The following is a 72,089-nucleotide window of genomic DNA, read 5'->3' as shown; positions in this document are numbered from 1 at the left end:
TAATTATGATATTTTGCTCACAATAAGTTTGTTGAAGAATATACGTTAGTTAAACAACGATTTGTAACTTTATAACAATATGGCGTTGAAAAACCTACACGTGTTGTATAAAATACAACAGCTTGAGTTAATAAAAATTGATGAAAATTATTCAAGAAAACTCTATTCATGTGATTTAAATAGAATGGCATTACAGGAAACTATGCATAGTTCAAAAACCTATAAACCAATAACTCAGATTAATAACAACTTACTTATCCTTACTCAGCAATTTCATGAAAAAAGGATAACAAAGGTTCCTTTCACCACTGGGTGGATTAAATCGGTTTTTTTCTCTGTTTCTTTGGTGAAAAACGCAACACGGCGTTTAGTGCTTTTTTACATCGTTTAGCTTTGCTGGTTTGGATTCCGGCACCTGTAGTAGAAAAGAATTGGCAAAAGACGTTGGAAAAAAGGATAAAAGGACAAAAAAAGCCTAAAGGAAAAAGTGCTGAAAAATTTTGGAAATTAAAATTATAATTGAAAACCCTTTTGTCACGGACGATCTGGTGAGTTTTTTTTTGTTTTATTTTTTGTAACACTGGGCAAATTGTGATATTTAATTTGTATTTTTCCATTTTCTCTTGCCCATTAAAATAAATTACCGCAATATTGTTACATACATATAATCATCCACATATCAGTGACAAAAAGTGACCTATGAAAATATTTTTTATAAATTTTCTTTTAACGTGAATTTGGTGGAAAATTTGGTTCTCTCTTAAATTTTTTTTTTGGAAATAATTTTCATTGATTTTTTTTTTTGGAAAAATGTCTTCAACCTTCTCCACCACAATAGAGCCTTACCGTAAAGGTACTTCTTTTACCCAATGGGTTGAAAGATTGGATTTCTTTTAAATAAACTAAATATTATAGCTGGTGACTTTAATATTGATTGGCTTAGTGGACAAAATTCGAATCAATTAAAGCAGTTAGCAGATTTTTACAACTTAAGACAAACAGTTTGCCAATTTACTAGAATTTCCAGACATAGTCGAACGCTAATTGATCACGTGTTTTCTAACTTTGACATGGTGCATTCTATTACAGAGGCCGATTGTAAGATTTCTGATCATGAGACAATTTTTATTTCCATCGAGAATGACCAAACCCGTGACGATAAAGTAAAGATAAAATGCTGGAATAGATATTCGAAGCAGGCAGTGTCTCAGCTTGTTTCGAGAAGCTTGGATTTTCTTCCAATAACTGGTGATGTGGACCATAAAGCAGCTGTTCTTACCAACACGCTGAAAGAGTGTACCAATAAGCTTGTTATTGAAAAATATGTGGAACTACATAATACGAACAACTGGTACTCTTTAGATCTGACACGTTTGAAACGGGAAAGAGATAAAGAATACAAGAAGTTTCGTAGAAATAATAATAATGATAATTGGAGTAGATACACAGCCGCACGTAACGTATATTCACGTGCCTTGAAAAAGGCTCGATGTGATTATATACAACGGAAGATTGATCACCATCAAAACAACAGCAAAGAGTTATGGAAAATTCTAAAACAGTTAATAAAATGTAAAGATAACTCCCCGCGCTCCATAACTTTTAACGGTATAGAAGAACAATCGTCGCAAGTAATAGCCAATAAATTTAACAGTTATTTCGTTGATAGTGTTCAGCTGATCAATCAAAGTATTGACTTGGTCAGTGAACCTCACGAAATAATACAGCCGATTTCTAATAATATCAGATTTGATGGATTTCGCCCTATTACTTTTGCAGAGTTGAAGGATATTTGTTTTTCTTTAGAGAAATCGGCGGGTATCGACAATGTCAACGCAAAAGTGATACAAGATTGCTTTCATGTCATTGGACGCGACTTGCTGGACCTTGTTAATGAATCGTTGCAAACAGGGCACGTGCCTAAGGTTTGGAAAGAATCAATTGTGATTCCTATTCCCAAAGTTAATGGGACGGATAAAGCCGAAGAGTACCGTCCTATTAACATATTGCACACATTAGAGAAAATTCTAAAACTTATTGTTAAAGGCCAGCTAATAAATTACTTAAAGTGTAATCATTTGCTGATTCCAGAGCAATCAGGCTATCGAGGCTACTCTTGTGAAACTGCATTAAATCTGGTACTAGCAAAATGGAAAGAAAAAATCGAAGCTAAAGAGACTATTCTTGCTGTATTTTTGGATCTAAAACGCGCTTTCGAAACAATTTCTAGGCCCATATTGTTACAAACTTTGAAGCGATTTGGTATTGCAGGGATAGCATATAAATGGTTTGAAAGCTATTTATGTGGTAGAACTCAGAAGACTCGCTTTGAAAATTTGAATTCTGATTCCCTTGCTAACACACTGGGTGTACCGCAAGGAAGTGTATTAGGGCCTCTTTTGTTTATCATGTATATAAATGACATGAAACGAGTTTTACGGTTCTGTGACATGAATTTATTTGCTGACGACACTGTTCTATTCATTGCGGCAAAGGATCCTAATGAAATTGTACCACATTTAAACCAAGATTTACATTATCTATCGAATTGGCTAAAATTTAAACAACTTAAACTCAACATTAGCAAGACAAAATATTTGATTATTTCGGCCAACTCCAGACCAAACGTAAATGTTGAAATTGATGGTGAGGCAATTGATCGCGTAAACGAAATAAAGTATCTTGGAGTAATCATTGATGACAAGTTAACCTTTAAGCCTCACATTGACAATATCATCAAAAAAATGGCGAAAAAGTACGGTGTCTTGTGCCGTTTAAGAAATGAATTGACGATTAGCAGTAAAATTCTTTTATATAAGTCAATCATTTCACCACATATAGATTTTTGTTCATCCATCCTGTTCCTCGCAAACGATACACAAATATTGAAGTTGCAGCGCTTGCAAAATAAAGTTATGCGATTGATTTTAAGATGTAATAGATACACTTCCTCATATATTATGCTGGACGCATTGCAATGGCTTTCTGTGAAGCAAAGAGTTTATTTTTTGACAATGGTGTTTCTATATAAAATTCTTAATGGGATGCTGCCTCGATATTTGTGTGATCGAATTGAAAGAGGAAGTGATTTGCATTCGTACAACACTAGAAACGCGAATGATGCAAGAACACCAAATTTTTTGTTTGGAAGATCACAGAACTCTCTGTTGTACAAAGGAATGAACTATTTCAATTCGATGCCTAGACAAATAAAACGTGCAGCAACAATGGCGGAATTCAAAAGGCTTTGTATTTCACACATAAAATCTACTTTATAGTCACAATTCGATTTTTTTGTATTTTTTAAGAAGATTGTATATTTATTTATTTTTTGTATATTTAGTGGATATAGTAAGTTATCATGTTCACTGATGATGATGGATTTGAAATTGTTATTATTATTAATTAAAAAAGTTTAGAGAAGGCTACACATGTTTGAGCCACGTGCGCGAGAACAGACATACACAATCTGGAAATTGAATGATCAGGTTAAAGTCCTGAACAAAGGGTTTGGAGCGGAAGCTGGACAGGCTTGGGTTTGCTTGTGGACTTTGGAACTCGTATACCATCGCTTTGTTGCGGAGTGGTATATCGAGCACCAAAATTCTGCAGGATCTCCCTCGTAGTTCTAGATCGTTATCTAGAACCAACTCTGACCAGCTTGTGCTCCTAAATATTAGGTTCAATTCCTAATCAAGTCCAGATAATTTTCGGGTTGGAAACGTTTTGGACGAGCCTTGGACAGTTACTGAAATTTTGATATTCGTTTGAAAGTTTGATATGTCTGTATTAGAAGCCAGCTCGTTATTTGCTTTTACCACCTGACTACATTGTTATATTATAAATATCTTAAGTAGATAAACCGTCCTGCTCAAACCGTTGTAGGGGTATGAGGTGGGACCATCATCATCATCATCATCATCATCATCATTTCATGGCAAATAAGATAACTGATGATGACCGCAAAGCTCATTTCATTACCCTTGGTGGTCCTCACGTATACGCTGAGCTGAAACTATTGTTTCCAACGGGAAATCTGGTGGATGTTTCGTTAACTACCATGATAGAGAAACTGAAAATGCGTATAGACAAAACGGCGTCAGGAATTTGTCAGCGAATCTCTTAATCAGCGGGTGCAAAGAGCCGATGAAACGGCCGAAGATTTTTTATTAGTCTTAAAACTGCAGGCGGAACATTGTTCATACGGGTTATTTAAAGATACTGCAATACGGGATCGTTTATTAGCAGGACTCAGGGATGTTACCTTAAAGCAAAAAATTCTTGGTGAATCTGATCAGACGCTTGAGGCGGCTGTAAAAGTGATTCAAACGTGGGAAGCAGCGAAAAGTAGCGTGGAAAGTTTGTCATCTGGCTCTAGATCTACTAATATGACTATTGAGCAAGTGGCATCTTTGCATAGACCTGGTGACCCTGTTGGTCCAACAATGGGCAGATTTTTAAAACTCGACAGGCTAATAAAAGAACAGGAGGAGAAGGACAAACTTTCGGTAAAGGAGAGGTTGGGGTACCAACCATATAATAAATTATGATTGAGGGAGAAGCTAAAGTTTTGGTTTGTTGGATGTTACTGAAAATAGTTCTAACTTAATTGTTCCAGAAATTAGACATAAATTTATTTAAGAAAGATTTTTCTTCGCCAATTGTTGGATACGAAGCCGACTTGGAACTTAAATGTGATAGGCCAATATTTAATGTATTGTAATGCTTTTAATTATGTTGTATGAATATTATGTATGTAAAATTCTAAGTGTAAAAGATGATGGGTTTTTATGCCAATTTGAGAATGGTTATAATGCTCTCAACTCAAATTGGTTTTTCCCATTCGCCTCAATAAGACAATCAGTCAGTTGAGGATAAGTAAATAAATAAACAAACAAATAAACATTTTTCTAATAAAAAGCGGTTCCAACCAAGCAAGCGTTGGAATTCTAGATAAGAACAATTTAGATCATCCGGCGGTTATAAAGATTATCGCGTCTGTGATTTTTGCGGAATAAGGGGTCATTTGAAGCGGCGATGCTTCAAACGCAAGGACTTGAAGAGGGAAGCTATTCACCTTGTAGATCAAATAAAACCGGGGTCATCGGGAACACAAAATTTAGCTGATCTTATGCAGAGGGTGAGAACCGACGAGACTGACAGCGATTCGGACGAAGGTAACTTGGAGTGCATGAATATAATTTCGATTAACAGGATAAGTGAACCATGTTTAGTGTCCGTTCGGGTTGAGGATAAATCTTTAGAAATGGAGGTTGACTGTGGTTCCTCCGTTTCGGTAATAAGTAAAACACAGTATTTCTCTTTTTTTACAAACTCTTTACGAAAATCAGCTAAGCAATTGATAGTTGTCAGTGGTGCTAAACTTATGATTGAGGGAGAAGCTAAAGTTTTGGTTTCATTCAGGGGGAAAACTGAGTTGTTAAAGCTTTTGGTTTTGAATTGCCAAAATCAATTTATTCCTCTTTTTGGCAGGCCATGGTTGGATGCCTTTATCCCGAACTGGAGAAAGTTTTTCTCAGATTTTCTGGAAATAAACAATGTTACTGAAAATAGTTCTAACTTAATTGTTCCAGAAATTAGACATAAATTTATTTAAGAAAGATTTTTCTTCGCCAATTGTTGGATACGAAGCCGACTTGGAACTTAAATGTGATAGGCCAATATTTAAGAAGGCTTATGACGTTCCCTATCGTTTGAGGGATAAAATTTTGTTATATTTGGACAAGCTGGAGAGGGAGAAAGTAATTACTCCTATACAGACCAGTGAATGGGCGTCTCCAGTAATTGTAGTAGCAAAAAAGAATAATGACATTAGACTTGTAATAGATTGCAAGGTCTCTATCAATAAAATAATAGTTCCAAATACCTATCCATTACCCACAGCACAGGATTTATTTGCTGGTTTAGCAGGGTGTAAAGTATTTTGTGCGTTAGATTTGGAGAGCGCATATACCCAGTTGTCTCTTTCACAGGAATCGAGGAGATTTATGGTGGTAAACACTATTAAGGGTTTGTTCACCTATAATAGATTGCCACAGGGTGCTTCATCCAGTGCATCTATTTTCCAGCAGGTAATGGATCAAGTTTTAAATGGTTTAGAACATGTTTATTGCTACTTAGACGATGTACTAGTTGCAGGTACTAGCTTGGAAGATTGCAAGCAAAAGCTTTTTGAGGTTTTAAAAAGGTTAGAAAATGCAAACATAAAAATTAATTTTGACAAGTGCAAATTCTTTGTCACAGTTCTTCCATATTTGGGGCATATTATAAGCTCTAATGGGCTGATGCCTTGTTCAGATAAAATTGCCACAATTCAGCAGGCAAAGATACCAAAAAATGTAACAGAACTCAAATCTTTTTTGGGTTTGATAAATTATTATAACAAGTTTATTCCTAATTTGTCTTCTAAATTTATTTGTACAATCTCTTGAAGAATGATGTAAAGTTTATCTGGAATAAAGACTGCGACAGAGCTTTTGAGGAAAGCAAAAAGGCATTAATAAATGCAAATATTTTGGAATTTTATGATCCTAATAAACCTATTGCAATTATTTCAGACGCTTCTGGTTACGGTTTGGGAGGAGTAATTGCACATATCGTTGAAGGGGTTGAAAAACCCACTTTACTTCATTTTCTCTCAATACAGCGCAAAAAAAACTACCCTATTCTTCATCTAGAGGCTTTGGCTTTAGTTTCGACTATCAAAAAGTTTCATAAATATTTATATGGGAAATTTTTTTATGTATTTACAGACCATAAGCCTTTAGTAGGAATCTTTGGGAAAGAGGGTAAACATTCAATATATGTGACCAGATTACAGAGATATATTCTAGAACTTTCAATTTACGATTTTGAATTCAAGTATAGACCTTCTGCTCAAATGAGAAACGCGGATTTCTGTTCCAGGTTTCCATTAGAGCAGATGGTTCCTAGCGATTATGATAAAGAATATATCAAAAGCATTAATTTCGGTCAAGATTTGCCAATTGACTATAAAAGGATTGCTTCAGAGACAAAGGATGATGCCTTTCTGCAGCAGATAGTAATTTATATAAAATGTGGTTGACCTAAACGTCTTGACAAGCGCTTTGCTAATATATTTTCAAATCAGCAGGATTTGGAATTTTTTAACGAATGCTTACTCTATAAAGACAGGGTGATTATACCAACAGCAATGCGAAGCGATGTTCTGAAACTGTTACACGCCAATCACGGGGGCATAGTCAAAATGAAGCAGTTGGCAAGAAGATACATATATTGGTTTGGTATAAATAATGATATAGAAAAGTTTGTCGCTAGTTGTGATGCATGCAACGGAATGGCGATAGTCCCAAAGTCAAAAGTAATGTTTCAATGGATTCCTACTACTAGACCTTTTAGTAGGGTACATATAGATTTCTTTTATTTCCAACATCACACTTTTGACGTAGGACTACGTCTTACGGCAAGTTTTGAGATAGGGTGTCATTCCAAAAAATCGAAAAATACGAGCGTCACGAAAAATGAAAGGTTTTGAGCGCTAATAGCTCAGCGGTTTTCCGATCGATTTTCAATATTCTTACACCAATCGATCGGAAAATCTTCTAAGAATTGACCCAAATGAAAAAAAGTATGGATTCTTGATGTTGAACTATTGAAAAATTGAAAATAATAAACCTATGTTTTACCAGAATTCTCGCTTCGTGATTGATTGGAAGATTCTTTACGATGATCTAAACCTATACCAATTTGAAATCTGTGCTTGGGAAGTAAGTCAAAACAAGCGACAAAGTTTCCTCATTTCAACAAGATTTCTTAACACCGCGGTTCAACCTAGACCATTTTTATGTCCTTGCTTGGGAAGTACGCCAGAGAGAGTGACAAAGCCTCCTCGAGCCAACAGATTTATTACGAACGCGATTAAACCTAGTCCAATCTGATGTCTGTGTTAGGGAAGTGTGCCAGAAAAAATGACACAAGTTCATTGTCCCAACAGATCGCAAATTTTTTACTGCGAGACGATTAAACCTCGGCGAATTTGATATCTGTGTTGGAAAAATGTGCTACAGCTGTAGTGTTCGGTTATAATACGACTCTGTATGAATACGTATACTTGCCGTTTCATTAGAAGTGTAGTGAAAAGATGTGCTGTTGATAAAATGGGATTGAATTGGTAAAATTCCTTCAACGTGGGAAACCATGGATAATAAAAACAATCTTTAATTTCAGTAAGGTAGCAGGAAAGTAATAGTTTGTGTTCTTGATTTTGTTAAATTGTTTCCAAATTCACAATCTGTTGAGAATTGAACGTATGCAATGTTACTACTTTGATAAACGTTACATACAACGCATGTAACATGTATATATGTTGCATATAGCATGTATACATGAAGAATCGAATGATTACAAGCATGAATACATGCCACTATCACTACAAAGAGACTTACGCAGTCCTGCGTCACTATATATGCGGTCGTGTCTTGTACACAACCTCTCTGATTTTTTGATTATCGTTGATAGTTTCTCAAAGTGGGTGGAAATAGAGTGGATGAAGAAGGGGACAGACACAGGTAATACCTTGAGAAAGTTGGTAGCATATTTTGCACGTTTTGGATTGCCTGATGTTCTGGTATCAGACGGTGGTTCTCCATTCAACTCGCAGGCCTTCGTAAACTTTCTTGAAAGACAAGGAATTATGGTTTTCAAGAGTCCTCCATATAATCCTGCTAGCAATGGGCAGGCGGAGCGATTAGTAAGAACAGTAAAAGAGATTTTAAAGAGGTTTTTGCTTGAGCCGGAAGTTGCCGAGTTAAATTTAGAGGATCAGATTAGCTTATTTTTATTCAATTATCGCAATTGTTGTTCGACGGTTGATGGACGATTTCCATCAGAAAAGATTTTCTGTTTTTCTCCTAAAACACTAATAGATCTAATGCATCCGAGGAAAAGTTATAAACAATTTTTAACAAAACTAACAACGCATGATCCACCTACGCAACCAGCTAATGATGTAATGGTAAAGGACAATTATGCTATAGATGTAGCGGATCCTTTCAAAAATCTGATGGCCGGTGATGAGGTGTGGTACAAAAATCATAACCTTCAGAACCATGCCAGATGGGTTAAAGCAATTTTTCTAAGACAAATTTCTAAAAATGTCTTACAGGTGGAAATTGGAAGCGTTCCAATAAACGCTCATAGGAGACAGCTTAGAGTAACACGTTCGGACCCGATGGTTCGACCCAATATATTATACTCAGCAGGGGTTGCTAACAGAACAAGCGAGACGGCAGAGGTAGCGGAGACAGGCGAGGCAGAAGAAGAGTTAGGAAGTTTGCCGAAGGAGGCTTCAAGGAAAGGCCGGAAGAGAAAAAATGAAGGACTTTTTCTGGAAGAGATTTCCGGGAAAGATCGGAAAAGAAGAAAAGAAGAAAGGAAAGTTACTCCAATCAGGAGATCGACAAGAAAAAGAATATTAAATATGGATAAAGATTTTGTCTATAGATAATAATTGTTAAATACGATTTCGAATGTTTTATAGATATAAGATGTAAATTCTTTCAAATGTTTTTTCTTAAGAGGGAAGAGCTGTTGTGTATTAACTTTACCCAAAAAAGGGTATAATTTTAAGAAAGTGTAATTGATCGAAATCGATCAATTATATCGATTAATTATAGCAGTCTTTCTGGCAACACTGTCATCCGATAAAAAGTAGAATACATGAGCCGTTTATTCTACAAAACTTTATTTGTGTGAATCAAATAGAATGGCATTACAAGAAATTATGCATAGTTCCAAAACCTATAAACTAGACCTTTACTACGCAATGTATATGGTAAAGAATAATTTTTGCTCTTACAACCTACTTTTACTTGCACTTACTCAAATTATTAACAACTTACTTATCCTTACTCAGCAATTTCCTGAAAAAAGGATCTATCAAAATTTATAAGTGCTCCTATTTTGTTCAAATTTTGTAAACATATTCAATTTTCAAAATTTTTATCTAAACCAACGCACTACGCAACGTTAACCAATAGATGAATTATGCTCCGAAAATGTGTCGATTTCTATCTCAAATATCAAGTAAGACCGTATAACAAAGGTTCCTTTCACCACTAGGTGGATTAAATCTGGTTTTTCTTTTATAATTAGATTAAGACTAGTGGTAATTGTATATAATAATTTTCTTCAAGTAATTTTTCTCTGTAAGCGACGTTAATTCTTCTTTCATATTTTTTTTCTCTTGGGAACTCATCATCTTTTTGCTTCTTCAGTATATTTTCCTTAGACTTAGTACATTATATTCTTAATTTGTATATTTGCATGAACCAATATTGATGATTTATTGATAATATATAGCCATTGAATAATTATTTACATATTTTCTTATATAATCATTTTATTTCGAAAATTATTGGTGCTCGATATATATTCTGTGCCTGTTGCGCGTGAGTAATTTTTGTTGCATTATATCATTTCTTGCTTAAAGTAACAATTACGATCCACAACAGCGGAGGACCTGAATCAAGAGGAGGTTGATTATGAATTGATGATTCGGAATCAACTTCAGGAAACATTCTTGTTGGATTTGGTCGGAAAGCAAAGAGTTCTAAGAAGTTTGTTCAGAGAAGACCAAAGTGAGGGTAGGAACTACCGCTGCAATGTGAACATAAGAGACGAAGCGTCTTATGTAGAGGGTAGAATGTCGAGTCTCGTGAAATCATTGTCCAAAACCAGTGAACCAAGGTTAGAGTCGAAAGTGTTACATTATTGGTATCGGGTGAAACGGGCTCTTGCTACGAACGACGAAGAGAAGAAAATGCGTAGGGACTTAACAAGACGTTTTGAAAGTTTAATGCAAGACTTCCAATTCGGACCCCCACTGTCGCCGGTCAAGGACCATATAAACAATTTAATTCAAGGGGCCGAAGGAGGTACAGGCCTAGTCAACCAAAGCGCGAATCCTTCTCTACCAGGAATTCCGGCAGAAAAGCAGAGCACGCCGGATAGCTCGAAAGGAGCTATTCTCAAACAGACACCGGTTTCGTCGAAGGTACCAAATAGCATATTCGTTCGTTCGTTCGCCAAGTCAGGGCCAACAAGGTGAGGAGCCCACAATCGTTGTGTCGAAGAAGGAGTGGGACTAGATGAAAAGCGCGTTAGCTGACTTAATGGGACGACTTAACAGCAACCAGCCTAATGCAGTGGTGCGGCCTCGAGAGCAAGCTGAGCAGAAGGGATACGTAGTCAGACGCGAAGAAGGCGACAACCCGATACATGGTCAATGGAATCCAACATCAAGGTACCAGATTCGGAACAGGGATTCAGATTCGAGTGACGACGATAGGCGACGCGATGTACCGCGGTCACACGATTTACGGCGAAATGACCACAGACAGAGAAGCGACACGGATGACTCGGAGATACACTCGACCGCTAGATACAGCGACCATCGTGATCAGGATGGGGATCGAGGAAGACATCATCGCAGACGGGCCGAAAGCTACGGGCGAGTAGAGAAGTGGAAGTTACGGTTCAGCGGAGATTCCAGAATGTTGTCGGTGGAGAACTTTTTGTATAAAGCAAAGAAATTAGCGGAGAGAGGGGGTTTCAAAGCGAGCTTTGTTGAGGGACATACATATTCTGCTAGAAGGATCAGCATCGGACTGGTTCTTCACGTACGTGGGCGATCTAGACACATGGGAGGCATTCGAGGTCAGTATAACTTTCCGGTTTGGGAACCCAAACATGCACCAAGGGATACGATCCAAAATACAGGATCGCAGGCAACAGCGCGGAGAGCCATTTATTGCTTTTGTTTCCGAAATAGAGAAGCTAAATCGGATGCTGTCCCAGCCGCTGTCGAGAAGGCGGAAGTTCGAGGTGATTTGGGACAATATGCGTCAACATTACAGGTCCAAAATATCAATTGTGGAGGTAAATGACCTACAGCAATTGATTAAACTGAACCATAGAATTGACGCAGCAGATCCACAACTTCAGCAGATTTCAGAGGGACCGATTCGCCGTCCAGTTAATCAAATCGATGCCGAGTACAGCGACAGTGAAATGGAACAAGAAGCATCGATTAATGCAGTTCAGGGTCGAAGTAACGGCGAACAGATGAGGTTGAATGGGAGGTCTAATCTTCGACCAACTATAGAGCTTCACACAGCAGTAAGACAACAGGCTCAGTCGAATTCGCTAGGAGCCTGCTGGAATTGTCAAGAAATGGGACATGCTTGGCGACAGTGCGTGAAGCCGAAGCTGATTTTCTGTTATGGCTGTGGGAGTTTGGGGAAGACGATCCGTAATTGCGAGCGCTGTACCGCAAAGGCGGACCCTAACGCCAACTATCGGCAGCAGGGAAACGCCTAACGGGATGGGAACCCGGGAATTCGTTCATCCTGACGAAAAATAAGATTCTCGACAGCACGCTCAATGCATTACAATTTGACCCGCTCACACTAGTCTACCATATTAAAATCCAAGTCAGCAAATGCCCGCACATCAAAATTAAAATATTCGATGCCGAAATCGAAGCTTTACTCGATTCAGGAGCGGGCATCAGCATTCTGAACTCTCTCGAAATAGTAAATCGATACAGCTTAAAAATTCAGCCAGCAGCGATACGAGTATTCACCGCTGATGGAACGAATTATGAATGTCTTGGCAGTTTAAATCTGCCGTTGACGTACAAAAATGTAACGAAAGTCATTCCGATAATCGTAGTCCCGGAAATCTCTCGACAGTTGATTTTAGGTGCAGATTTTTGGGAGGCGTTTAAAATTAAACCCATGATCGACTTAGGGTGGGGGCCAGAGGAGTTAGAAACGGTCAATCAAACTACAAACACACAGTTGTGTTTCACGGTCGAACCGGGCGATAGTATCGCGCAGGTAGTAGACGAAGAGGACGATACCCTCGACACCCCAGTATACGAAGGGCCGACGGAATTCACACCGGATCCGGACGGGATAGAAACTGAGCATAATACGTCCGCGGAAGAACGTAAAAATCTGCTGGACGTGATCAAGACTTTCGAACTTACATCTACAGGAGTATTGGGTCGACCGCATCTGATAGAGCACAAAATAACTCTAAAAGAAGATGCCATTCCACGTAATCTTCCAGTTTACAAGTGTTCACCATACGTATAAACGGCGGAGAACGCGGAATTGGAACGGTTTCGGAAATTGGACGCGATTGAGGAATGCCAGTCTGAATGGACAAACGCCGTTAGTGCCGGTTCTAAAAAAGAATGGCAAAGTGCGCGTTTGTCTAGACTCGAGGAAGATCAATAAACTGACGGTAAAGGATACCTATCCAATTAAAAATATGCAAGACATATTTCATCGATTGGAAGAGGTAAGATATTTTTCGGTAATCGACCTCAAAGACGCCTATTTCCAAACTCCACTGGAAGAAGGCAGTCGAAATTTAACAGCATTCCGAACCGCTGAAGGCGTTTTTCGCTTCAAGGTTCTACCTTTCGATTTAACGAATGCACCGTTCACTATGTCCCGTCTAATGACTAAGGTATTAGGGTTCGATATGGAACCGAAGGTATTTGTGTACCTAGACGACATAGTGATCGCGTCAGAAACCTTTAAAGAGCATTTAGTACTCCTAAAAATCGTAGCTAAAAGATTACGAAAGGCAAATCTGACAATATCGCTCGATAAATCTCGTTTTTGCCGCAAACAGGTTGTGTATTTGGGATACCTGTTAAACGAGCATGGAGTCGCCATAGACAGCAGCAGGATTGAACCGATTTTAAATTATGCGAGGCCCAAGTCGCAACAGGACATTCGGAGACTAATGGGGTTAGCCGGATTTTACCAGAGGTTTATTCGAAACTATAGTAAAATCACGGCCCCTATTACGGACTTACTGTCAAAAGAGCACAAACGTTTTACGTGGACGAAAGAAGCGGAGGAATCGTTTTACGAATTACAGTCGGTCCTAACGTCAGCGCCAATTCTGGGAAACCCGGACTTTACAAAAATGTTCACTATCGTGTCGGATGCGTCTGATCGAGCCGTCGGAGCGGCATTGATCCAAGAGCAAGAAGGAGAAACGCGTGTAATTAGCTATTTTAGCAAAAAGCTAAACCGAACACAACGTCGATATGCAGCAGTGGAGAAAGAATGCCTACTGTGTTACCTGACTCACTGCGAAATGCGTTGTATTCGCGGTATCGTGTTGGTTCGAAATGTTTCGAAAAATATCGCCCATGTATCGAAAATATCGTTAATTCTGATCACTAGAAATAACGTACTTAAACGTTATATTTCATGTGTCAGTAGTACGCAATAATTGTATTGTGAAACTGAATTGTTATTTATGCAACTTTTTACAAATTAAATGCAATAACAAAAGCACAACTTACAAAAAATCGTTTGTTATCGATATTAACTGCATGTGCGTTATAAACGAATAAAGCGTATGGTTACGTTTTATTTCAATAATACGCATATTCGCAGTGAGTCAGGTAAAACAGTAGGGGTATTATCGGCTATCCACCACTTCCGGCACTACGTCGAAGGAACGAATTTTCGAGTAGTAACTGATGCCAGAAGTCTGCTGTGGCTCTTCAATCTGGGCACAGAGACTGGGAATGCAAAATTGCTTAGATGAGCACTTCGCATACAGGCTTACGATTTTGACCTCGAGTACCGAAAAGGAAAGAGTAACATCCTGGCTGATTGTTTGTCACGAGCAGTGGAAATTGACACGATCGCAGTATCCCATTCAGATCCCGAGCAGGACGAGTTGATGGAGAAGATTCGAGAAGACCCCGCCAAAAACAGCGTCTGGCGAATAGTAGATGAAAAAAAGCCTTTAAAGCGCTGCTAAGCCAACAATAAGCATTTTTCAGGTATGAACCTGCGTAAGGAGTGACCACAGATTACGATGAGAAAATACCGAAAGGGTTCAAGCATCTAGCCACTTTGACGCACTCGTGTCGGTAGTGAAAACTACTGGCACTGAGGGTACCAAAGTTGGTCGAATAGCTACGTATAGCTCGAGTGACCAGGAAGAAACTTCACTAAAGTGGCCAGTTCCGGAAATTCGGAATGAAAACAACCAAGAATGAGTAAAACCACCAGTCGCGATTCAGTAAATGCGATATTTTACGCCACTCGCAATGGATTTTGTACATAATTGTAAATAGTAGTGTTACTTTTTAAGGGCCTACCTCCCTAACCCTTAAATTAGTGTTAGTAGTTATACTATATTAGTCTTAAATCTAGATAATAGTTTCTCACGCTTCTTCCCTCGGTGGTTGAGACCATTCGGCATACTTTCTACCTTCTGGAGGAATATTTGCCACATTATACATTTTCAGATTGTTGTATTGCAAATATTATAGATGTTAGTCCATTTCCTTTTTTTAGTTTTTAATAGAATTGTTTCTAGAATTGTATATTTAATAATTAGTTTGTAAGCTTTATCTTACAAATACAATTGTTGTTTACCTTTTTAAAAGTGTCATTCGTAGTTCCAACAGATCAAGTAGATTTTTTTTTGTACGGTTCCTTGTTCGCAAAAATCCATAATTGCTCTGGTTATCAAAATTAAAAAAAATTGTATATAAATATTTTGCATAGATTATGTTGCTTACCTCTAATAGTGAAGATTTTTTGTAGTTTACCTCCTTTTATGCTCCCCACATCGTCAAAATAGTTGGCTTTCCAAGCCACGGTACCACACAGTAGCCGACCGTTGCACTCGATGCACCTAAAAAAAAGCAAAAACAAATCAACATCCAATAGATAACGATAAACAGAGTTTTACTCTCCTCGGTTCATTTTAAGTACAGCCAAGCACACAATAAACTATTTTCAACTAATTTTTGGAAAACAAACGGTGTTTTCCAATTAAAAACACTACAAACGCGAACACGGTTCTAAATTTTACTATCGTTTTCGTTGCACACGCGGTCAAGTTCAAGGTTGTTTATATTTGGTTGACAGTTGATTGAACGGGCTGAAGAGCAATTGTGAAAAAGACTATAGCAGTGGGTATTCTGGAGTGGGATTTTGATACTCACGGAAGGGTGTTTGAATGGGTTGTTTTTTTACGTAATTATTTTCTAAGAGAATTTTGTTATCGGTTTTCATGGTGTTTAAAAATTCTCTTTAGGAACATTTTCGTTCCGAGTTCGTAATAAGCATAAATCGTAGGAATTTTTCTCTGCGGTAGCGAATTACGAATAGGAACAATGCCTTTTTGTGGGGAGAGCTGCATCCTGCAATCTCGCTTCGTGCTGGGGAAGGATTGCATGCAGGACCTGCTAGTATGTTTTCGCGTACGCGGTTATTTAGTGGGACTGTCTTCATTTATCGCTTAGTCCAGGTGTAGAATGTCGTGCTCCGAGACAGATTTGCTGCTGTCCTTCAGTCAGCCTTTTTTTTGTCAGTGCTGCTGTCCACTCTTTCACCCCCGAACAGCAGAGTACCGCGCCGCCGGTGTGGTTCTGCCTCCTTCGGTTGAGCAGTGGTCTTACCCTCAAATGGGCCATTGGTTTCGCTGCCTGCTGCTGGTTCTGCTCAAAGTAAATTGATATATACCAGGTATGTGACCATCGAGGGTTGCATTAGTGTGTGTAGAAAGAAGAAGAAATAGTTCTGAAATATGGTGGAACTTGCATGAAAATTAAAACTAAATTAATTGTAATTAATGAATGCAGCTATATTATTCCAGAGAAATATTTCAAAATTTACAATGAAATGTAAGGAATATATTTTTAAGTATTTTGCACTTGTAGCCTTCTTTATTATGCGTAAAAAATTTGAGAACATGGGTGACTAACTATTTCGATGTGCAGTTGAAAAATGAATTAATGTTTCTAATACTTCACGATCAATACGGTATACGGTTGCTTAAATTAAAACACGTTCCATCCAACATTTTGCTTGCATGATGCTCTTGAATATCTGCCTTTGATGTCTTCTTTTAAAAAATAGTTTTATTCGAATAGATGCTTGTGCTACTGCTTGAAAATCCTTAAGTTGAAGTCACTGTTCCAAGATGATACCTTTTTATCATAAATTTACCCGTCTCAACACTACGTAGAAAACCATAAAAAGTAATCTTAGATTGCTACAAAACGGTCTTAGAAATTAACACTTTAAAAGCTTACCAGAAATCAGACGAAAAATATCGCGGGCGGATAACAATGTTGCTCATGCTGCTTATTGAACAATCATGTCCGAGCGTTTAAAAAAAAATCTTTTTTGTTTTACTACTTGTAGGAAAGCGATATAACGACATTTCTTTGAGACAGCTTGATACCGTTTTGACGAAAAAATTTCCGCTTGCAATTTGGAATGTTGAATTTCATTGTATTCATGAAAATACATACTAGAAATAATGTTCTAAGCATAAACATAAAAACTGTGAGAAAAAAAATAGACAAATCTTGCGTATCCAACGATTTTTTTTAAAAATTAACTAATTTTCCATACAAAATGCTCGAAATCTCAGAACTAGTGTAGATGTGTTAGTGCAAAGTGTATATGACAGCTCGCATTGTCATATACCTGGTATATATCAATTTACTTTGGGTTCTGCTGCTGGTCCATGAGGGCGAGATCCTTCCTCTCCGAAATCCGTCATAAGTAGTGATGTCCATTAATCGTTCGATTAATTCAACTAATCGAATAACACATGGAATATTCGAATAATTTTTAATCGAATACTGCCAGCACGAGTAGTTGAATTAATCGAATAGTTCAATGAGCACGAATAATCCCCGAATAATGCTCGTTAATCGTTCATAATCGTTCGATTAATCGAATTAATCAAAGAAATATTCGAATATTTCTAATCGAACACCACTGGCACGAATAGTTGAATTAATCGATTAGTGCAGACTACGCTCACCGATTAATCGGTAATCGAATAATTGAAAATTTCGGACATCACTAGTCATAAGAATGAGCATCTGTTCGGCGGGCTTCTGCTTATATAGTATCACTCGGCAGCATATTTTCCAATTTGTTATTTGTTATTTATTTATTAATTTCATCCGACTGGAGTGTCTTAATGAATATGGCTAGGAAAAGCCTTCTTGAGAATCATGGATGACAATAGTCAAGCCGGCACAAAAACCCAGCGTCTTTTTGACATAAATAATACATAGATATAACTTAGTCACTACAAACAATTCACATTACAGGCAACAGATAACGAAAAATCAAAAATTGAAGTTGTGTGCAGCACTGTTGTATGATGAAGCAAGGCGACGGATAGGTTCCTGTTGGCCATAGTTTGTGCGATGAGTATTTAACCATAGCAAACGTTGATGGCGTTGTGGGCGCAGAGGGCAGTGTAGTTGTAGCATCGAGAGGATGTTTGGACAGTCATAGCTACCAGTTAAAATTTTGTGAGCCGTTTGAGCCATTATTTCCTTTCGTCGTTGTTCAAGTGTAGTAATACCAAGCAGGAGGCAGAGATTAGCGTTTGGTGGCATATTGTCAGGGTCTCTCCATGGCAGTGAACGGCATATCCTACGAACAAACTGTTTTTGCACGCGCTCGATGCGTTTTACCCAGTTGTCGTAATACGGGTCCCACACAGCGCAAGCTGTCTCCAGAATTGAACGCACCAAAGAGCAATAGAGGATGCGTAGAGTCGCAGGGTCCTCGAATTCCCTACCGACTCTCAGGATTCAACCAAGTTGTCGATTTGCTTTGTTTACGATCATTGAATAGTGTTGCCTAAACGTTAGTTGTGTGTCCAGCACAACTCCGAGATCAGAGATCACATCACAGCGTTCAACCACTATCCCATTAATACGATAGTCAAACATTAAGGGCTGTTTTTTACGATGGAAGCTGATTGCAGTACACTTCGCAATACTTAAACTCATGTAGTTGCGCCAGCACCAGTGAGAAAACAAATTGATCAGCATTTGAAGTCCAGTGCAGTCGTCATAAGAAGTAATAAGCTGATAAACCTTGGTGTCATCCGCATATAATAGTCGTGTGCCGGGTGGTAATAGTTTTGTAACATCGTTGATAAATAAAGAAAACAGTAAGGGTCTCAAAATACTGCCTTGGGGAACTCCAGAATTGTTAGTAAACCAGCTAGACTGGGATAAGCCCAGCTTTACAGCAATTTTCCGGTTGCGTAGATATGATTCTAACCAAGCTACCAACGCAACAGAGACTCCTAGTTTATTAAATTTAGCACAAAGTATTCCTTGATCCACACGGTCAAATGCAGCCTTCAGGTCGGTATAGATAGCGTCAACCTGAAGGCATCGGTCCATACCACGTAAGCAAAAAGAAGTGAATTCAAGTAAATTTGTAGTCACAGACCTTCCTGGGAAAAAGCCGTGCTGTGCAGTAGAGATGTAATTTTTATGCTAAACATTAGATGATCGTAAACAATCGCTTCGAACACTTTCGAACAGGCGCACAAACAGGAGATCCCACGATACTGCTCTGCATTACGTTTATCACCCTTCTTGAAAACTGGAAACATGAATGATTCTTTCCAGCTACAAGGGAACTGTTGGCATCGCAAGGAAAGATTGAAAATCATGACTAATGGCAATTTTAAACCATCGCAGCATCTTTTCAGAAAAATAGCTGGAATTGCCAATTGCTGTTGCGACTTCCTCTTCCGTAATTGAAAACATTTCTGCGGTGAGCAGATTACTAGGAACATGCGTAAGGGCTGTGATAATATCATCCGATGATGCACACTCACTGTTAAAAACGCTGAATAGGTGTTCTGCAAACAAGTCGCATTTGCTGCCATCCGAGGAAGCTTCTCTGTGTCGCAGATACATGATAGAGGAAAGCCCATCCTCTTTTCGTTTCGAGTTGATGAACCGCCAAAAGCCTTTTGGATTCAAACGTAAATTGCGCTCTGTTTTTTGCACGTAGTTCCGATAGAGACTTCTGTTCAACGCTTTGTATGATCTGCTTGCAGAGATAAAACGACAACGGTTGACAGGATTTCTATTCTTTCGGTAGGCACGAAGAGCAGATTTCCGTGTGCGATTGAGCCGTGTAACTAACCTGTTACCCCAAATTGGCTTAGACCGTGGACGAACTGTGGGAATATGCTGTGGAATAAGTTCATGAATTTTAGCAGCAAATCTCGATACAGCTTCGTTCAGATTGTTGCAGCCATTGATTGAGATCCAATCGACTTCTTGTAAAGCAATGTTGACTGCATCGTAATCTCCCCAGTAAACCATTTAGTTTGTATATCTCGATTGCAACTGAGGTATACGAAATCATATCTGAACGAAAAAGTTATATTTCACGCCATATAAGAACATATATGTACCAAAGTGGAGGCGATATACGTGCGAAAATTTTGACAACTATTTGTAATTCTATTTTGCGCAGTTTTTATAACACGCAACTAAATACTCCTGAATATATGATTAAGATATAATCAAATATTGCAATTGTCTATCCTGCTTTATAATTCACAGTCATGAATTGTATATGAAGACACGCACGACTGCAAAACAACTTATTATTCACTTCGATTTGACATACTCTAATCATTATACAATTCCAATGTGAAATTGACATGAAAACGATTTAATGTGAACTTTCTATTACGATTTTGTGTTATCTGGGTCCTCGACGAAAATCAAAACAGTTATAATCAAATTCGTCAATCAAATTAGCTTTGACCGTCCTGTTAAAGCTGACAATCAATGGCGGATGATGAATGTCGATATTACAGAGGGGATCGGGCGCGGTAGTGACGGAACAAGCAGATAAAGCTTGTTGATTCGCAAAAATTAAATCCAGAACCCTGCCGTTCTGGTTACATACGGGATTAACCTGGTACATGATGTGTAAATCCATGCCATCTAATAAACGGGAACTGCCGACATTTATCGATGACCGTACAGCGTCATTCGTGCCTGGTGGCCTGATAATTGGATATCCAATGAGGAACTCCATCGTCGGTGTCATCAACGGCCGATAGCCACAGAAATTCGTGAGCGTAGGTGGAAGTGGATCGGACACACCTTGAGGAAAGGAGCGAACTCGACTGGAATCCACAAGGACAGCGTAGAAGAGGCAGACCCAGAGGCTCATGGCGACGGAGCTTAGCCAACGACATCCGGGCTGCAGACGAGAACCTGTCCTGGCGACAGGTAAAAGCCATGGCGGGTAACCGTCAGCAGTGGAGATCTCTGATTTCATCCCTTTGTTCTGCCGGACCGGCGGACATGGACACATAAGTAAGTACAGCGTCAACAAATAGGTAGCCCGCTTGTGGACGCAACGACCAACATAGTCCAGGACGATTAAAATCGCCGAATAAAAGCAAATCATCATTAAAAGAAATTGAATTAACAACTTTCTCAAGCGATGAGATGTGGCGGCCAATGGTTTCAACTTCATTGCGCAGATTTGGTGGAATATAAAGAGCACCGATCACAATATTTGAATCATTGTTCATTATCGTTACCCATAAATGTTCAATTGATTCATCGATGGCATCGACAAGCAAAGCGGATGACAATGAACGTCGAACGGCTATAACCACTCCACCACCCCTAGCCTTAGTGCTATTTTTTGAAGTGCGATCACAACGATACACTGTATACTCTGTGCCAAACAGTTCAGCCGAAGTGATTTGCGAGTCGAGCCAAGATTCTGTTAACACAATGCAGTCGTATGGCGAGTCGCAAACTTCCAGTGCAAACTCCGAAACTTTGCTGCGCAATCCGTGTGTCCTGATAATAAAATAATAGATGTGTAAGCACTGGGTCGGATGAATAATCGGGTAGTAGCTGGCTGCTTCGGGCGATGTCACCGGCGGTGCAGGAAAAGGGACTATGGGAGACAGAATCTGCATAAATTTTTTGAAAATTTGAAATTTGCAATGACTTAACTGAACTGGGGACCGGCTGGTCCCCTATATCCAACGGTGGTTGAGCAATCAATTGATTGTTGATGACTGCGACGGATCCAAAAGCGTGGTTCGCGGAATTTTTGCCGCAAGTGGTTCCCAAAAATCCGATTTATTTCGATCTTCAAACTCCCGAAAAAAGACTCCTTTCGGCCAATTTGTGGCATCTAGAGCAATATCTTTCAGCTGAGCGTCTATACCAATTTTGAACGAGATGAATGCCAACGATTTCAGGTCGGCATTTCGTTTCACTAGTTTTTTAACCATCGGCTGAGAACCAGCAACGCATTCTTGCACAAGAGCTGAAATCTTGTCCTCAGACACGAGCGGGGCAATGCGTGATAAATAAAGCCAAAATTTAGCCGCCGGCTGCGGAACGGTGTCAACTAATTTGGGGAAATTTTCAGTTGATCTTGTGCCACCAATCAAATTTGATAACCCAGTAGGGCGCCTGGGAGTGTCTGTAGGTGAAGCAACTCTAGGGCGCTTGACTCTTCGAGTGGCCGATGATACTACAGGAGTTGAATTCGATAAAAGTTTTTCTGAAATCGAACTGATAAATGTGGCAATTTGACCGAGTTCGTTTTTCACTTCCTTCATACAACAGAATCAGCAAGAGAGGACAAATCATTTGCAGTAGTGTTTGAAGAATTTAGTGCCTTTAAATTTTCGACTGATTTCATGCAGTCAGCGCAGAACCAAAACAGATTCATTTGCTCCTGAAAGAAATCCAAATTCGATCGCACCCAGCCGAAGCATGTCATGTGAGCAACACATGATGGGTTGAGAGCATTCATAGCAGGTTTTATCCATCCTCGCGAAAAAGCTTTTGTTTATCCGGCAAAAAGCGTTATCGACAGATCAACAAATCAGTTTGATGTGGGTAGGCACAGGCGGCGGTTTCAGCGAACAGAAGACGATAACGATGAGGTTTATGATCGTTGATCACAGATGTCGCTTCAGATAGAAAAATGAGCGTAGCGGTAGAGGCAGTTGCAGATCCAGAATATAACCAAAGTACACAGCAGCAAATATTGAATCAACGGTTGAATTACACTAAACTTCACTAAATTCACAACTGTATCGCTGTTAGTTAGCAAGGCTGCATTCACGCGATTTAAATACGGTAATGCACTATAAAATTAAGTTTAAAAGCCTAGGTTTAAAAATAGTCACTCAAGCGTCACAGGCAAGGTTGCCAAAAAAAAATGAGCAGTTGCCGGTATTGGACTATATTTTGCATTGGCAGCATTGTCAGAACATACCAATGGAACAGGATTATTATTATCCTATGCTTGTTAATGGAATTCATGTATATTTATTTATAACTAGCTGACCCGACAAACTTCGTATTGCCACAAATTAACCTGTGTTGTACATAAATCATGAATCTCGGATGATCTTTGTCACTATCTCGAGTTTTGCAAGCCCCCCAGTGGGCGGCGCCTCCGACGGCGGGTCACCGGCAACACTCGCGACCGGCTCGTCCTGAATGATCTAGTGTTACTATAGATAGTTTTTGTGGTCTTGTTATTGATTAATGTTTTATGGAAGAGTCTCGAATTTCTCCATTTGCTCGAATTTGGTTCCATTTGCTTGATTAGTTCTCGAATTATGAGGAAATTTGTATTTCATTTGGGTAGAAGCCCCCCCTCTTGAAGTGTGGAAGGATCCTAATTCACCGTAGAAAATATTTTTGCCTCCAAAAACCTCCACATGCCGAATTTGGTTCTATTTGCTTGATTAGTTCTCGAGTTATGGGGAAATTTGTAATTCATATGTATTGGAGCCCCCCCTCCTAATGTGGGAAGAGGTCCTAATTCATCAAAGAAAAAATTCTTGCCTCCAAAAACACCTACACGCCAAATTTGGTTCCATTTGCTGGATTAGTTATCGAGTTATGAGGAAATTTGTATTTCGTTTGTATAGGACCCCCCCTCCTAAAGTGGGGAGGGGTCCCAATTCATCATTGAAAAAAAATTGTCTCCAAAAACACATACATGCCAAATTTGGTTCAATTCGCTTGATTAGTTCTCGAGTTATGAGGAAATTTGTATTTCATTTGTACAGGAGCCCCTCCTCTTAAAGTGGGGAGGGGTCCTAATTCACCATAGAAAATTTTCTTGCTCTCGAAAACCTTCACATGCCAAATTTGGTTCCATTTGCTTGATTAGTTCTCGAGTTATGAGGAAATTTGTATGGAAGCCCCCCCTCTTAAAGGGGAGAGGAGTTATAATTCCTCTTATAAAGAGGGGAGGGGTCTCAATTCACCATAGAATAAATTCTTGTCACCAAAAAAAACACCCACATGCCAAATGTTGTTCTATTTGCTTGATTAGTTCTCGAGTTAGGAGGAAATTTGTATTTCATTCGTACAGGAGCCCCCCCTCTTAGAGTGGGGAGGGGTTCTAATTCACCGTAGAAAATTTTCTTGCCCTCGAAAACCTTCACATGCCAAATTTGGTTCCATTTGCTTGATTAGTTCTCGAGTTATGAGGAAATTTGTATGGAAGCCCCCCCTCTTAAAGGGGAGAGGAGTTACAATTCCCCTTATAAAGAGGGAGGGGTCTCAATTTACCATAGAATAAATTCTTGTCACCGAAAACACCCACATGCCAAATTTGGTTCTATTTGCTTGTTTATTTCTCGAGTTATGAGGAAATATGTATTTCATTTGTATAGGAGCCCCCCCTCCTAAAGTGGGGAGACGTTCTTATTCATCGTAGAAAAAATTCTTGCCTCCAAAAACACCTACATGCCAAATTTGGTTCCATTTGCTGGATTAGCTCTCGAGTTATAAGGAAATTTGTATTTCGTTTGTATAGGAGCCCCCCCCCCCTTTTAAAGTGGGGAGGGGTCCCAATTCATCATAGAAAAAAATTTTGTCTCCAAAAACACACACATGCCAAATTTGGTTCCATTTGCTTGATTAGTTCACGAGTTATGAGGAAATTGGTATTTCATTTGTACAGGAGCCCCCCCTCTTAAAGTGAGGAGGGGTCCTAATTCAACATAGAAAATTTTCTTGCCCTCGAAAACCTTCACATGCCAAATTTGGTTCCATTTGCTTGATTAGTTCTCGAGTTATGAGGAAATTTGTATGGAAACCCCCCTCTTAAAGGGGAGAGGAGTTATAATTCCCCTTATCTCAAATCTCAAATTACCCTAGAATAAATTCTTGTCAGCGAAAACACCCACATGCCAAATTTGGTTCTATTTGCTTGATTAGTTCTCGAGTTATGCAGAAATTTGTGTTTCATTTGTATGGGAGCCCCCTCTCTTAGTGGGGGGAGGGGTCTCTAACCATCACTAAAACCTTTCCTGACCCCAAAAACCTCTACATGCAAATTTTCACGCCGATTGGTTCAGTAGTTTTTGATTCTATAAGGAACACAGGACAGACAGACAGAAATCCTTTTTTATAGGTATAGATTATTTATTATGTTATCCTTACCTCCCACATCCAGTCCATCTCCAGTCTAATGTCTTTTTTTTGACGTAGGACTACGTCTTACGGCAAGTTTTGAGATAGGGTGTCATTCCAAAAAATCGAAAAATACGAGCGTCACGAAAAATGAAAGGTTTTGAGCGCTAATAGCTCAGCGGTTTTCCGATCGATTTTCAATATTCTTACACCAATCGATTAGAAAATCTTCTAAGAATTGACCCAAATGAAGAAAAGTATGGATTCTTGATGTTGAACTATTGAAAAATTGAAAATAATGAACCTATGTTTTACCAGAATTCTCGCTTCGTGATTGGTTGGAAGATTCTTTACGATGATCTAAACCTATACCAATTTGATATCTGTGCTTGGGAAGTAAACCAAAACAAGCGACAAAGTTCCCTCATTTCAACAAGATTTCTTAACACCGCGGTTCAACCTAGACCATTTTGATGTCCTTGCTTGGGAAGTACGCCAGAGAGAGTGACAAAACCCCCTCGTGCCAACAGATTTCTTACGAACGCGATTAAACCTAGTCCAATTTGATGTCTGTGTTAGGGAAGTGTACCAGAAAAAATGACAAGTTCGTTGTCCCAACAGATCGCAAATTCTATCCAGCTTTTTACGAGCCATAATGGTGGACGTGTTCATAATATTTGAACGGCATTTTTGACATTTCCCTAATACATTGCACGTTTTCTTTCCGCACATTCCTTTAGTTTTATCGTGAACGCGCGGAAAGAAAACGTGCGATGTATTAGGGAAATGTCAAAAATGCCGTTCAAATATTACGAACACGTCCGCCATTATGGCTCGTAAAAAGCTGGATACTGCGAGACGGTTAAACCTCGGCGAATTTGATATCTGTTTTGGAAAAATGTGCTACAGCTGTGCTGTTGATAAAATAGGATTGAATTGGTAAAAATCCTTTCAACGTGGGAAACCATGGATAATCAAAACAATCTTTAATTTCAGTAAGGCAGCAGCAAAGCAATAGTTTGTGTTCTTGATTTTGTTAAATTGTTTTCAAATGTACAATCTTTTGAGAATTGAACGTATGCAGTGTTACTACTTTGATAAATCCGGAGTGATTCGCGATTAGGGCTCAACTGGCAAATTGTAAACAAATCGTTTTATTACACCATCAGTCTGATAATATCCATGGCAAGAATCCTTTCTTCTGTTTTAATCCTTTGAATTATTTAAAACAAGTTTTTAGTGATGGGCGATAGAAGTGTTCAATCAAAACGAAAGACAATTTGCAGTTTAGCCCCTTGCATTGTTATGAAGTGACAGGCTTATTTGCAAATCGTTTTGTAAACAGGCGATAGTAAAGAGCGGAACTGCGTTGTTTTCAAAACACAGGCGCATTGTAAACAGGCGAAACTAAATAAAAAATCAAAACAAGGCGTAACAAGGCTGGGCGAATCTCATTGTCAAAATGCTTTGAGGCTCATTCCAAGGGGTTCAACTATAAAACTTAGATTTTGAGCTTGAATGCACAAATTTTATGCAGTATTGTTGTGAAATTACAAGATTGATTTATTCTACACCAATTTATAAGACATATTATTAAACTTGATTTTTGTAACTTTTATTTAAATTAAGACTTGAAAATGTACTGGCAAATTATCACAGTGAAATTCCTCATTGTTTACATCTCGTAAGTTGCGCCCTTTTCGCGAATCACTCCGGAAATGTTACATACAACGCATGTAGCATGTATATTATAGAACTATATATATAGTAACTATAGTAGCATGTATATATGTTGCATATAGCATGTATACATGAAGAATCGAATGATTACAAGCATGAACACATACTACTATCACTACAAAGAGACTTACGTAGTCCTGCGTCACCTATATCTGCGGTCGTGTCTTGTACACAACCCCTCTGATTTTTTTAGCTTGCTCGAAGCTTGTGGACAGCTTTGAGTGGAAGCGCAGTTATTGTACATGCTGAATGTTAATATGAATGGAACGAATGTCTGGATGAATGAAAGAGGTTCTTCAGTCGTTAACAATCAACTGTTTTGAACGCTTCTCTAGGATTTTTTTTTTGTTTTTCCTGGCCATTTAATAAGACGCATTGGGTTCACAGTCAATTAATGAATCTCGAGTAAACTTTCGCTGGAGACCGGAGACTTTGGTTGGTGATGGTCAGTGGCAGGCTATGTTTACAAGAACAAAGTGCTGTAAATAGAGATGGAGCCAATTAATTTGGCAATGAACATGTATGACCCCGAAATTGAAAGGATTTTTCTTGAAATAACACGGTGGCCTACGAAAATTTGATTGGTCATTGTCAGTTCCCTGGCAATTCCAATCAAATTTTCGTACTTTTTAATAGGGAATGATGTAACGAACTCACATATATATAGTAATTAGAATTAATTTAATATTTGCCAAAATTCAATAATTAGTATTGTTAGTATTATTTGTAAATTTTAATATTAGTTCATTTTCCATATCGCTACTTTTCCAAGTAAATTTTCAATAAAAATCTGTGGTCGGCAACACCGCGCGCCGACTCACAAAATCAAATCAAATTTGCATACGTGCTGCTATCAGAATGATATCCCAGACGCTCGCTTACGTTGCCTAATTTGCCTATCATCACTAACTCGATCTAGGAGGTTGACCTGTCGATAAAGGCTGATAACCCGCCCGCAGTCGGGAGAGTGTTTCACTTTGCTCTCTAACCTTGGGGGGGTTGGTCGGGTTGGCAAGATGCAAGCCGTGCGCTAGAAGAAGATCACTTTAACCGAAAATGCAACTTCGTACTTTCGAACACAGCGATGAAGAATTTCGTTAGGCAGGTTTCGATCAAGGACGGTTATCTGAGGATCACCTTGTCCTGATCTTTCACTATGATCTGACCTGTGGAAGAGGCAGGAGTTGTCCGTAAATTTTACTCGCGACGTGATTTGAAAGCAAAGGTTGTGAAACGCATGAAGATTCTTTTTCTAGCCAGATAAGCAGTTTTTCCCTTTCCCATAGATAGGCAGTGATAGAACGTTTCTCTTTTCAAAAGTGCTACCCGTGTGCGACCGCAGTTCCTGCCTGCAAGTGTGCAGCGAGAGGTAGGGCACCTATTTTTACCAAATGGCGGTGTGCATAACTTGCGTCGTGTGGTGTTTTTTACATTCTGTTACTAGATCGACCACGGATCACGACTACCATCACACGTTTTGTCATCGACTGCTCCTGGCCCCACCGTCAGCTCTAAGTTTTCCCGGCCCGCTACAACGCCGGACGAGGGTAGCGTCGTCAATTTGTGCCCTGCACGGGATAGGCTGGCCGAACAGCAATCGGCAGCATCCAACAGCAACCAATTAGCATCGAGTAGAAAGACTACTAGCGTCGAGTAAAAGCAGCCAATTTCGCACAAAACGTGCTTCGTTAACAGCAGGAGTAAATTTCGGGATCCGCGTGGCGCAGATCAGCTAGATCGTGTATTGCCCACGATAGCGCTGGCGGTCCCGCCATTTTGTTAGTCAACCTCATGGACCAGTAAGCAGCAACGGTAAAACTCAAGTAAACCCCGGGTATTGAGTAAGTACATTTATTTTTGTAAATTGTCCATGCGCATGTGACTTGAATAGGGCCGAGACCCTAACCAAACCAACAGCAGCCGGTTGGTAGCAACCCACCGCACCGCACAGTGAACGTACGTTTTAGATTGCACACACCGCTAGCGAGTAGAAGAAAGAGATGGGAAAGGATAGATGGAAATAGGCCTAGGAAAATGATTATGATAAAAACCGTGAATAAATATTGTATACGATCGAAGAGCAAATTTGGTTTCATCAAACGCCATTCAGAAATGTAAACTGCAGTAGTAAGGTATAAGTAAGCGTCTAAGTCAATGAGACGAACCTCCATGTGGTTAGCTTGAAGGGATTTTCATGTGTTCGGGTTTCGTTTTCTCTTAGTTCTTGGTCATTCTTTTTCCGGGGAGGCTGACTCCGAAATCAGTCAAAGACACTCTCCAGTCATTTTGCGGGCATTTTTAGGTGGAAACTGGACTCGGCCAGTGATGATAAACTCCGTCACTTTTGCTGTCCTGCGGGAATTCAAAAACTGTTGTTTTTAAGTGCCAGGTTGTACTGTAGGTAAAGTTTTGTGACATAGCCATACGGAGTATAGCATCACGTGTTTACATCTGCCAACCCGCTTCCCTTCCCGAACTCGGGATAAAAGTGAACCTCGCCCTGCGAGGGTCTCAGACTGGGCAACCGTTAATCTCGGTGGGTGGTCTCTCCTTCGGAGAGTAGCGCTTAAGCCACCCGCTATTAATCGGGTAGCGAAAAGGCGGACCTGTTACAATATGCCGTCGACTGGTACCGATGGATGGTTGATGGATTTGCCTTTGTTTAATGCAGCTTTATTAATATCTTCTTCACTTTGAACCAGGAACGTTGGCGCTTCCTGATGCTCGAAGTGTATCGGGAAATCCATGCATCGTGCCTTTTTATACCGTATGTTACGAATGAACCGTCGAATATTTTTGAAGGATAGGCAACATATTTCGTCTGCTCCAGGATTGTATGATCGATTTCCACATAAAGAGCATTACATTGCCTTGTCCTAGGACCTTGACGAATCCGCCGCGCACATGCTACGGATGTGCACGTAACTGAAACTGCTTGCGGTGAATTCCCTGATCGAGTCGGAATACGCCCAGAGGCAATCCAACCGAATACAGTATTCTGTAGAATTGGACCCTCCTTGCAAATTTTGTTGCACCCGTCGGTGAGAAGGTCGTAGAAATATTCAGCGCCAATTATGATGTCAATTTGCCCAGGTTCGCAGAGTTGTGGATCGCAAGGTAATCGCGACATCCACGTAATTTCAATTTTTGACTGAAATTGGTGGTCATAAAACAGAATTGTGAGCACGAGTCTAGCAAAGCTCTGGCTAGTCGTGTCACATCATACTGGTCTTTCACACAGACAATGGCTGTAGAAAGAAGAACATCTCCAGCATCATCTGTAGTACTGGCTAATAATGAAATGGTATTGGGGTTTATGGTGATTTGTGGTTGAGTGTTTTGCATGTGAGTGACTGGGAGAGCACTTGTAGCGGGTGGTGTGATCTGATTCTGTATAAGTTGACTGTAATTGTATTGTGTCTGGTATTGCTGCTCACTTTGAGGTCTTTTCTGCGGCGGGACGGAGGATTTATCAGAGGGTAATGAATGTTGAAGTGGTTCTGTGTGCAACAGGGAATGATGTTTCTGGTTGCAATAGTGACAGCAACCCTTGGCGTCCATCTTCGCTTGGTGTCCTGCAGTTAGATAATTGAGGCACAGTTTTTTGCGCAGCACTAAACCGAATCGTTCGGAAACTTTCAATTTTAGGAACTTGAAGCAACGAAATGCGGAATGAAACGCTTCTCCTCAAAACACATTTATTCCACGACTGGACAGCAGCATTACACACACCAAACCTTGGACGATTCACTTGAACTAGAGTTGGCTTATTCGGCGTAACTGATTGCAATACACAACAGTGTTCACGGAGAATTTTAATCAAATTCGAGTACGTGGGAACCTCCTTCGAGTTATGGTTGGATTCCCAATGTCTGAGAGTGGTTGGATCAGCAGACGTGAGCAGACCATGTGTACTAGGATGGTACTCCAACTCGCTGTATTTTCTCCAATTTTGTCCAACATCAATAAATTTTTCTCAAAGTCACCGATTAGTTTACTTAGTGACTCGTAACTCTCCTTCTTCATCGCTTCTATCGCAAATAGCGAATCCAAATGAGCCTTCACTATTAATTTCTTATTCTCGTATTTCTGCTCCAGCGTAATCCATGTGTTCTGGCAGCACGGACGACGGCGATGAGACGCTTGACCTACAGAATCCAGTTCAAATACGCGGTGACAGCACCCAGAACAATGACCATTGTATTAACCCTCTAGTTCCCAACCCTGCCAATTGGCGGGCTTCAGCAAAATCGTTATAAATCTAGTATGCTTATTCTTTTTATGTTGATATCCACCCATACCTTCTCATTATAGTCTAATCTAACTATTCGAGTGGTTTGTTTATTTTATTACGTTAATTTGAAACAGATATTTCGTGCGAAACTTGAAAAATGCCAGAAAACTGAGAAAAAAATTATTTTGCTCTGCAGAGTGAAATTCAAATTGTTGTAAATTGCTTATTTCTTGGAATAAATGAACAAAAAAATTATTGGTGAGTAGCTGATAAGTTGTACTTCATGGTAAAAAAGGAAATTTGCGATAAAAACTTTAGGAACTGGTCGATTTTTATCCAGGAACTGACCCCGCCTATTGGCGGGGTTGGGCATTAACGTCAACTTTTTTTTGGTAATTTGACAACGTGTTGTTTTCGTTGTATTTATTGATTTTTCTCGAGTTTAAGCTAAAAATTATTGTTATAGGCCTTGTTGGCTTCTTTTATATGCCTGGAAAAATACACAAGCGTGCAGTGGCATTAATATGGAAGGGGAATTTACAAGACTTATCACCTAATTTTCAGTGCGCCTTTTTGACGAGCTGCAATATAACGCTTTATAGCTATATCACAAAACATTTTTGCATTTTATGGTATTAGAAAACCATAACCCTATAACCAATAAACAGATTCAATGAAGCCCGGCGAATTTTACTGCTTAACGGCAAAATCTTGATAAGCAAGACAATATTATTCAAGATGGGATCTATCACAGACCATTTTAAAACCGCAATTTTTAATCTATACCGCTTAATAAGTTTCTGTTAATGAACAAATTGAATAAATTACCAGTCGATAAAAGATTATAGTGAATAAATGTGTACTACAAAAATGAAAAATGCAATTTATCAAACAAATCACATAAATGAGGATTTAAGTTTCATGTTCTATCAGACTCTAAAGGTTTTTCAAAGGTTACAGTTTCAAAGCATATTATGGTGTAGACAATCCTGACTTGGGAGCAGCTACTAATGTTATTGTTCGCCTTTCTAAAATTTTACCGGATTTTAAAATCATATTTTTCGATTATTATACGACATTACCATTGATATTATATCTCCACTCGAGAGGAACGAGAGGAATATACGACTGGGAACTATTCGGAGTAATAGAATCCCCAAAAGCAAGCTACTTACTGATAAGGACATCAATAGGCAAGATCGTGGTGATTCTGCTGAATTCATTGCCAAATTTGAAAATACAACTGTTTCTGTGTCTGTTTGGAAAGATTCGCTTCCCACGGGCAATGACTATAGACAACGATGAACTGGAAGTGGTTGATGAGTTTATATATTTGGGATCCCTGGTCACCGCCGACAATATTACGGGTAAGGAGATTGAATGATGCATTCAAACTGGAAGTCAAGTCTAGTTTTCCTCCGCAAGACGCTTCGATTAACCCCTTTACTTCATTTTTAGCACTGCAAAATTCACTAAAATGGCCGTAACTTTTTTATCTTTCAATATTTTTTCACCAAATTTGGGAGTTTTTCCGGAAATATTTTCTATTTTCATAATATCTATAGATAATAGCCATATGTCATATGGTCCCGGAGTTATTCCGGATTCCTTGGGTGACCGTTACATGGCTTTTTTTAGATGAAGTTGTCAAATATTTAAAACTTGTTTGAAATCTGCTGATTTTTGTAAGCATATCATTGACTGTGGACATATTAGTTACTTTGCCGCAGTTATGAGCCATGGTGCGCGCTATCCGAATCCGGGGGGACATTATAAATCCGGAACCGGTTCCCATAAAGGAACATTTCAGCATCAGTAAATTATGTCGTGTCGCATATCAAAAAACATCAGCACTCGACAAAATAGCGATTGGCGATCATCTCATGTCTCTCTGAGGCCGTATGACCGGTTCCGGGCCCGGGGAGGGTTTCTTTTCTGATTCAAGCACGGAACGGATTTCAAAGGAACTCGTCCGGGACCTGGAATCGGAAACATGGTCAAAAATTTTAGTTGAAGCTCATTATAACTAGTTCCATAAATACTAGCACTGTTATAGATGTTCTGAAATCGATGTCCCGAATTAAATCGAAAAATTTGATTTTGCAACTTTTTTGCGCCCAGGTGCCCAACCCCGCCAATTGGCGGGTTACGAATTTTTATAAATAATCAATCTGTTCCTGAACTTAGTAATTAGAGAATATTTTTTCCATTATTCTGGCCACGAAATGAGCATTTTAAAAAATTTTCAAGCAAATCAAAAATTTGGGCACTAGAGCGTTAACCATTAAACAAAGATTACAGGGTGGCCACAGAACTTCTTGAAAAAAATTCCCGACTTTTTCCCGATCGGATTCAAGTTTTTCCCGACAGAAACTTCCTTCATTTTTCCGTTATAAACTAAAGGTAACATATGCTGTGTATATTGCAGAGCAAAGCTCAAGGATCCAAACTATCACTCTACTATGAGTTTACGGCAGTGATGCCCAAGCATAGGCGTGGTGCGGGCCAAATCAGATCGCCCCATGAGTCCGCGGGACGCAATGACCTCTGGCCATTCTTGCGCATACCAATATGTAAAATAGGCGGTAGCAAAAGTCAATTTTTAGGAATAACCACAAGATTTAAGCCGGAAAGCAATCTGACCTACCATATGCACGCGGTACTACGACTGAATTGACCCCTGTGTCATCAAAAAAATGATTCATAAGTCTGCTATTCCTCAAATCAGTCCGCGGGCCGCACGAATCATCACGAAGGGCCGCATGCGGCCCGCAGTTTGGCCATCACTGGTCTACGGGGTGCACTCATCGATTTTGCCACGAAACAGAAGTGGAAGTTCAAATAATGTAGTAGCCGAAAAGCAGGTATCTTTATGGACAGTCTGGGCACGACTGGCTCTCAAGTTCACTAAGTGTGCATCCAAATTAGTTTAAGAGTTCAGCACATTTAAGGGAACTTTCCCGCCAAAACAAAGTTTCATTATTCAGGGTTCCTGGACACTGCGGAAACGAGAGTAATGAGTTTGCTGACAGCCTAGCGAAACAAAGATCAGCTCAGACAGCAGCCCGTCAACGATGCGCCAAGCTGAAGAGGGCTGTTAAGAAGTCTTGTAGTCAGGACTAGAGAGCCAGGGTCAACTACCTAGTTGATGAATGACGACGTTACTTTTTGCAGCCTTCCGCGAGTGACAAACCCATCTTTGTCAGCTCTGATGATGCTGTAAGGAGGATTCTCGTAGGGTCTCCAAATACCCAGCTTTAGCGCCAGACGATCACTCGTCTGCCGGGATTACGGATCAGTTTGCCCAGGCAAGCACGTTTTCCTAACCCTACGTCAGAATCCACCTTTAAAACTGCAATTCCCGAACTCCAAAGTACCAAATTCTTTCCCCATCTGATTTCTTCAAATTCGAATAAATTACCAAATTCTTTACTTTTCACCTCATCTTTCTATTTCTAAAATTTCAACCGTTTCGTTAAAACCAAACTAAATTGTAGCGAAAATTAACTACTTCCGCCAATCTCTGTTTCCGGGCAAATTAGCGAATTTAAATTTAATTTTATCTAATTTCTCTTTTTATTTTCCGATCTCCCTTTCCTCTCCTAGCTTCTTCTACCTCTCTGAAATACTATCAGTGGATCTCCCGGAGCGAACTCGCTTGCTAACGGGATCGATCGGTCTGATTATATCTCCAAGGGTTGTTTGTGACATCACTATTCTCCTAATCACTCTTTCTCGCGCGAGTCGTCCTATCGTGTATTCTCCCACCCTACTGAACAATTTTACTGCCTACTAATATCAATGCTGGGGGTGGTGTGGTGCTAAATTAATGTTTCTAGAGTACTCACAGCTTTAATCCAGGGTTTTCCGATGGGCGGCTATTTTCCAGGGGACGCCCAGTGAGCGACACGAGGCTGCGAGATGGTGGCGTAACCTCGGCTCTGCTGGGGGCCACGGCAAACGGTAGCGACAAAAACGAGCAGCGATAGCAACCGCGTGGTACAACAGCAACGGGTTGGCTTCTTTACACGTTCAAGATCGGAACTGCAATTTCGCGTGAGTCGAGCGGATCGCACTGACGGTTGGAGTCTTTCCCCACGTAGATCACTCGTAATCCTGGCAACCACCTTAATGGCGAGGGGTGCTTACGAGGTCGAGATATTTTCCACAACCGATAATAACCGCTCTCTGAATGCAGCTATAGAGGTACGCAACCTCAAAGCGATAGATGCACTCAGGGGATCCGCCGAATCCACCGATCGAACCAGATTCGTCCACCGACGAATCGCGTTTCTCCTGACGAATTCCCAATGCACGGGACTGCTCACGTGGTCACTGCGAACTTTTGCCTTAGCTTATAAAGCCCACTATTGTCCCAACTCACGACTTAGCTTTATTTATATGACTAGCTACTATTTTATTTAAGCTCTTGACTCACGACTTTATATTTAATAAATTAAACTCAGCGAATTTTTAAATGATTTAACGAGTTGCACTTCGCTACACTTTATTTTGACTTGTTAACATCTCGACGGTCTAAGCGGGAAAAGACCGCCTGATGTTACCCAGACTCATCTAGCCTGTAAGTTTTCTTATTCCTGATTTTGTTCTTATTTTTATTTCTTATCCTAGATTGTGTTTCCGGTTTCTTGAAAACCGATTCTTATTTCTAATTTTCTGTCATCCATAGGTAATCCCCTACACGAAAGAATTTCCACCCATAATCCTCAATCGTCAGTTGATAGTTATTTCTATTGGTTCGAGCACTGGTTGCATACTTAAAGGCTAATGTTCCTATTTACTAACGCTACTTATGTAATGATTCTATACTCATTACATTACTCCCCACATATCCCAAAAAAAATTATGAAATAATTTTTTTCCTAGCTAAACCTATATTATCTAATTTCTAACTCCAGTTGTAACCTTTTCTACACCATATTTTCTTCACACTTGTTTGTGGTGACCAACGAAACTACCAGTTCAATTTAAAAATTTTACTATTGTAGTTTCCCGAGGAATGCGCTGGCGAGACTGCAATCATTTAACTCCAATTGATAAACTGAAAAATTCTCCTTACTCAAGACTTAAACTCCAACATACATGCTGGAAAATCAAACCTACCAACTGATGACGTCATATAATATATCTGATCGCCCGAAAAATGCTACTCATTCGAACTCCAGCATATTCGTGTTCAGAAAATATTTCTCTAATCAATACCCAATAAAGCACTGCATATCTCTATACGGAATAAGCGAAACTCTATACACCCTGAGTGTCCTAAATCACTTCCTCTCACGCTACTCTCTCGGGATTCTTTTAACGGATTTGCAAACTAGGCCATTGATCTTGAAATTGAGTGAGTGCGATCAGATAGATGTGAACTATTGCCGTATACGGTCCGTAATGGTGGACGTTCAAGTTTATTTTGTGTGGCAGCCGAATTATGGATTTTATGTGAAAATGCTGGTAAAGGAGCAGGGTTATTGGCCAAAACGTAAGTATCAGTTACTTAATTATAATATTTCTTACATTCTACTATTCCTATTTTCTGAATTACTATCTTTCTTTCTCGCTATACAATTTCTTTAGAATTCTTGGTTCCATCCCATGACCTTGAACTCTATGAACTGTTTCATTCTTTTCATACGCTATGTACATTATATACAAGATGAATTCTCATCACCTTTTGCTTTCATTCTTGAAACTGATAGAACTCATTTTGGCAACTGAAACCGTGTAAAATCTGTTGCCCAGATTAACCGTTTTAATTGCTACATTCTATTCATCCAATTTTTTTATTTAAATCTACGCAAAAATATTTACAATTCTTTTTTTATTTTAGCAAGATAAACCTTACCATTCTCCCTGGATCACTTAAATGAAGTGTACGGGATTGTGGTTTCCAGGTATCGTGGTTTTGGTGAGTATCTCTGCTATTTATGCTAATTTATTTCAGGTTTCCAATCATTATTTCGGTAAAGCCTCCAGCCTTTACCATATTTGTTTCTGTACATAGCTTGCAATTCCTTTTTTCCAATTTTTTTGTTCGATACTTCTACTTTAAATATTTTGTTCCTTCTTAGCGTATTTTTGTGTTAAATTTGGTTCTTTCTTTAACTTGGTTTATTTACATAGCTTTTGAAGTTTTTCCATTACAATTTTTTTTCGGTTTGCTTTATTCGGTATTCCTGTTCCTATATATTTGAAATATTTTATTCCACTATTGTGTATTTCTATGTGCGCCATTAGCGTTAACTTAGTTTATCTACATAGCTCTAAAATACAGTCCAAATTCCCTTCAATTCTTTTTTTCTGATTTATGTTTGTTAATCCTCAATCGTCCCATATAGTTTTGTCCACTCTTGTGTATTTTTATGTTAATTTTAACCTTGTTCATGTACATAGCTTTAAAAACAATTCATAGTTTTTTCAGTTGAGAGACGTGGTACAGCCCTAAGTGTTTACCGCTTAGGCCACTTAGGATATAACAGTGATCTCCCACTTTTTTTTTATGATCGCTTCTGAAAATTTCGGTGCCAATTTTGCATTGAATGCTTTCGATTTATCCGAAAGGAAATGATTTCGTTTTAAAATTTTCTCGCCTTCTGTGTATTCAATTATTTTCCCCGATCTGAGGTTATAATACTTTGAATACTTGTCATACGCAATTTTTAAATTTTTCCGTACTTGATCATAATTTTTTTCCATTTTTTCTCCATGTTCTTTCTCTAGAATGCTTTGATCTCCCCCTGTTTCTCGTAACTGTTGGTATTCTTCCCCTGAGCTAATCTGGTTTCTTCCAAAATTAACGAAATAAGGAGAGAATTCGCTTGACGCGTGAGTTGCCGTATTAATTGCATTTGACATATTCTGCGGGCCGGTATACCAACCAGACATTTTAGAAAAATTGCTTTTGGCATTGTTGAATATTTTTTCATGATTGGGCAATGTTTGAACCTTTCAAAACTGCCATGACTGATATTCTAGCATTTTCGGAAGTTATATAAAACGTTATCGAACATAAATGAAATTTACAAGAAATAAATGATCTTTCGTGATATTTTTAAAAATGCTGCTACAGTGCGCTAAAACATTTCATAGTAGCACTTGTTTTCGACCAACTTACAAAGGAATTTATGCTGAATCCATTCCAAAAATAGTTTGGATATAATTTTGCAGTTATTTTGTATTTCAAGTGGATGAAATAGGGCCATTTTTTGCGTTGTAACGTCACGAAAAAGGTGTACTTTTTCGCTTTCGCAGAAAAGTACAAATTCGAACAGTCTAATAATACGTATTCTCTTTGTACTCAAAAATACCTTTAAAACAGTGCCTAAAGAATGAAGATAAGTTAAGTAGAACCTAAGTTACAACTGATTGAAGCTTGCGTTGTAACGTCACGCTGGGCAGCCGGACGGATTCAAAACTAGTGAGACATAAGTAACTTCGAAACCTTAAGACATACCATAATAGCGGCTTCAAAAAAGTTTGCTCATTTAAAAAGCACTTTCTAGTGATGTAGAAACATTTGGACATTAGGGTGTCCCTAAGCAGATACAAAAAATATTTTCTCTATTTTAAGTCAGAAATGATTGCTGTCTACAGAAAATTTGTAGAAAAACTAATTTTAAGAAACTTCGTTGAATGCTGAAGATTTATATTTCTTACATGAAAAAAGTCATAGAGCCAAACTCTTAGGGACACCCTTTTTTTCATGTGTGAGCTCATTACTGCGACCAGTATAGTTGATCTATTGTAATATCGCCCGGGTGTTTGCTGTATGACCTGCACTGCGTTTCTTTTTGCTATAATCGCTATTGAGTGAGCGATACGCTTATTAAATTTAATGCGTGCTTGCGTGTATTGGAGTTTACCCTTCCTTCAAAGCTTGATCTACTTTACCCACTTATTCCTCGCTGCCAGCACTATCCCATATTATAGCCGTCCCTGGCGAGAACTTATTCGTACCTCTGACCAGTAGCACTTAACTAGAGAGCCTTAGAGAGTCGCCATCTGAAACAAATAATCTAGCAACAATGCAGTTGCGTTTGTCAGTGTTGCCGCACGCACAGATTATTCTATGATCAACAGATATTTGGAATAAATAATTTTTATAAAATCTAGATATGTAATTCCTTTTCATGATAATTTTACCACAGTTAATGGTCGTACCGTAAATAGTTATGCTGCTGCTGTCTGTTATTGCTAATTCTTTTGAGAACCAGCGATTTAAATTGAAAATTTCGAGTTTCTTGATGCTACATATAATAATAACATACTCAAGGAACCTTTCTCTGAAGCTTTTATTTTAAATAATTCATAAAAAGCTTCTAAAAATTCAGAAAAATTTGCTCAAAAAATGTTCTTGATTTGAGATGGCGTCTCTCTATCTTAAACAGGCTCTCTAGTCGTTACTCTTTTTAAGGCTCTCTAATCGGTGTTTTGACAAGTCTCCTGTTCGATTGGACTTACTTTTGACAACTGGTTTTGTTCGATTGGAATTTTCGGTTTAAGATGGCGACTCTCTAAGGCTCTCTACACTTAACTATAGGAGGGACATTTGCACTGTCAAGAGCAGGCATGGTCAAAAATCGCATCAAATTGTTGTCATCGATACTCAATTACCGATTCAACTCACACAACCATCACCTTTTATACGCTCACTCCGAGAGACCAAGCGTGCTCTCGTAGCAGTTTGCATTATTTGTTGCAAACGAACCAAATTGAATATGTGCTGAACTGATTGCGATCATGCCTACTCTGTTTTTTTCTGTCACTCTCTGGCCCTAACGAAGCGAACCAAACGTTTGCCACTGAGCGAATCTGATCCGATTTTATTTTGCTTTTCATCTTCTCAATCGTTCATGAACCGAAAATGATTGCAATCATCATTTGAATCAGCTTTAATTTTGCTCCAATAAGTTATGTAACTTTTGAATAAGTTACATAACTTATTGAGTGTTTGAATATTTGAAACATATGGAGAATAATTACAATATATTTTAATAGCAGAAGTGTGAATACCATTGAGTTAAAACTGAACGATCAGTGAGCGTAAGTGAACCAAGTTCAAACCGATTCCCATCGCTTACGTTCGTCTTGTTATTGTGTCGGTTCTGATCCAATCACTATTTTTTCATATCTCATTTGAATCATTTCTCTTTCGTTACCGGTTCGTGCACAGCTAAGAGCGAGAGCGAATCAGCACAGTTCTGGATCCCTGCTGAGCGTTAGCGGTAGTAATCTTTTTGCCTTCGACAACTTATGATCGTAAATCAGCTCACTTGAGTGAATGACTTTTTCCATCCTTGGTCAAGAGGCTTCAGAGGGTAAATATAGAATTCAGTACGAAGGAAGGGTAAATGGAGGGGCCTGAGAATAAACCCATGCTAAAGTCACTTGACATCGAACGGCTTGATTCTACTAAGATTCGAACCCATGACCACTCGCTTGTCAGAGCAGACTCGGTAACCTTGCGGCTACGGAGCCCCCCACCCTTAAAAATATTTTATTTTCGATCAAGCTCTATAATAACGCTTCGTACGCCTTTTAGATGTTCTAAGAAATTGGTAATCGAATTAAATTGCACATTTTCGTCGAAGATAGTAGAGATCTTTTTTCCTTTAGGAGCTATCCCTTGTTTCTTTTATTTATACATGTTCACCTACGGTTGCCTTCATAATAATTTTTTTTAGATTTTCCACAGTGTTCTACCCTAAGTTGTACATGGTGGAATACAGCATAAATTAACTCACAAAAACAAGTGAGATTAGCTGCTCATAGCTGCTCTCCCTCGAGATACACCCCCTTAAAGAGTACATGTAAAAATTAAAAAGCCAGTGATAGCTTCTAAAGGGAAAAAGATAGTGCTCTACTATTTTTGACAGAAATGTGCAATTTAATTAGATTACCAATTTCTTAGAATATTTGCAAGCCACACGAAGCGTTATTAAAGAGATAGATCGAAAATAATATTTTTAAGGGTGTCCCTAAGGGTTTGGCTCTATAACTTTTTTCATGTAAGAAATATAAATCTTCAGCATTCAACAAAGTTTCTTAAAATTAGTTTTGACGTAGGACTACGTCTTACGGCAAGTTTTGAGATAGGGTGTCATTCCAAAAAATCGAAAAATGCGAGCGTCACGAAAAATGAAAGGTTTTGAGCGCTAATAGCTCAGCGGTTTTCCGATCGATTTTCAATATTCTTACACCAATCGATCGGAAAATCTTCTAAGAATTGACCCAAATGATGAAAAGTATGGATTCTTGATGTTGAACTATTGAAAAATTGAAAATAATGAAGCTATGTTTTACCAGAATTCTCGCTTCGTGATTGGTTGGAAGATTCTTTATGATTATCTAAACCTATACCAATTTGATATCTGTGCTTGGGAAGTAAGCCAAAACAAGTGACCAAGTTTCCTCATTTCAACAAGATTTCTTAACACCGCGGTTCAACCTAGACCATTTTGATGTCCTTGCTTGGGAAATACGCCAGGAAGAGTAACAAAGCCCCCTCGTGCCAACAGATTTCTTACGAACGCGATTAAACCTAGTCCAATTTGATGTCTGTGTTAGGGAAGTGTGCCAGAAAAAATGACACAAGTTCGTTATCCCAACAGATCGCAAATTCTTTACTGCGAGACGATTAAACCTCGGCGAACTTGATATCTGTGTTGGAAAAATATGCTACAGCTGTAGTGTTCGGTTATAATACGACTCTATATGAATACGCATGCTTGCCGTTTCATTAGAAGTGTAGTGGAAAGATATGTGCTGTTGATATCCCTTCAACGTGGGAAACCATGGATAATAAAAACAATCTTTAATTTCAGTAAGGTAGCAGGAAAGCATTAGTTTGTGTTCTTGATTTTATTAAATTGTTTTCAAAAGCACAATTTTTTGAGAATTGAACGTATGCAATGTTACTACTTTGATAAGTTAAATGTTACATACAACGCATGTAACATGTATATATGTTGCATATAGCATGTATACATCAAGAATCGAATGATTACAAGCATGAATACATGCCACTATCACTACAAAGAGATTTACGTAGTCCTACGTCACCTATATATGCGGTCGTGTCTTGTACACAACCCCTCTGATTTTTTCTACAAATTTTCTGTAGACAGCAACCATTTCTGACTTAAAATAGAGAAAATATTGTTTGTATCTGCTTGAGGACACTCTAATGTCCGAATATTTTTCAACAACAAGTTGTTACTTATGTCTCACTTTCTTAAAATCCTTCCCACTGCGCGACGTAATTTGTGAACAACCCCACGTTTACGTGCAAAGTAGTGAAAAGACAAATTAACAACACGTTTTTGGATTATCCCTTATGTATAGAAGGCAGCAACAGCGATAATTAACGAATATTAACTGAACAAATTTTTGTTACGTTACAACGGAGCTACGACCCTCTCTGTGTAAAGCAGAGCGTTGTAACGTCACGAAAAGTAAAATCTGTTTAAAACTTAACTTCACTAATTACTGGAATTCTGAACATGGTAAGTTGTTCAGTATTCATCTCTTATCAAATCATAGAAGAAACTCTTGAGATAAAATTTGAAAGAGAGCAGATTTTTCATATTTTTTAACAGAAGAACCAAAAAACGAATTTCTGGCGCGTTGTAATTGTAACGTCACGCTACATATTTGCTTTCCGAAACAATCTAGGTAAGGCAAATACTATTAATTTGTTCATTTTTAATAGGAAATTTTATGCTCTTTCCAAATATATAATAATATTTGGGGGTTTCTTAACGATTTTCCCAGCTGAAACACAAATACTGTGCAAAGAAATGTCAAAACGTTGTAACGTCACGGCGGAATGTGTCATTTGCAATTCGGTATATATTTGTATGCCATTGATCTTGTTCCTCCTTTATCAGCGCTCTAATCGCTGAGGTGATCACGCGATTCGTCCTCTCGGCATTATTTACTTGCGGAAAGTAGACAGGTGTAAGCCATTGGGTAACACCATATTTTTCTAACAGCAACTTGAACTCTTTCGATACAAACTGTGCACCATTATCTGAAAGTATGATCTCTGGCACACCGAACAATAAAAACACCATGTTTTCTAAGAAAAACGTTAATTGTTCCGCTTTTGCTTCCTTGAGCGGCTGGATAATCACAAATTTTGTAAAAATATCCGTGATTACCAGCAAACAAGTATTTCCCGTTTTTTCGCTCGTGGTTTGGCCATGGGAGGCTAATTTTTGCTTTCCCATGGGCGGCGTATGATTTTGATTATCCAACTTGGACATTTTACATCTTACACACCCATTGCAATACCGTTTGATTTCTGAGTACATCAGCGGCCAATAATATTTTCCCTTGAGTTTTTCCAACGTTTTCTCGAATCCTAAGTGCGCTTCATCGTGTGTTGCCTTGATCAAATTTATTCTTTCTTCCCTGGTTGGGATTTGCGTCAATTCGAACCTGGAATCGGTTATTTTCGAGTCGTCCTTTACAAATTTGTATGATTTCTTAAACTCCTTATATTTTTCAGGATATTCCTTGATTTTCTTCGTCATTGTTTTGTAATCCGAATCCTCCCATTTAAGTTGTACTGCATTCACCGACCTTGAAAGACAGTCAGCGGTAATGTTTTCCCTACCTTTCCTATATTCAATGCAAAAATCGAATTGTTGTAATTTTAAAGCCCATCTGCAGAGTTTCACTGATCCCATTGCTGCACTTATTTTGACGTAGGACTACGTCTTTGTTTACTATACTGGGACTGGGAAGCACTTTGTAAAAACGAAAAATAGAAGTGTAACGTTTGAATGAAATATTTCAAACGCTAATAGCTACTATACTACTGAACGAAACATAACAGTTACTATGTCGTTGGATAGATAAAATGTCCAGCAATTTTATAGTAACACTAGCTGACCCGACAAACTTCGTATTGCCACAAATTAACCTGTGTTGTACATAAATCATGAATCTCGGATGATCTTTGTCACTATCTCGAGTTTTGCAAGCCTCCCAGTGGGCGGCGCTTCCGACGGCGGGTCACCGGCAACACTCGCGACCGGCTCGTCCTGAATGATCTAGTGTTACTATAGATAGTTTTTGTGGTCTTGTTATTGATTAATGTTTTATGGAAGAGTCTCGAATTTCTCGAGTTGGATTAGTTTTTGAGTTTCGCAAAAATTTCTGTTTTATTTGTATGAGAGTCCATATCCCCCTACCACAGGGGTGAGAGGTCTCTAACTATCATAAAATAAATTCAAGACTCAAAAATCTCCTACATGCTAAATTTGGTTCCATTTGCTTGATTAGTACTCAAATTATAAGGAAATTTGTATTTCATTTGTATGGGAGCCCACCCTCTTAAAAGGGAAAGGGGTCGTAATACACCACAGAAAAAAAATTCTGCCATCTAAAACTCTCACATGCCAAATTTGGTTCCATTTGCTTGATTAGTTCTAAAGTTATGAGCAAATTTGTATTTCGTTTGAATGGGAGCCCCCCCCCCTCCTAAAAAGGTAAGAAGTCCTAATTCATAATGGGAAAAATGGTTGCCTCCAAAAACACCCACATGCCAAATATGGTTCCATTTGCTTGATTAGTTCTCGAATTATGAGGAAATTTGTATTTCATTTGTGTAGAAGCCCCCCTCTTGAAGTGTGGAAGGATCCTAATTCACCGTAGAAAATATTTTTGCCTCCAAAAACCTCCACATGCCGAATTTGGTTCTATTTGCTTGATTAGTTCTCGAGTTATGGGGAAATTTGTATTTCATTTGTATTGGAGCCCCCCCTCCTAATGTGGGAAGAGGTCCTAATTCATCACAGAAAAAATTCTTGCCTCCAAAAACACCTACACGCCAAATTTGGTTCCATTTGCTGGATTAGTTCTCGAGTTATGAGGAAATTTGTATTTCGTTTGTATAGGACCCCCCCTCCTAAAGTGGAGAGGGATCCCAATTCATCATTTAAAAAAAATTGTCTCCAAAAACACACATATGCCAAATTTGGTTCAATTCGCTTGATTAGTTCTCGAGTTATGAGGAAATTTGTATTTCATTTGTACAGGAGCCCCTCCTCTTAAAGTGGGGAGGGGTCCTAATTCACCATAGAAAATTTTCTTGCTCTCGAAAACCTTCACATGCCAAATTTGGTTGCATTTGCTTGATTAGTTCTCGAGTTATGAGGAAATTTGTATGGAAGCCCCCCCTCTTAAAGGGGAGAGGAGTTATAATTCCTCTTATAAAGAGGAGAGGGGTCTCAATTCACCATAGAATAAATTCTTGTCACCAAAAAAAACACCCACATGCCAAATGTTGTTCTATTTGCTTGATTAGTTCTCGAGTTAGGAGAAAATTTGTATTTCATTTGAACAGGAGCCCCCCCTCTTAGAGTGGGGAGGGGTCCTAATTCACCGTAGAAAATTTTCCTGCCCTCGAAAACCTTCACATGCCAAATTTGGTTCCATTTGCTTGATTAGTTCTCGAGTTATGAGGAAATTTGTATGGAAGCCCCCCCTCTTAAAGGGGAGAGGAGTTACAATTCCCCTTATAAAGAGGGAGGGATCTCAATTTACCATAGAATAAATTCTTGTCACCGAAAACACCCACATGCCAAATTTGGTTCTATTTGCTTGATTAGTTCTCGAGTTATGAGGAAATTTGTATTTCATTTGTATAGGAGCCCACCCTCCTAAAGTGGCGAGAGGTTCTTATTCATCATAGAAAAAATTCTTGCCTCCAAAAACACCTACATGCCAAATTTGGTTCCATTTGCTGGATTAGCTCTCGAGTTATAAGGAAATTTGTATTTCGTTTGTATAGGAGCCCCCCCCCCACTTAAAGTGGGGAGGGGTCCCAATTCATCATAGAAAAAAATTTTGTCTCCAAAAACACACACATGCCAAATTTGGTTCCAGTTGCTTGATTAGTTCTCGAGTTATGAGGAAATTGGTATTTCATTTGTACAGGAGCCCCCCCTCTTAAAGTGAGGAGGGGTCCTAATTCAACATAGAAAATTTTTTTGCCCTCGAAAACTTTCACATGCCAAATTTGGTTCCATTTGCTTGATTAGTTCTCGAGTTATGAGGAAATTTGTATGGAAACCCCCCCCTCTTAAAGGGGAGAGGAGTTATAATTCCCCTTATAAAGAGGGGTCTCAAATTACCCTAGAATAAATTTTTGTCACCGAAAACACCCACATGCCAAATTTGGTTCTATTTGCTTGATTAGTTCTCGAGTTATGCAGAAATTTGTGTTTCATTTGTATGGGAGCCCCCCCCCTCTTAGTGGGGGGAGGGGTCTCTAACCATCACTAAAACCTTTCCTGGCCCCAAAAACCTCTACATGTAAATTTTCACGCCGATTGGTTCAGTAGTTTTTGATTCTATAAGGAACACAGGACAGACAGACAGACAGACAGACAGACAGACAGACAGAAATCCTTCTTTATAGGTATAGATATTAATAATAATTTTTTATACGCTAAATAGTGAAAATGTGTGTAAAGTTTTAAGGTCGAATTTTCCATACATTTCCCTTGTGATCGCCTAGCTTCACAGGCACGGACGACAATTAGATACACCAAAGGATTTGGATCCAAATGATAACCTTTGAGACCACTTTGTAAGCCACACCCCTTTTCCAATCCAATTGGCAACATCGATGGCTATTGACGGCAACACCGACCCCGAAGACAAGCGGAATCAGCGGGCAATGGCCAACGTGAATCCCACACGATGCACTTTACGTTAAATTTTGCATTATCCCCATCGCAGACATGCGAAATTGTTCGATAGCTTGCTCAATCAGTGTCGGACAATCATTTAAGCAGCAGCAGCCGATATGGTTTCCTCCACCACCTACACTAGCTTACAAGTAGCAGCAGCAGTGCCAGTGACTATAAAATGGTACACTTGGTTCGCCGCCTGCTCATTTATCGCACGATCGCACTGACGGACGGTCAGTATTTATCATCGACGGCTATTGGTGGCGAAACCAACGGCATTTGGCGGCAACACCGACAGCAATTGGAGGTAAAAACGATGGCATTTTGGCGGCAACACCGGCAATTGGATGCAAATCCAGGGACTTTTGCGGCAATTAATGGCAATTTGCATGGCATTTCGCAATTCGCGATGGCATTTTGGCGGCAGTTTCAATGGCAATAATCGCAAACCAACACTGAAGGCAAATGGAAACGGATCGACTGACGGGCAGCAAATTCAGCAGCAGGCCATTGTGGTCTTAAACAGTTCTTATAAGAACTATAGTAATTGAAGAATGGAAAGATTTTTCTACACTTTCTAAATGGTTAACGTTCCATTTTGCGTTGTACCACGGTAAACATGGAAAATACTTGCTCATTCAGCGTCGGATCATTTGAGCAGCAGCAGCAGTCGATCTGGTTTCCCCCAACACCTACACTAGCTTACAAGTAGCAGCGGCAGTGCCAGTGACTATAAAATAGCACACTTGGTTCGCCGTCTGCTCATTTATCGCACGATTGCACTGACGGACGGTCAGTATTTACCGTCGACGGCTATTGGTGGGGCAACACCAGTAATTGGCGGCAACGCCGATGGCAAATGGAGGCAAAAACGATTGAATTGCGGCGGAAACACCGGCCATTGGAGGCAAACCAAGGGCTTGGGATGGAAATTGGTGGCAAGACCAAGGACATTTCGCGGCAACATCGGTTGTTAGTGGTAACATTAATGGCAATTGGAGCCGATGGCATTTTGCGGCAACTTCGATCGCAATTATCGTAAACCAACACTGATGGCAAACGGAAACGGAACGACTGACTGGCAGTAAATTCAGCAGCAGGCCGTTGTGGTCTTAAACAGTTCTTATAAGAGCTATAGTAATTGAAGAATGGAAAGATTTTTCTACATGTTCCATTCGGATAATTATTTGAGCAGCAGCAGCAGCCGATCTGGTTTCTCCCACACCTACACTAGCTTGCAAGTAGCAACTGCAGAGCCAGTGGCTATAAAATAGCATACTAGGTTCGCCATCTGCGCATTTATCGCACGATCGCACTGACGGACAGTCAGTATTTTGATAAAACTAATCCATTTCTACTTTACAGTGATTTGGTATTTCCTATCACTCCTGTATTAGCGGGCAACCATCATCCTAGAGTCTAAAGGACCGAATAGCGACATCCATCTATATATTGGCAACAGTAATTATAGTACTGATTTTTAAGAAGTGCTATCAGCTTCAAACATAGTTTTTTTCAGGGCCACCAAACAATTTCAAACGGTTTTTTTCAAAACCACCATTGATTCAATGAAGAATTAAATCAGAATATTTCGCTCTTCTTTTACAAATAAACACTCAAACAATGATACTCACAGATACTCAAATATGCATATGCCATAAATGCAATTTGCATTAGTCTTTGATCTAATGATCAGACATAAAGTTATACTTCATCGATTAAAACATGTTATCAATGTAATGAGTATTATATGACACAGTCCTACGTCACCCTTTCGTACAACCCTTAGGGCTGTATACCTTGTAGTTTTTGAGAGCCAAACTAAGCTTCTTGCATCTGTAATCACTCGGAAATGAGTGCCCTCCACGTAATTGCGAAACGCTTCAATTGCCCATAACACCGCCAGGCATTGTTTTTCCACCGCAGCGTATTTCCTTCGAGTAGAATTTAGCTTCTTGTTAAAATAAGCAATGATTCGTTTCTGGCCGTTTAGCATTTGAGTGAGCCCTGCACCAACGGCAAGGTCAGAGCATCGGACTCTATGCAAAATTCTATGCTGAAATCTGGGTTCGCTAATATTGGAGGACTGATTAACGCCTCTTTCAGTAGTTCTAAACTATGTTGTGCCTCTGATGGCCAGGTAAACTTTATATTTATATATTACTCTTGTTGACTTTTTCGGTGAGAAATAAGAACTAAAATGTTTTCAGCGGACGTTTCGACTTACTATGCTTCAGTCATTTACTACGCCTAAAACATGATCACATTTATTTAAATATTTACACAATTTACTATTGTCAAGACAAACTTACGTTGAACATCTATTCTCACTGCCTCGTCCTTTATAACTATTACTAACTAACCTATCGTTTCTTCCTTTCTTCTAGTAGTCGTAGTTTAGTCATTAGTCCGTTGTATGTGTCGTTGAAATTCCCGCATTCTCGTTGTAAATTAACTGTCCGTTCTTGTCCTCTCATTTTAATATGGAACATCTCTGCTGTAAGTCTAGTATCTTTATTTTCAATTTTCTCTAGAATGCGCGTTTTTTCGAAGTCAAAAATATGTCCTTCTTGAATTGTATGTAGTGCTAATCCCGTTCTAGCTTCTGATTTTTTAGCGTCATTTTTATGTTCCGCTATTCGTGTATCTAGCCTTCTGCCTGTCTGCCCTATGTATTCCCTGTTATCTCCTGCTCCACACGGTATAGAGTATATAACATTTTTTTGTTTTGTAGTTGGAATCGGGTCTTTTAGCTTACTGAATATTTTGTTTTTTATTTTGTCCCTAGGTTTTGTAGCAACTATTAAATTATTCTTTTTTAACGTTTTTGAAATTTTTTCACTTAGGCCTGGTACATATGGTGTGGACATATATTTTACTTCTACATCATTTTTAACTTCATTCTCGATTGTGTTATAGTGTTTATGTACGCGCTGTTTTAACAATTTTCGTGTGAACCAATCCGGATAACTGTTGCCCTCTAAAATTTTTGTTGCTGTCTGTATTGCTGCCGGACGATCATTTATGTTTGTTAGTTTAATTGCCCTATCATATAATGCAATTACTGTATTACATTTATGTTGAAACGGACTTTCTGACGTATAATCTAGATATCTTCCATTGGTTTGTTTGGGCAGCCAATTTGTCCGAACCTTTCCATTTTCCCGAGTTAGCATCATATCCAGAAACTTGATCCTACCTTGCTGTTCTCTTTCTATGGTAAACTCAAGCCGTTCATGAAATGCATTAAACGTATCCAAGATTGCTTGGATATGCTCTTCTTTCGCAACACACAAACAGTCATCCACATATCGGCGGTAGTATAGAAGCGGAACCTGCTTTCCTTGTAGTGAGTGCGTACTCTCCTGTTCTAACCTTTCCATTACTACGTTAGCAATCACAGGCGAGAGGGGACTTCCCATTGGTACCCCATAGTGTTGCTGGTGGTAGTGTCCATCATACACGAAGTAAGTCGATTCCAACACTAGCTTTACCGCTGCCAAGAAGCTCGTTCTGTCGATGTTTGTATTTTTGTTTATCGCATTCCACCTTTCGTCTAAGCAGTCCAACGCAAGCTCAATTGGCACGTTAGTGTATAGAGACTTAACGTCCAATGAGAACAAAATACCGTCGGTAGGGAATTCCTCTCGCGTGATCTCGTTTGCAAATTCGAAGCTGTTCCTCACATGATGTATGGTTTGTCCAACAGTGCTGCTTATGGCATCGGTCAGCATTTTTGCCAGGTTGTACGTTGCAGAACCGATGGTAGACACTACTGGTCTTAGTGGTCTGTTTTCTTTGTGTATTTTGGGTAACCCGTATATGCGAGGCGGCTCGCTGCTGGACATTTTGAGTTTTGCGTGTATGCGTTTTTCGATGTACTTTTTCTCCAGCCACTCGTCCGCAAAAGCATTAACTTTCTTCTGAATTTTGTTTGTTGGGTCGGTTTGCAGTTTCTGATACGTGGTTTGGTCCTCTAGCATTTCACTCATTTTTTCCCGATATTCTTGTGCAGACAAGATAACGGTTTGGGTACCCTTGTCTGCTTTCGATATTAGCAATTCTGGGTGCTCTTTGAGAAATCCCTTGCTATGTTGTGCGTCTTTCCGAATCCAATCATTTTCATGATTTCGCGGTTGCATTTGGTAGTTAATGTGGTTAACCATGATGTTCGAGATTTCTGCTCTAATATCGTCCGCATTCTGCTTGAATCTTATGCTTTTTTCAATTTCTGACGCTACCTCTATGTATGGAGTATTTTGCTTGTTCTGTATATTGAAGTTTGGGCCAAGCATTAAGATTCGTTCTAAGTACGGTGGGATCTGTGTGTTAGTGGTGTTTACTATCCACTCTGAGTTTCCAGTTAGTGCGCTTACTTTGCGGGATTTTAGTGTTTCTATTTTCCTCTTCTCTTTCGTCTGGACGATGTTGCATACCACTGCGCACTTCGTGTTGATAGTTTGTTTTACTTTTAGCAGATCAGCGCTCTCGTACACACTACCCATTTTCAACACAAGAAAGTCTTTCTTCTTTTTCAACTCCACTACCGTTCGCTTCGCGTCTGCTATCATGATGCTTAGTATTCGTATTTTTTGTTTGAAAATAATTCGTTCGAACTCACGAATCGATGTCTCACTGTTCAAATTAATGTGAACCTTGTAATTTAAACATACCGGTATAATTTTACACTTTCTGCATTGTAGTAGAAATTTAACGCGGTTGTTTGTCTTAACGATACGTATAGATGTTTTTTGGTACTGTTTCATTAAATCTCTGCCACCGTGGCCATACTTGGCGGCGATCTCTTTTGCTATTAGCATTGTGCTTGATCAACTGGATACTATTGTTGGGGTTTGTCACCGTAAAATTCTATATATTACTCTTGTTGACTTTTTCGGTGAGAAATAAGAACTAAAATGTTTTCAGCGGACGTTTCGACTTACTATGCTTCAGTCATTTACTACGCCTAAAACATGATCACATTTATTTAAATATTTACACAATTTACTATTGTCAAGACAAACTTACGTTGAACATCTATTCTCACTGCCTCGTCCTTTATAACTATTACTAACTAACCTATCGTTTCTTCCTTTCTTCTAGTAGTCGTAGTTTAGTCATTAGTCCGTTGTATGTGTCGTTGAAATTCCCGCATTCTCGTTGTAAATTAACTGTCCGTTCTTGTCCTCTCATTTTAATATGGAACATCTCTGCTGTAAGTCTAGTATCTTTATTTTCAATTTTCTCTAAAATGCGCGTTTTTTCGAAGTCAAAAATATGTCCTTCTTGAATTGTATGTAGTGCTAATCCCGTTCTAGCTTCTGATTTTTTAGCGTCATTTTTATGTTCCGCTATTCGTGTATCTAGCCTTCTGCCTGTCTGCCCTATGTATTCCCTGTTATCTCCTGCTCCACACGGTATAGAGTATATAACATTTTTTTGTTTTGTAGTTGGAATCGGGTCTTTTAGCTTACTGAATATTTTGTTTTTTATTTTGTCCCTAGGTTTTGTAGCAACTATTAAATTATTCTTTTTTAACGTTTTTGAAATTTTTTCACTTAGGCCTGGTACATATGGTGTGGACATATATTTTACTTCTACATCATTTTTAACTTCATTCTCGATTGTGTTATAGTGTTTATGTACGCGCTGTTTTAACAATTTTCGTGTGAACCAATCAAAAATCATTAAAACAGCGCGTACATAAACACTATAACACAATCGAGAATGAAGTTAAAAATGATGTAGAAGTAAAATATATGTCCACACCATATGTACCAGGCCTAAGTGAAAAAATTTCAAAAACGTTAAAAAAGAATAATTTAATAGTTGCTACAAAACCTAGGGACAAAATAAAAAACAAAATATTCAGTAAGCTAAAAGACCCGATTCCAACTACAAAACAAAAAAATGTTATATACTCTATACCGTGTGGAGCAGGAGATAACAGGGAATACATAGGGCAGACAGGCAGAAGGCTAGATACACGAATAGCGGAACATAAAAATGACGCTAAAAAATCAGAAGCTAGAACGGGATTAGCACTACATACAATTCAAGAAGGACATATTTTTGACTTCGAAAAAACGCGCATTCTAGAGAAAATTGAAAATAAAGATACTAGACTTACAGCAGAGATGTTCCATATTAAAATGAGAGGACAAGAACGGACAGTTAATTTACAACGAGAATGCGGGAATTTCAACGACACATACAACGGACTAATGACTAAACTACGACTACTAGAAGAAAGGAAGAAACGATAGGTTAGTTAGTAATAGTTATAAAGGACGAGGCAGTGAGAATAGATGTTCAACGTAAGTTTGTCTTGACAATAGTAAATTGTGTAAATATTTAAATAAATGTGATCATGTTTTAGGCGTAGTAAATGACTGAAGCATAGTAAGTCGAAACGTCCGCTGAAAACATTTTAGTTCTTATTTCTCACCGAAAAAGTCAACAAGAGTAATATATAGAATTTTACGGTGACAAACCCCAACAATAAACTTTATATTGTCCTTCTTTAGCAGGTCTGAAATAGGTGCCGTAATGCAACTAAAGTTTTTTATAAATTTTTGATGAAAATTTGCTAAACCAAGTAAACGTCTAACGTCTTTGACGGTTTTTGGGGCTTGGTAGTCTAAAATTGGCCTAATTTTCTCCATATCAATGGAAATGCCTTTTTCCGATATAACATATCCAAGATATCGCACACTTTTCCTACAAAATTTCAATTTGCTCAAACTAATTGTCAACTTCGCTTCCTTCAGACGGTTTGCAACTTCCTTTATGAGTTCAAAGTGTTAGCTAAGCGTTTTTGTGGCGATAATGATATCATCTAAATACACCCACACGCAGAGGTGGGCACCGGTAACCGAAATGTTAGCTTCGCTAACAGCTAATCCGCTAAATCAAAACGTTAGTTTCGATAACCGCTAACCGCTAAATCAACCAACAATTTAGCGGAAGCTAACGCTAACCGCTAACAGCTTAATTTGTTAGCACTGAAGATTCAGCATTACTTTGATAAGCGCTAATTTCGACAATAAAAGAAAATTTTTGTTTCAAAGGTCTAAAAAAACTACCTGAGTTAATTCCGTGCAATGAATTGCAGGCATTCATGAAAAATGTTTCAAGGACATTATCGCTTACCATATTAGCACATTAAAAGGGTAAAAAACATTTCCATGTTCCATGACATAGATTTCTCGATTTTTTATTGGAGTTTTCCATCGCTGTGAAAATTTTTGTAAAAGCTTTCCAAATAATATTTTCTCTGGATTGCTTAATAAACAGTTACTTACATTTTGTTGGGTTTACACTTGAGCATTACCGGTAAGCGTACCAGTAGTGGCGCATCTAGTAATAAAATTTCAAGTAAAAATACAATTTAATTTAATTTATTTTAATTTAATTTTTTTAATTTATTCTTCGGATCATCTGACAACAAGGTCTACATGAGATGCTGATGCATCATCAGCTTTGAGCATTTCGGCTGAAATACGATCTATCCCTGGCGCTCTATTGGATTTCATACTCTTGATGGCTGCTACAATTTCATCCAGCGATGGCGCCTCCGAGTTCACGCGATTTATTCGACGAACTGTGGGCGTCGCACGCTGCTTGTTGGTCTCTGACATTTGAAACTCGGAAGAGTTGTTCAAAATGTTCAGTCCATCGCTTAAGCTGTTCTGTACGGTCAGCCAATAGGTGACCAGCTCTGTCCTTTAGCGGCATCTTTGTATTCATCCTGGCACCACTAAGGCGGCGAGAAATATCGTACAACAAACGGATATCACCATTGGCGGCGGCGGTTTCTCCTTGTTCGGCTAGGGAGTTAGTCCAAGCTCTCTTGTCCCACCTACAAGCACGTTTAACAGCCCTCTCCAGTTCGACGTATCGTTGACGGGCAGCTGTCTTAGCCGATCTGGTCCGCGCTCGCTCAATGCCGGCTTTCGCCTCTCTCCGCTCGTCGATCTTCCTCCAAGTTTCATCCGAAATCCACTCCCTTCACCAACTGCGCGCTTTGCCAAGGGTTTCATCACTGGTCGTGATGAAGGCGTTCTTGATGCCGGTCCATTGCTCTTCGACGGTTCCACCAGGTGGCAACTCCGAGGCTCGAGATTCCAGTTGTTCAACAAAGGCCCGTTTCACCTCAGGATTCTCCAATCGGCGGACGTCGTAGCGGCACCCAACTTTCTCCTCCCGTCGTTGGACACGTGCGACGCGCAGACGTATCTCAGCGATAACAAGATGATGGTCGGATGCAATGTCAGCGCTGCGTTTGTTGCGTACATCAAGAAGGCTTCTTCTCCATTTCCGGCTGATGCAGATGTGGTCGATTTGGTTTTCTGTTCGGCCGTCGCGGGAAACCCACGTGACTTTATGTACTGGTCTATGGGGGAAGACCGATCCACCAATGACCATGTCGTTATTACCACAGAATTCTGTAAACAGCTCCCCGTTTTCGCTCATCTCTCCTAGGCCATGGCGTCCCATGACGCGTTGTTTGAGCCAATCTTCGCGTTGAAGTCGTCCATGTGAATTTGGTTGTCCCCCTTCGGGATTTTCTCAACCACGCTGTTCAGCTGGCTGTAAAAACTCTCTTTCTCCTGCAGGTTGGCAGCATCTGTTGGCGCATAGCACTGAATTGCCGTAAGGTTCTTACCCGTGTTCTGAATCTGGCAACGATTATTCGCTCATTTATTGGTTCCTACTACATCAGGGCCGCATGTGCCCCTGGGCTCAGTAGGAATCCAACTCCTCTTTCTCGAGTAGCATTTTCACCTCGTATGCCAGAGTAGAGCAAGACTTGCCCGGATGATGTCCTGTGTTCGCCAGTACCCGGCCAGCGAACCTCACTCAGCCCCAGGATTTCAAGCTTCAGGCGGCTAGCTTCCCTTGCAAGTTGAGCCAGCTTGCCCTGCTGGGCAAGGGTCAGTATATTCCATGTTCCGATTCGTGTCCGTGTTTTCATGCTAAAGGTCGTTGCCAATAATCCGGAGAGATTTCTTCTTTCATTTTCGGTAACTTTTTGTATGTTCTGGTACAGTAGGCTGTTAACCTAAGGTCCTTATCCCGCTGATGGGGCTGCCATCTTAATGTGGGCGGGAGCCACTGTGCTCCCTTTCCTGTTAGCATACGACAACCGAAGTTGCGTACCCCAGCCGGCACCTCTTGGAGGTAGGAATAGGAGTTAATGAACAGAGGTTATGGAATGCACATGTTCACCCTTTGCCAGCCTCTTCCCAGATACCTATCACACAATGTAACGTTAATTTTGAAACCATTTGTCTTGTTTACATCTTGCATAGAACTGTCAAACTTTGGGTAAAAATGGGCCATATATTTTCGCTCATGTAGGTAAGGATGTTGCCTCTCACATTTCTAAGGCTATATATATCCTATCGACCAGCTGTAAAAAGGCTTTTGAAACTCAAAGATTTTACAATTATTTGTTGATATAGACTTTAGATTTCAATGAATATAATGATGACAAGCGAGCAGTATTTATTATACCAAATTAGCACAAATATGTTGCTACTTTAAAGTGATATTTGTTTATGTTCTCACCTTTTCTCATCACAATCTTTGATGCCATTTGATAGCTTAGAGTCCCAGGAAGAGCGTTGTGAGTGAAATTTTTGCAACTTTTTGCAATTTCATGAAATAAAAACTTTTTACTAAATGATGAAATATTCAATTTCGCAGCATTTTTCTTATGATAAATTGTACTATCATGAAATTTCAAGCAATTGAAAGATAAATTTTATGTCACTGTGCTTGTGAGACACCAGAGGAATGCTCTATAAAATAATTGAACATGAAATTTTAGGTATTAAAAGAGAAATTCGCCAAATTTCTTTAATTTCCATCAAATTTGCGCATACTTTGAGTCTCTTCATTACGCAAATCATTCGATAAGCGTGTTATCATTCAAAAGCCCGTTTTGTAAAAAGAGAGGGTACATCCTGGATCTGGATAAGGTTTTCCTGTGATAATTTCCGGTGGGTCACCCATCGAAGGGATTCAATAATGGACCGAGAGAGAAGCATGCGCAGGAAAACGAAGTCTCACCTCTCTCACTCCCTCTCTTTCTAATACACACCTGTCTTTCTCACCTCTCTCCCTCTCACCACTCTCTCTCTCTCACCACTCTTTCTCTCTTACCTCTCTCTCATATATATATCTCTCCCTTTATTCTCAACTTCTAAAAAAGTTTCCATTCTTCAACTATCAGTAAAACCAATATCAGAAAAGTTGTGCTACACTACTAGGTAGATACAAACATAATTCCATAAAAAAATACTTCATAGAACTAATGATATTATTTTTCACTCATTACCACTTGTTTACTCTATTAAAAATGATTAACAATACTTTTGACCAACTTTTCGGCTCAAATACTCCTATGTGCAACGGGCTCTTCTACCTGCTGTATGATTTCCACACTATTATTATTAATTTTTATCGCTGGCACGATTTTAAAAGCGTCCCAGAAATTCAATCCTAATATTAAGGGTTTCGTAAATTCAGATACTACGTAGATTTTAATTACCCTCGTGAGACCTCTGAATTTTAGAGGGACATTTATATAGCCTATGCATTTGTATCCCGCTTTACCTGCTGTATCAACTTTTATGTTTGTTTATGAATTTTGAAATTGTACCTTTCCGCAATGTCTGTTGTATTCATCACAGAAATTTCTGCCCCTGAGTTCAATAAGGCATCTATTTCTGCATCTACTATTTTAACTTTAATATGAGGACATCTATTTGGTTTGATATGAAACTTTAATACCTTTTTGTGTTCGAGTAACTGTACCTCTTTCTTTTGGGTTAAAATAGCTTCTGGAAGAGAAGCACCCTCTAATTCTCTTCGCGTTGCTCGTTTTTTTGCGTCTGGGAAGGTAGAACATGGTTTTTTGAACATGTATAAAATGTTACTCCTGGTGAACCAGTCATGGCAAAATATTACCTTTGGCTGTCTACATTCCCGCCAACGGTGACCGTATTTCCTACAATTCCAACATAGAGAATTAGGTTCTTGCATTGTACCTGGGGTATCTTGATCCCTAGTTTTATGCTGCGGGGTTTCATAAGTGCCCCTGTTGTGTTGCTTTTTCCTGCAGTCGAAAACGCACACATGAGCATCTTCTGAAGAGGAAGACGATGAATCGGATGTTATTTCTACGTTCCGAATATGTTTTTTCATCGGGTGGGAAGACTTTGAATAAACCCTTCCACTATCCTTATCTAGTTGTTGGCATAGCATGCTCAAATGTGCTATGTTCTTAATTGTATAAAACGACAGTTTAGTTTTATACCACCTACGCATATTATTCTTCAGAATTTTCAATCGTTTCCTTTATGAATATTGTTTAGTCATCCGTTCAAACATTCCTTCAATTTCCGCGCAAAATGCCACGAAAGGTTCTCCTTTTCGCTGTGCCCTATCTTTTATTGTTTGAAGAAGCTTGTGATCCTTATTTGGATCATCGAAAGGAATTCTCAAGTGTTTTGAAAATTTATCCCATGTTTCATATTTCTTTTTGTAAGTGAAATACCATCGACGTGCTTCCCCAGTGAAGAGAATGTACGCCTGGTCTAGAAATCGATCGTTTGGGATTCGTTTTGCCATCATCAACTCATTAACTTGGAACACAAAATCGGAGACGTCCATTCCTTGCGGATCGCCACCAAACTGGAGGCCCCATCTGTCTAGGCGGTAATGCGAAATGCGCTCCTCTCGGCGGTGTCTATGCATCGTGGTGATGTGGTTTCTGGCACGCTATCAGAACTCGATTCTGTACTAGATTCTGTGGACATCAAGCTACTAAGCGAGTCTAAAGATGAACTCTCGTCAGACGATGATTCGTAAGTTTTCCTCTTTTTTGATTTTTTATTTCTGCCCCCTTTAGATTCATGCATACTTTCTAAACTGTCCTTAGATTTCTTACTTTTCTTTTCCCGACTGCCAAGACATGTTTCTTGTTTTCTATTTTCCCGTTTTTCCTTGATAACCGCTGATTTTCAAATTTCCTATGTTAGGCAAATTCGTAAAAAATTGCCTATTGTTTGCTTCGAGTTTCTTTTACCTCCCGATTCTTTAGCTTCTTTCTTGATATTTTTTGCAAAGCTACTTTAAACTTTACACTTTAAACTTTCGTCCATTACTGACCGGTTCTCGGTTTTAGGAGAAGCCTCATCCGATACTTCCATTTCTGATTCGAAGTCTGCACAACCCCCCTTATTAACCATAGCGACATGGGTTGTTCTATTTTTAGACACAAATTGTGCCTCTTCCTCCACCTACTGTAGAAACCACCGACCGAGAAGTTTTAATCTAACGTGTTTTCAGTGGCGACTCGTCCGCATGTTCAACCTGTTCATAGGACAGGCAAACAAAATTCAGCCCGACAAAATTTCGTTTGCACCGACGCATATGCAATGCAATACGAATTTAGTTTAGTTACGAAGCTGATGAGCAAACCGTTCAACACGACAGTTGAACGTTGCTTTATTAGAGATCTCAATGCACAAGCATACCAACGCATTATTCCTGGTATTGATTCTTGATACTGAATTAGTACCAGGAACAATGTGTTGGTACGAAGGAGGTTAAAAAAGAATGTGACACAGCTTTTACTCGAAAGCGCGGGCGCTTTATTGTCTCGTTCATCTTCAGCATTGAACAACTTACTACCACATATCTCTATGGCCTGCGCTTTGATTCCTTATTTTATTTAGTTAGGAAGCTAATGAGCAATGTTCAACACGACGTTTGAACGTTGCTCTATAGATTAGCACCAGGAACAATGTGTTGGTACGAAGGGGATTTGAAAAGAGCGCGGTTGGCAATTTGGCATGCATTATTCGAAAAATTTTCTCATTAACTCGTTCATCTTTAGCATTGAACAACTTACGCATATTGCTTGTTGCTTGTGGTGCGTGTGATGTGGGCTTGTGCGTGCATCACAGTAAGGTGGTAACTCTTGAATTTGGTTCAATAGGTAAATTGAACGAAAAGTTTTCGGTTCGTAATTAAAATTCAGAGACGAGTTTGCTGGTAAAGTAAACCGTCGTATTCCGTTGCTATTTGAATAAATAGGGATATTCACGTAGCGCTTGCAATGTTGCGAATACGGAGTATTGCGTATTTATACTGCCGCTACTCACATAACAGTTCTATCTCCATAGAAACTGGAACTGCAATGCGAATTGCGGCAGTTCATACACGAAATACACCGTTTACGCAACATGGCAAGCGCTACGGTGAAAACCCCTAATGTTTGTTTTATGATTAAATTATAGAATTGCGATAATAAAAAAAAGCTGCGTATTAATGTGTATTTTTCGCTGGTTGAACAGGTAAGTTAAACGCCCACGAGTCGCCACTGCGTGTTTTTACTTTCAGGACGACGACATTATGCAGGCCCTTACGACTTGCAAGGTACTGCGTGTGACGCTGTTCGTCCGAAAGCGTGTTAGTCCGCGTTTCTCAGCGCGGTTCTTCGGAGAAAGGCTCCATTCCTATGACAATTGACCAAACTCGTGACATTAGTCATGACCTTGAAATGCGGTCAGTCATATATTAATATTTTTTTGAAACGATGGTTCTACAATTGATGAAGGGACGGTAAGGGAAAGTAATGAAGAAGGAACGGAGCCTTTCTCCGAAGAACCGCGCTGAGAAACGCGGACTAACACGCTTTCGGACGAACAGCGTCACACGCAGTACCTTGCAAGTCGTAAGGGCCTGCATAGTGTCGTCGTCCTGAAAGTAAAAACACGTTAGATTAAAACTTCTCGGTCGGTGGTTTCTACAGTAGGTGGAGGAAGAGGCACAATTTGTGTCTAAAAATAGAACAACCCATGTCGCTATGGTTAATAAGGGGGGTTGTGCAGATTTCTTTTGTCCAGCGCCTCTGTGGTTCAAAGGTACACGGGTACCAGTGAGCGACACGCCCTGGCAGGTGTTGTGGGTTCAAATCCGGTTATAATTTCTGATTACAGCTTGGTTCGACTCCCCGATCAGGAGGGCATAACAAGATAACATCAAATTTATAACACATTCTGATATTTATAATACATTGTGTTACAAATCGGAAATAAACTGATCAGGAAGTGAAAACAAAAGTTTCAAGTTTGTAACAGATTCTGATAGTTATAACTCATTGAGTTATATAGGAGAAATAGGGCTTTGGCCACTACTAAAAATGTTACATATCCTACCCGGTGTGCCCGGGACACACAATGGGGAACGGGCCAAACCTTTTCTATAAAATTTAACGTAAATTTTATGTGTAATTTCAAATCTGATTCCAAGCCAAATTTTACATGCAATAACAGCCTAACTTCAAGTAAAATTTCAAGTACCATTTCAAGACAAATTTCATGTTTATTTTGAATTCAATTTTAATTCTAAATTTAATTCGAATTTAATGCCCAATTTCAAGTTTAAATTTTGGTCCAATATCAAATCCAATACCATGTCCATTTGACATGCAATTTCAAATGAAATTCAAAGTGAAATTTCGTGTCTAATTTCAAGTGCAATTGCAAATTGCAATCTAAGTCCTATTTTATGTTCAGTTTCAGTGCATCAGAACGAAATAACGATTACATGTAGCGAATTCTTATATCTATCAATTTTGCATTAGGAAAATTTTGTCGTCAATTCTAGACTTTTTTTGTTTGTTTGGATAACAATTTTTTTAAGCATCCGACAACAGCAAGTGTACAAAATGAAAACATAAACTATTGCAGTTAGAAATATACTCGATGCAAAATGCCGCTCCTGTTAAGCAATCTTTTATGTATTTTCTGCACTTTATTAGGTTCTAACAACGAATTGATAGAAACCTTTGTTTTAATAAACGAAAGAGTTATTTTTGAATGGTTGTGGAATCTTAAATATGAGCAAACTAGATTTTTTCCATTTAAGTTCCGACCGTAGTATTGTATTAAGATTAAAAAGAAAATCTCTCAAACTTTTATTTTGTTGGTAGATGCTTGGAACAAAACGTAATCGAGCAAACACATTATGAAAAAAATAATTAACGATAAAATAAAATGTTTTAGTTTTTTTTCTCGGTTTACGTCTTGTTTACAAAATTTAAAAGCGACAAGTGTTTTCTCCAATCCTTTACTAATAAAACCTCGTATAATTGAGAAATATATTTAAACTAAAATAATTAGGTTCATAATAGTTTTTAATCTTTACTGTGGTTGCTCCCTACCAAAATCAGCAATAACATTTATAGAATCAAAACCTGAAATATAAAACTCATTTAAAAAAAAGTTTGAATGGCCAGGTTCACTTCAATATATTTTCTGATATATTTGAAAGCACTTCGAGCAACACTGTCAGAAGGGTGCAACACTGATAAAACGGATTCGATTTCTATTTCTTGATCACGGTCTCGTACCAAAAGGAATCTATTTATAGACAGCTCGAACAGCAAAAACTGACAACTGACAGAATAAGCTATCGGTCAAATCATATGAGCATTTAAACTACCTTCATTCAAGAGTAGTACTGGTACAGAGGTTAAGACGATGGCATCGTGTGCGGTATGTCGTGAATTCAATTCCGACTGAAAGGGTACGGTTTTTGAAATTGAAAGATGTGTGAAAATCTTTTTCTGTTGCTATTTGTAAATGTTCCCGATAAATAATTGTACTATTTTTGACAATAGGCCGGAAAAATGTCGATATAGCAGACAGAGATAAAGAAGCTTTTGTTTTATCAAAATTATAACACAATTTGTTAGAAATATGGTAACACATTTTGATATAATTTTGTTCAAAACATAACAAACTTTGTTATATTTTTGCTATCGCTGCTAAGCAGTTTTGTTAGAATTTGAGTTATTTTAACCACTTGCAGTAGCTAAATTATAACAGCCGTTGTTAGCAAAAAACCGGTCGAAAAATAACAGGGCCAGTTATAATTTTGTAATGCCCTCCTGATCGGGTCATGCACCTTCCAGCATTGGACAAAAGATAGGAGTCACAACGACAACTTGTTAAGCATAGCTACCTATTACCCCCCCCCCTCCTTTCCACCCTTCCCCTTCATTCCCGAAAGAAAAAGTCCTTCTTCATTACTTTCCCTTACCGTCCCTTCATCAATTGTAGAACAATCGTTTCAAAAAAATATTAATATATGACTGACCGCATTTCAAGGTTATGACTAATGTCACGAGTTTGGTCAATTGTCATAGGAACGGAGCCTTTCTCCGAAGAACCGCGCTGAGAAACGCGGACTAACACGCTTTCGGACGAACAGCATCACACGCAGTACCTTGCAAGTCGTAAGGGCCTGCATAGTGTCGTCGTCCTGAAAGTAAAAACACGTTAGATTAAAACTTCTCGGTCGGTGGTTTCTACAGTAGGTGGAGGAAGAGGCACAATTTGTGTCTAAAAATAGAACAACCCATGTCGCTATGGTTAATAAGGGGGGTTGTGCAGACTTCTTTTGTCCAGCGCCTCTGTGGTTCAAAGGTACACGGGTACCAGTGAGCGACACGCCCTGGCAGGTGTTGTGGGTTCAAATCCGGTTATAATTTCTGATTACAGCTTGGTTCGACTCATGCACCTTCCAGCATTGGACAAAAGATAGGAGTCACAACGACAACTTGTTAAGCATAGCTACCTATTACCCCCCCCACCTCCTTTCCACCCTTCCCCTTCATTCCCGAAAAAAAGTCCTTCATTACTTTCCCTTACCGTCCCTTCATCAATTGTAGAACCATCGTTTCAAAAAAATATAAAAAATTGCTTCATAGAACTAATAATACTATTTTTTACTCATTACCACTTGTTTACTCCATTAAAAATGATTAACAATACTTTTGACCAACTTTTCGGCTCCAATACTCCTATGTGCAACGGGCTCTTCTACCTGCTGTATGATTTCCACACTATTATTATTAATTTTTATCGCTGGCACGATTTTAAAAGCGTCCCAGAAATTCAATCCTAATATTAAGGGTTTCGTAAATTCAGATACTACGTAGATTTTAATTACCCTCGTGACACCTCTGAATTTTAGAGGGAGATTTATATAGCCTATGCATTTGTATCCCGTTTTACCTGCTGTATCAACTTTTATGTTTGTTTTATGAATTTTGAAATTGTACCTTTCGCAATGTCTGTTGTATTCATCACAGAAATTTCTGCCCCTGAGTTCAATAAGGCATCTATTTCTGCATCTACTATTTTAACTTTAATATGAGGACATCTATTTCTCCTTTATTTAAATATCTAAACAAGCACCCGTTCCATTGGACACTAGCGGGCCGATAGTCAACAGTTACAAAAAAAAATGTATAACAGCATAATTAACCTAACCTAATTCTAATGTTAGCGTGGGATACCGATTACCCGCGGTATTCTCGGGGTGAATCGATGCCAACCACACTCTCACCCGTACTCCCGACCACACGTATCCATACTTTCACGCATTCACACTCTCTTGCATACCCAATAGAACAAGGGAAAGGGAGCTTAACCTAACTTAAATCTAAAGTTAGTATGGGGAACTGAATACCCGCAGTTCATTCGGGGTTAGTGCTTAACCGTTATGTGTGCGACAAAAAAAACACCTTTAGCAGGGCGACAAGGGTACCCGGGTACCCAAAATTGATATTGTTATAACATCAACAATTTTAAACCGATTTCGACGAAATAGGTGTCATTTGATTCGTTTATTTATCTAGTTTTGAATCATTTGGCCATTCGGCCACTAAAAGACATACGGGGCCCTAAAATCCGGAATTCCGACAGAGTGTCCGCTGTGAGGAAGAGAAATGATTGTATTGCAGGAAAATCAGTCATGCGGATATAAAAACTCTAAAAATTCATACAATGTACTATTTCAAATAATGAGATGAATCAGGTTGGCCATTCCGGAGTAGGTTCCTGTGGGGTCATGGGTGGCCAGTCCAGGATTGGAGGTAAAACCTAGCAATATGGGTATCGAAGTTCTTGGAATTAGTTCGGTAGGTGATATTTTTTACATTTCGATGTATTTTGATTGGTTATTTCGAAAATGGTTTCTACGGGGTCACAGATGATACCGCAGGATTCAAGATAATGCTTAGCATTATCAGAACCGTTCAAAACGTAGAACCATCCGTTATACATTTGGAACCAGTTCCGAAATTATCAATCAGTACTAAACTGACCATTTCAGTTCAAAACATCTAAAAGATCCGCTAAACCAATTCTAATATTGGATTAGGCACCCAACTCGCCATCTGTATCCCTACAGGAACCAAATTCTGGAGTGGCCAATGCGATCTAAAGTCACCAATTTATATAATTAGATGAAAAAAGGGTCCACAGTGTCAAGTTCAAAGCTAATAGGTTTACTGAAAGCTGATATTCTTTCAAAACATGCGGCTTCCCACATTTTACCGGATGTTGCTCCGGAATTACCGATTCCCGGGAACTACGTGTCATTTGATGGCCAAACGTTTTATCTAATCAAAACTAGATAAATGTACGAATCAAATGCCACCGGTTTCATCCAAATCGGTTCAACATAACTAAAGTTATGAAGATAGCAAATCATGGGTACCCGGGTACCCTTGTCGCCCTCCTACGTAATAAAAAAATTCAAGTGACTCTCATTGCTAAACCCCTTTATGGATATGCACCAAAAAAACCTCAATTACTTAAGATCAACGAGTTTTACGATGTCGCAAAATTTCAATGACGTATGTTTTAAATTGAATGAATTATAACTATTTTAAAACTGAAAAGGTACCCGGGTACCCTGTCGTACACATAACGGTTAAACGTAAACTGACTGCGTTTAAAATGCGGCAATTATTGATTTTAGGTTCAATCTGGCAAGTAGAAGTCTAAAGGCCTCGTCTCGTCTGCGGATGAGCGTATACAGTGCATCGATAGGAATTTCCAGTAAACCGTTCCAATTGATGATAAAAATAATCTGAAAAACAGCTAGAGTTTAATTTTGGTCTGCATAATAAAATTATTCATAATTTTGAGAAATGCAAAATCTTTGCTGGCAACAATATCCCTAACTGGCATATTAATATTTTTACCAGCCGCTGTAATTTCCGTAATTAGGTTGGATCGATGTGAACTATAGATGCTGCATGACCAAACAATATGATCTATGTCTTGATAGCCCTGCTGACAGGAACACAAGTTAGATTCTACGACGTTTATACGAAACAGATGGCTTGCTAATGCATAATGATTAGAGATAATTCTAGACGTATTACGAATAAAACTCCTACTCACTATGAGTCCCTTAAACCATGGTTGAAAACTGACTTTAGGGAGAATAGAGTGACACCATCTACCTAGACTACCATTACTCCAGTTAAACTGCCATGTTTCCTCTGCCATAGCACGGATATTGGGATACTATTCACTGCTTTGAATACCTCGTTCGAATTTATTATCACAGGTAGTACCAAATTTTGCCGCAATGTCCGCTGCTTCGTTGCCTGTGATACCGCAATGAGATGGGACCCAGATAAAATACAAGTTGACTCCTTGATACCTCAAGTCATATGAAATTTCTTTGATTTCGTATAGCGCTGAGGAAAATTTATGTTCCATCTTAATAGACTTGAGTGCATTTAATGTACTTAAGCTATCAGAACAAATAGCATAATTTCCTACCGGAGCATTCTTGAGCATTCTGCAAACACAAAGAATGGCACAAACCTCTGATACAAAAACAGAACAAGGCATGGACAGACAGTAAGAAGTGGTTGAATTTCTTTCAAAAGTACCAAATCCTGCTGTTTTGTCCTTCAGTGAACCGTCCGTGAAAAATACTTTCGTTGTGTTATAAAATCGCAGTTTATTCTCAAAAATTGGAGTAGCGACTAGAGAGAGATGCTGGATAGGAACATCTTTCAATTCATATGCTATTGAAGTATCGACGTAAGGGAGATGACAGATCGTTTCTATTCCAAAGTTGAAATATTTTTTTTCTGGAGGACATGATAAATCTAATGTAATACAAAGACGATAATTGTACAAATAACGAGAACCAGGTTTCAATTCAAAGATTTTATCAAGAACCTCTACAATCGGATGATTTTGTTGAAAATAATTTACAAGCAATCTGCATTCGAGTTCTTGAAAACGAATGGCCAAAGATGGAATACCACACATCACTTCCAATGACCTAGTGTGTGTTGATGTCATACAACCGAGAGCAATTCTTAGACAACGATTTTGTAAACGCTCCAACTTATCAATGTGAGACTTGGCGGCAGATCCGAACACATGGCTACCACACTCAATTACTGAGCGAACTGTGGTTTTATATAGTGTTAGAAGATTATCTGGATGTGCACCCCACCAGGTTCCAGTTATCATCTTCATGAAATTGATCCTTTGGGCACATTTTCTTCTCAGGTTGTCAATGTGTAATTTCCATTTACACTTGGAATCAAAATAAATACCTAAGTATTTCAATGAGAAAGTTCTAGGAAGTAATTGATCATCAAGTTTTAATTTAATTGCTGAAGCAACGTGTTTATTGGAGAATACTATGAATTCAGTTTTTCTTGATGAGAAAGTGAGATTTAAATCCATGGCCCAGCAATTCAAATTATTCAAGGACGCTTGTAGATATATCTGGGATTCTGTAGAGTCTTTACCCGTGCACCAGAAAACTCCATCATCTGCTAGTTGTACCAAAGTACACTCATTATTAATGCATGTATCTATCTCATTAACATAGATATTATACAATAGAGGGCTAAGGCATGATCCCTGCGGCAAACCAAAGCGGCTAGTTCTAGTTATTCGCAACGAGTTACTAAAATAAAAATTCATCTCTTTTTCAGCCATTAGGTTATGAATGAATTTTGCTAGTTTTACTGGTACATTCAAGTTGATCAACTTTCTAAACAGGATGTCCATGATAACAGAATCGTACGCTCCCTGAATGTCCAGGAAAACTGCAATTAACTCCTCTTTTTTAGCAAATGCCAACTGAATATTAGAAGCGAGAAGAGCTAGACAATCTTTAGTACCTTTACCTCGTCTAAAACCGTATTGAGTCGGAGATAAAACATTCTGTCTTTCCGCCCAGATGTCCATTCGGTTTAGTTTCTCTCCAATGTTTTACGGAAACACGATAGCAAACTTACTGGCCTGTACGACTCATGTTCACCAGGATCCTTGTTAGGTTTAGCAACAGCAACTGTTTCTACCCTACGCCAATCTTCCGGAATGCAACCGACCTCCACCAATTCCGAAAATAATTCCACCATAAATTGTTTGGCTCGCACTGGTAGTTGCTTAAGGAACAAAAATTTTACCCCATCTAGACCAGGAGCTGAGTTATCACACTGATTCAAGGCTAAGTTCAACTCTTCTAATTTAAACGCGTAACACAATTCTTCGTTAGCGGCAGATAGAGGAAATATAGGGCTCAAATTATTATGTACAAAAGGAGGGCAAATACGATCGACAAACTGTTCTATCCACGATTCTGAATAGGAAGGCATAGATTGTGTAGAATAGCTGCAATTTCGAAGTCTTTTAGCAACTTCCCATAAGGAAGACATCGCAGTATCCTTGTCCAAGGAAGCCACATATATTTTCCAGTAGTCCCTCTTTTTCTGTTTGCATAGGCGAGTGAATAAAGCTTCTTTTTTCTTATACAATAGAAAATCAGATATATAACCAGAAGAACGAAACCACTTAAAGGCATTAGACTTTTCAGTTTTCAATCTGGAACATTCATCATCCCACCAGTGATTCGGAGGGTATTTCTTTGAGAAATTTGTTGGTATTGGCTTCAACTGAGCAGAATACATCGAGTCAGTAATCAGTTTGATAAACCAGGAGTATTTGTCTGCAGTACTACTTATATCACAGGACTCTACTACTCGATCACTGATCATCAATGCAAACTTATTCCAATCGACATTTTTCGTTAGATCGTACGGAATAATATATTCTTGACTTAGGGACCCGCGAGTAGACCACAGTACCTTAATCGGAAGGTGATCGCTCCCCATAGTGTCATTCAAAATTTCCCATTCGCAATTTAATCCGATTGAAGCTGAAACCAATGAAAGATCTATGGTGGACCCGCTTGAAGGAGGACACGCAATTCTTGTAATAGCCCCAGTGTTCAGTAATCCCAAACTGTTATCATCAATTAGATCATTAATAATATTCGCCCGACTGTCGTCCTCTTTGTTGCCCCAGGCAACGCCTTTGGCATTAAAATCACCGAGGATGAAAAATGGAGCGCGTAAACAATCTATTAGTTGTTGAAATTGAGATTTCAAAAGACGACAATTTGGAGGAATATATACAGAGAGGACTGAGAATACCAAACCTGATAACACAAGCTGTACTTTCAATTGAAGTAAACTTGGGAAGAGTAATTTGATTGAATTCCACTCTTTGTCTAACACCGACCATCACACCACCGTACGAGTCGTTTCTCTCTTCGCGAATTAGATTATATCCAGGAATTCCAAAATCACTACCTTCACACAACCAAGTTTCGGATAATGCGAAAACCAGAGGCTTCACTTCTTTCAATGTGACCCGGAATAAGTCTTTTTTGGGTTTGATGCTACGACAGTTCCACTGAAGAAAGGAAACGTTTACGTGATTTGTTGACATAGCCATTGATATTCAATAAACCGGCAAGAAGGGGCACATTTTTACACATTTTTTCGACAAGCGGTGATACTAATGGGATTAATTGATTAAGCAACCCGATCCAGGGAGACTCAATGTTGAACACATTACAAATTACCCTCAATAATCGACGGAGGCTACTTTGAATGTCATTGTCATTATCATTCTGCTGAAAATCTACTGGTACTTTGCGGAAACCAGGTACCTCTTGAGTTTTAGGGAGAGAGGGCCAATCTGTGGAAGAGGGGGGTGCTTCGCCACTCGTGCTCGGGTTTGCGGGATGAGAAGAATCTTCGTGTCGTTTAGCTTTTTTCCGTTTAACGGGGAATATATAGCTACAATGGGCCGCTTCTTCCTCGGAATCACGTAACTCTTCTGTGTAACTGTCAAGCACTTCGTACTTGTTCGATGTGACGATTGCTGGTGTTGAAGCTTTCACCATTTCGGCATATGTGGAACGACTTCGGTTAATAAGCTTTTTACGAACGGCTTTTCTCTGATTCTGATAAACGGAGCAGTCTTGTAGCGAAGCATGTTTATCCTGACATTTCAAGCACTTTTCCTGGACTACCGAGCAAGAATCGGTCGAATGAATCCCAGTACATTTTGCACACTTTGCTTTTCTTGCACAGAATTTTGCGGTGTGTCCAAAACCTTGACATTTTTCACAATGCATAAGTCTTGGTGTAAACAAGCGAACTCTGAAAAGAACGTTGTCGACGTTCAAAAACTCTGGAAGAGCAGTACCCGCAAAGGTTATGCGTAGAGCATCACTTGGATCGAACTTCAATTCATCACCAATGACAGTTTTTGTTACCAATCGACTGCATTCAAGAATGGCTACAGGGGTAACATTCCCATTTTTAAAATGTCCCTTACCGCGTTCTTGTATAGCACATGGATCAAGCAATGCGTCATAAACTACACCAGATATCTCCACCTGGTCGCATGGTACGTACACTCTATATAACTTAGTCAAAGTTGAATCTGTGACCACCGCGTTAGCGTGATCGCGATTGGTGAACACCGCACGAAGCTTTTTAAGGCTTACCTTTTTAACTTCTTTAATAGAAGTATACGTTTGATGTAACATATGAGAGATATTCAATACATTTAGCGGGCGATCCACTTCACGGAAAAAAACTACAAAGGGACCCTTTGCCCACTCGGGGTAAACTTTCACACGAATACGATTTTCTGATGGAGGATCCTCGTTCCGATTATTAAGCTCGTTGTTTAATTCAATTGAATCGAGAGAATCGCTTAACGGAAAATCTGCCATCTCTATAGATTCGTCGACCTCTTCTTCGGCCATTGCAAAATGGCGAAGAAGAGAAAGCTAAGCAGATGTGAATCTAAGGCTGAGTCTCGATCTAATGTGTAAATTAAAACGACTGGAACAAAAATCGAAAAGGCACTTATCTGAACAAAGCGATGACAAAAATGAGCTGCACACACTTCCTATGGAAAAATCTCCCACGTTTTTATTAATTTATATCGCGCACTTAACCAAGCAACCGAAGAAACAGTCTGGACTGTACGACAGCTAGAACACGAATGAGGACATCTATTTGGTTTGATATGAAACTTTAATACCTTTTTGTGTTCGAGTAACTGTACCTCTTTCTTTTGGGTTAAAATAGCTTCTGGAAGAGAAGCACCCTCTAATTCTCTTCGCGTTGCTCGTTTTTTTGCGTCTGGGAAGGCAGAACATGGTTTTTTGAACATGTATAAAATGTTACTCCTCGTGAACCAGTCATGGCAAAATATTACCTTTGGCTGTCTACATTCCCGCCAACGGTGACCGTATTTCCTACAATTCCAACATAGAGAATTCTTTGAGATACTATAATTTCGATCTAATTTTTGTAAACAGATATGATACTGACAGTTAGCGTTGGCAAACGTGATACTACTAGTTCCACTACGACCCCTGTACTCCTAGGTAGTAACGGAAACCTCATTTTTAGGAGACCATAGAGGGAAGTTCGGAAACTTGTAAAATACTAGTATAAGATCCTCTATCAAGTTTACAGTTAAGAGTAGAGTTAGGGGAAGATGTAGGGATCGAGCGGGGTGAACAGAGAAAAATATTATGTATTGTGAAAAATTAGAAGCAGCAGCGATAGGGTCGTATACCCTCCGCACCGAGAGAGCGGAGTCGTTACAGAAATGGAAAGAAGAAAGGGAGAAATAAACCAACTCAGTCTTGTGATTGATTGTGCCGCGTAAAGACGTGTTTTATTAAAGCAAAGTTCGCAGTTGAGAAAATGTCCGTTTATTCGCAAAATCACCACAGTCATTAATAAGAAAGATGCGAATCATAGCTCAAATTTTAGAGTCAATCGTTGAAATACTTCGTTCAAACTTTGAAGTTACTAGATTCACTTTCA

General features: G+C 39.0%; 1 protein-coding gene across 1 annotated transcript; it reads right to left on the bottom strand.

Annotated features, from left to right (window-relative positions):
- Positions 1 to 49,392: 49,392 nt before the first annotated feature.
- Positions 49,393 to 51,849, bottom strand: LOC128745876 (uncharacterized). The gene has a single exon (XM_053842942.1). It carries the CDS (start codon positions 51,847 to 51,849, stop codon positions 49,393 to 49,395), a length of 2,457 nt encoding a protein of 818 aa, XP_053698917.1.
- Between the last annotated feature and the right edge of the window lie 20,240 nt (positions 51,850 to 72,089).

Source organism: Sabethes cyaneus, chromosome 1 (assembly GCF_943734655.1).
Source record: "Sabethes cyaneus chromosome 1, idSabCyanKW18_F2, whole genome shotgun sequence".
In the NCBI taxonomy this organism is placed as follows: domain Eukaryota; kingdom Metazoa; phylum Arthropoda; class Insecta; order Diptera; family Culicidae; genus Sabethes; species Sabethes cyaneus.
This window is presented reverse-complemented; position numbering and strand designations above follow the sequence as displayed.

Bases quoted from the DNA above. Each gene is read 5' to 3' on its own strand.
- LOC128745876 (XM_053842942.1), bottom strand. From the start codon at position 51,849: ATGCTAATAGCAAAAGAGATCGCCGCCAAGTATGGCCACGGTGGCAGA.